The following is a 63753-nucleotide window of genomic DNA, read 5'->3' as shown; positions in this document are numbered from 1 at the left end:
CTGACAGATTTTATTTTTACCTAGGGCCAAAGAATTTATTCCCATTCAAAAATTACTCTTTTTCTAAATTTTTACCTATTAACTTTTAAAAATTTAAACACTTATCCATCTATTAAATTTTTATTGTTACTATTAGAAGTAAAATCATCATTTTAAGACAATTGTTAGTCTTAAAATATAAAAAATCTTAAAAATTCATATGGTGGAAGTGAACAAATAATTTTTTAAAAACAAATTAGAAAAAAATTGTTAGTTTTTAAAATTAAAATTAAAAATAAAAATAAAATAATTTTTAAAAAATGAAATCTCATAATAATAATTTTTTCTTTGATAATAATAACCAAAATTAACAAATAAATAAATATTTAAAATTTTCAAAATAAATAAAAATTAGAAAAAAAAAGTAAGGTTTGTCTGAACATAGGTCCTTGGGCTTTTTACTTACTACATCGAAGACCAAGGAAGCCTATATCTCCGAGTATGGTGGGCCTGAAAAAGAAAATAATGGACAATTGGGTTTATTTCTGTAGCGCAATAGAATAGAATATAACGAGGGGTTCCAGATTCCAAAGCCAGTAAAAGATAAAGTGCAAGAGCCAAAGAGAACGTCATATAAAACACGGGGGGGAAGGAATTGGGGTCCCTGTTCCAACGTCTCTCTTTTCCGAGTCTCCCTTCATATATTGTTGTATCAGTCTAACAGTGTCTTTGTTTTCTATGACTAAATATACCGCTCTGCTCTTCCCAAGATATTAATTTTTCAACAGTTTCCACAATGATCCAAAAGTACCAGTTGTTGCCATGGAAACTGGAAAGTGCAACAAGCCACTAGCTCCATTTTCACCCTCACATGTCCTTACTAACCCATTATCAATAATTTCAATAAAATATTATCAATGTTATATTTTATATATAAAAAGGTAAAACTACTTTTCTGAAGGTGGTTAGAAGGCCCTTTGAGGGAACCAGATCGCTCTCTTTTAGTATCCGATCAATAAATTATATAACAATCACAGAATAAATATGCACCATATTGTAAATGAAACAAGAAAAGCTACAGTAGATGCCAAAAGCAACGTCGAGATAAGAGAGGGCATGTGCATCTACATATTTTAATGGAGGGTGGCTTCGGGCCTATTGGGTATGGGCTTGTGAGTTGAAGAAGGGTCAGTCCGTTAAATATAGCTCGAAATCGATGTTTCATTGGTGTCACCAAAGTTCATTTCATTAACAATTTTTTCTCTTATTCTGGTCACTTTACTCTTTCATGGTGTCACTCTTTACCACTTTAAATAAGTTGAATTTGAGCTTAATCTAGTAATTTCAGATAAAAACTGACTTTGAATTTGCTTTTATACAGTCCAACTAAATTTGATTCGAATGTATTTCTAATTAAAATTATTAGGCTTTGCATTGCAAATACTGGGTATTCAATTCAGCCCAGCTTTCAATTTATTGGGCCCAAAACTTGTCACCAGTTGTAAACCCAGTTAAACCCTACCTTAAGCTTATAAGATTTTTCTAGCTTTTGTTTAGGCCAAACGACTATTTCCCACCCAAGGTTTGCTGTTTTCTCCAATATCCACCCTTTTAACTATGGAAACACCAAAAGCCCACCCACCAGTAGTCAACTTTAACACTTTCCGTCAGAAAAAAGGGTAATATGATAAATCTGGTTCTCTATTTTAAAATCAATATAAACGATTTAAAAAAAAAAATCTGCAACATTTAATGCTGCAGGGGACGCGTGCACATGCAACGCATGGAAAGCTGACGCGTGGCATTGTCATTTGAAAGGCAGAATGATTTTTCGACGGTTTTTGACGATTCAGCGTTTGCAAATCTTTGGTGGTTGACGTGGCAATACGAAAGGAAGACACCTATCGAAAACAGGAAAAAATCGGACGCATAAAAAATGAATCAGTCATCGAAAACTGTGCAATTGAAGAACGTGCTACAGTCGGTATTAAATGTAGTATGATTATTTTGAAATCAATGGTGGGAATTTTTGGGGCACAAATCGACGACAAAGGATTAGTCTAGGGAACATGAGCGAATGAACATGCGACACGTGAGAGACCTTTGTGTCATTTCACTCCAATTTGAAAAATGATTTTTCTCTTTCACCAATGAACGAGCAACACTTATCCAGCCGATGTCAGAATTCAAATTTGAACAAAACCAAGGCAACGCCCTTTGGCCTTCATTCTTTCGTTTAACATTCCATTCGCGTTAGTCTTTCGTTTACCTTGTTTCATTGTGCTCCAGTGTGATCAACGGTGAACCTTTAACAGTGACGACAAAGACGAGCACGACAAGACATCGTTCGACGTTACCAAGGGTGGACGAAGTAGTTTAGTACCAACGAAGACGAGAAAGTACAACTTGTTTGGCTGGGTGCGGCTTCTCTGATCACCAACAATTCCGACAACAAGCATAGTGGCTTTTCATGGTGAGTTAAATAGCAACGACGACGAAGTCTGCTCCAACTGAGGCCTTCAAAAAATATTTCGTGTTGTCGAGGTTTATTCTTTCGGATACCTTGTTTATCGATGTTGTCGAGTACTATTATAGTCTGTGTTATGTTAGGGTTAGCATTATATGTATATTTTAGGGCAAGGCAAAAAAAAAAATTAACGTGGGGGTTTTGCATGTGCACTGTTGACGTAAGTTTCTGTGTATGACTTCTATTTAGGGTTGGATTATATTTTGGTGAGCATTTAGTTATGTGTATGAGTATTAACTGCTTTTGTTGGGCTTGTGTATAAGTATTTTCGATGGCGTTGAGTTCTGTGTATGGGTTATATGTTCAATTTCTGTGTATGAGTTAAGGCATGATCAGATTCTGTTTTTAAGTATTATGTATCAGTTTCTGTGTATGAGTTAGGGCATGATCAGTTTCTGTTTCATAATGATTCAACAATAATGTAGCATACTTTCTATTAAGTGCACACCCATTTACATGTTGTTTTGAGTGATTCTATATGAGTGATATTCTTCTGTGAGATTGCATACATGCTGATCATCTCCTAATGTTGCATACTGCTATGTTTCTGTGTATAAGGAGTGTTGTTGTTGTGCCATTGGGTAAGTTACATTATTGTTACATAAGCTAGGAACTCTGAGAGTACAGTGCTATTGGCGCGAAAGAGAAGGTTTGCTAAAACCTTATTTCTCTCTGGTGTAACAAAGTTGTGTAATAGTGTTGCAAGTTGCAACAATGATTCAACAATAATGTAACATACTTTCTATCAAGTGTACATCCATTTGCATGCTGTTTTGAGTGATTCTGCATGAGTCATATTCATCTGTGAGATTGCATACTGTTATGTTTCTGTGTATGAGGAGTGTTGTTATTGTGTTATTGGGTAAATTACATCATTGTTACATAAGCTGGAAAACCCGAGAGTGCAGTGCTACTGACGCGAAAGAGAAGGTTTGCTAAAACCTTATTTCTCTCTGGTGTAACAAGGTTGTGTAATAGTGTTGCAAGTTGCAACAATGATTCAACAATAATGTAGCATACTTTTTGTCAAGTGTACACCCATTTGCATGTTGCTTTGAGTGATTTTGCATGAGTCATATTCTTCTGTGAGATTGCATACATGTTGATCATCTCCTAATGTTGCATATTACCTTGTTTCTGTGTATGAGAAGTGTTGTTGTTGTGTCATTAGGTAAGCTGCATCATTGTTACATAAGTTGGGATACCATCTTATTAAGCTGCATCATTGTTACATAAGTTGGGATACCATCTTATTAATCAGTCCACCTTCATTCTCAAATTAATTGTTATTCTTTTAACTAATTCTGTGTTTTGTTAGGATGAGTTCTACAAAGTTGTTCACTATTAAATTTGAAGTTTATGGCATACCATCTGAAATAAGAAATGTTGATCCAGAAGAGTATAGCTTAGTTGTGTTCATCAAGGATGTGAAGCAATGTATTGCAAATGAAAATGAGGAGGTGCAACTTTATCCGGGTAAGCAGATAAAAGTAGAAGCAAGATCAGCTAATGGAGAGGGTAATTACATCATTGCTAGTGATGAGGACATGATGTATGTCTTTGAAGAGTATTATAAAGCAGGTCAACAAATTATTCAGATGTACGTTGAATTTATTCTAGTACATAGTAGATCTCCTCCACCTCTACTATCTCCACACAGTTAACCCAACACCCAACCAACAGAACCTAACTCACCCAACACCTTTACAGCACCTGTAACAACAAGTTCGTCTAAAAGTTCTGATGAGGATGAAGTATTTACCTAGTATGATGATAACTTTCATTGGAGTGATATATCGCATGAAGATGAGACTGTTAGCCATGCTGAAGTTGAAATCAGGTTTGAATCTGTTGAGGATGATGAGGAGACACGAGGACTTAATTATGAATCTGAAAATGGTGATGGGGAAAGTGATGAGGGAGAAAATGATGGTGCTAGCAGATTAGCTAGACATATGAGGGGAAAAGACTTTTAAGAAAGATGTAGATGGAAAGATTTATTTTGAGGTTGGACATGTTTTTGACAGTGTTGACCATTTCAAGTGTGTGCTCAAAGATTACACGGTTGATCGTGGGTTTGCTACAAAAAAGATATACAATGAGAAAAGAAGAATAAAAGTTGTGTGTAGATTTGAAGGCTACCCATTCCATCTCTATGCAGTTCTGATGGTAGATGGTCATTCCTACCAAATTCATCAGTACGAGCAAACGCACATTTGCCTCAGGGTTCATAATAACCCAGATACGAGTGCATTATGGGTAGCTGAGAAATTTGACAGGTTTGTAAGGTCACAAGAAGGGAGTAGCATTAAGCCTCTAGCTGTTCAGTTGGAGCAGAAGCATTTTTTACAGATAAATCATAGAAAATTGTCTAGGGCTAAGAAAATTGCCACTGGTTTGTCAGCAAAGGAGTATGTAAAATCGTATAACTGGCTATTTAAATATTGTCATATTGTGTTGATGACCAATGCAAGATCAAAAGCTATCATAAAGGTAATTAGGGATGAAATTCCCTCGACACTGCATTTTCATCACTTTTTTCTAAGTTTTGTTGCACAGAAGAAAGGCTTTTTAGAGGGTTGTCGTCGTTTTATAGGGGTTGATGAATGTCATCTGAAGGGGCATTTTGAGGGAGTCCTGTTATCTGCTGTAGCGATTGACGCGAACAATGGGATATTCCCATTAGCAATCTGTGTTTGTGAAGTAGAAAACAATGATAGTTAAGGTTATTTCCTGGGGATGTTGAAAGAATTCACGGGTGATGTCTTGCCTATCACTTTCATGAGTGATAGGCAAAAAGGAATAATACATGTCTTGCAAACTCAGTGGCCTAATGCAAAGAGTCGATTTTGTGGAAGACATGTATATGCAAATTTCAGGAAAACTTTCCCTGGGGTACATCTTTGAAATCTGTTTTGGGCTATTTCTAGAGCATCAAATAAAGTGGATTTTCATGAGGCATTAAATAAAATGAAGGCAGTAGATGAAATCACTTACAAGTGGGTAATTGACAATGAGCCAGATCAATGGTCTAGATTTGGTTTTGACACTGAAGCCAAATTTGACCATATCACAAATAATATGTCTGAAACATTTAATAGTTGGCTTTGAGAAGATCGGGAGCTACCTATTCTCAGTTTGTTGGAGTTGTATCAAAGAAGAATAATGAAGAGACTTCATAGTAGGCTGAAGGTAGGTACTGAATGGGTTATTTCACTGCCTCCACTTGTTGTTAAAAAGTTAAACAAAAGTATTGAGACAGCTCAAAATGTCTCTATTTCATATGTTGGACTGTAAGAATTCGAGGTGATTGATATGAATGGTATTCCAAGTAGACCATACACCTTGAATTTGGACAAAAGAATCTGTGATTGTGGGATGTGGCAGCTATCTGGGATTCCTTGCCAACATGTAATTTGTTCAATATTGCACATGAATTTTCCCACCTTTGATAAGTTTGTAGATGATAGGTTACAAATTTTAGCATATATGATAACATATGCTGAAATTATTCATCCTATTCCAGATAAGAGAACCTAGCCAAAGGAATGTGAAAAGAAGCTGTAGCCACCTGTTAGGCATGGCAAAGCTAGCAGACCCAGAAAGGCTAGAAGGAAAGACCCCACTGAAAAGAGAAAAAGAAAACCTATGTCCACACTTAGGTGTAGTCACTGCCATGAATTGGGGCACAACAAAAAGTCCTGCCAACACAATCCAAACAATGCAGGAAGACCCAAAAAAAAGGTTTTGCTTCTGCTTATATGTTAATATTATGTTTGCTACTGTTTTTTCTGTTTTATTAAACCTAATCATTTTTTTTCCCTTATATCAGAGAAGAACAATCCCAACCATGGAAAGTCAGTTTGTTTCATTTTCTTCCTCATAGCATCCACAATCACAAATGCAATGAATACTAGGGGTTTTTTTGAATATATGAAACTGGGGATTTCCCTTATGTAAATTTTTTGGATTATTACCAAGTTGAATATTTTGTACAAGTAAATTTTTTGGATAGCTCAGTGAAATGTTCTCTACAAATCTATTTTCTGGATTAGTGCTCACTGAAGTATTCTATGTTTGAGAGTGTTGATTTATGAATCTAAATTCTATAATTGCATGCATTCCAGTACACAACTCTTTGCATTTCCAGGTTTTCAAGCAGGCCAGTATTGTCCTTTGCATTACACAACTCTTTGCATTTCATTCCATCATAATCCAAGGCAGTTCCAGGCAAAAATCTGTAATTCAAACCTAAATGCTGCATTGTTTTCAGGCCATAGAAATTGCTGGTTAAATTTTGGAATATGAAAAATTGGTTATTTAATTAAGAGGTCATTTTGGTATTTTTATTTAAGGGTCTTTAGGTCATTTTAATGAAAAGGGTAATTATGTCTTTTGGCATGTAGGACATTTCTGTCATTTCAATTGAAAAAGGTAAAACAGTCATTTTAATCATTCTCTGACGGAAAGTGTTAAAGTTAATCACTGGTGGGTAGGTTTTTGGTGTTTCCATAATTAAAGGGTGCATATTTGGGAAAACAGTAAACCTTGGGTGGGAAATAGTGCTTTGGCCTTTTGTTTAAGAGCAAGTATAAGCTTTAGTAATGCAAACTTTGTTCTTGCTTGAATTTTATTTTATTTTTTTATCTGAATTATATTTGTTCAGTAAGGATCAAGGAGGATGTCGCAAAATAACCTTCAATCTTTTCCAGTACGAAATCCTAGATTGACATGGGAAGGTTGCAGTGTATTGCTTGACATCAACGACGGCGACCGTGTGGTTTTTGCTCGTCTCACTGCCGGCTCGTAAGTTGTTAATATTATTATTTATTCAAGACCGCTCAATCTATACGTAGCTTTTTAATTACTTAATTATGCAGGACTTTGAAAATTGGAAATAAGAATTGTTCCTTGAAGCCGTTGATTGGGTGTCCTTTTGGTTGTCTGTTTCAAGTTGATAATGGGAAGGAAGGGCCTTATTTATCTCGTGTTATTCCCTCTGCAGGAGGTTAGTTTGAGTAACTCTAGTTGTTTCATGATCAAGTGTTTTTCCTTCATTTTCGAAATTGAGTATTTCTAACTGCTCATTCTGGTTACATGTGGCTTAAGCTAAGTTTGTAGCTGATTGGCACTATTCTGATACATATTTTTGTTGGATTTTTGCTCTACAGATGATCTTCAAGAAAAAGAAACTATTGAAATGAAAGATGAGTTAAGAGACAATCGAGCTATTGTTGATAATAATAAAGCCCAAAATTTAACTGGTGAAGATATAGATGCAATGAGGCGGTGAGAACATATGTTAGTTTCAAGCACAAGGCTCTATCTTCTCTAAGATGTTCTCATGAAAAAAAATTGAATTGACCATTTTTTCCTCTATTTTTTTCTTATCTTTTCATGCAGGCAGGGTGCGACAGGTGACGAAATTGTTGAAGCGCTTATAGCTAACAGTGCAACATTTGGCAAGAAAACATCTTTCTCACAGGCAAGGTTATTCCTGTTTTGAATATGTTTTATGGCGAGCACATGCCACTCCAAGAAGTGCTCATTTGAAAGAAGGCTGGTGTTTGATCCATGTGCAGGAGAAGTATAGGCTTAAAAAGCAAAAGAAGTATGCACCCAGAGTCCTTGTAAGGCGTCCTTTCACTGGAAGGTAATATTCTTACTTCTTATATATGTATAGAGAGGCTCTAATGTTTCGTTATCTACTTGTTAGTAGATTCTGAACTTTATAAGATCACTCTACTGGTTTTATTCTTAATGGTAGAGTTCTAGATATTAGCATATAGTTATTTCACTTTGAAATTGAGTTCCATATGCTGTGTTTTTAATGCTTTTAGGTTTTTGTGCCTATTTGGAGTCATTGCCCAACTGTATGCATAATTATTACTTTTTGTGTTAGTAGATAATAAATTAAAAAAATTACTTTGGCTAAGTATAGTATCCACTCTCCACAACCTATTTCCCTTGTTTCTAATAAAAAGAGGAAGTTCTACTGAACATCAAATTTAAGCTGACTTTTAGTGCTGAAGTTCCTGTAACTTTATGGGTTCAAGACTGAAAGTGTGGGATAGCCTACTTTTTCCAATTCAAAAGAGAACAGAAAAATTTCCTTTTGTTGTTTGATTTGCTTATAAAAAATTTATAATATGCCTTTGTATGTCAATTTGATTTAAGGGAGTGTTAAGGTAAGAGCAGGAGCACAGTTTAGATGAGGTGAAAGTGTGATGGATTTATAGGATGAGAGAAGCTTACTAAGACAAGGATATTGGGATAATTTGCAAAGTATGAAAATTGATGAAAACCATCTGAAATGATTGAATATGTGCCAACCTTTTTAATGGTGGCTTTATGTATAAATAATTTAATGGACAATATTTTTATATAATGATTGATCAAATTTTATCATTTCTCAACATTTAAGTATAAATAAATTATGATGGTGTCATATGATTTCTTCAGCTTCATGACTTGTGCTTCTCATCCCTTTTTGTTTTTATTTTTTTCAGTATATGTGAGGCATACTTCAAGAAAAATCCCGCAAGAATCGGGTAATCTTATCACTGCTTGTTTTTATTTTCTTAAAGTCTTGGCTATTTGATTATAGTTCTTTCTATAACTGTGCTTAAAGAATATTGTGAAGATACATGCATTGTGTAATAGTATCTTTTATGTTTTTCTTGTGGTATGGTACATTATTTGTTTTATTTTGAAAGCTGGTGTTCATGGTGAGATTCGTTGACAGTTAGGTTTTAGCTAGTTGTGTCTTTATAACAATATTCTGTGGTGTTAAGTAATAACAAATGGATTGGTTTTTAGTATTCTGATCAGATTAATTAATTCTGTGAATACATGCTTTCTTACCTGTTTGCACGTGAGGCAGATTCTTGCGAGTGGATACATTGTCTCTTCTGCTTTCAATGGCAAATGTGACATTCAATTCTGATGTTCTCGTGGTTGATATGGCTGGTGGCCTTCTTACTGGAGCTGTGGCAGAACGCTTAGGAGGTTTGCAATGATTTTATTCTCTTGGTGCCCTAGAAATTGAGTGATAACCAGTTGTAGATTTGTGAATTACCATCTGAAACTTTCTTATCCATTATATATTGGTTTCCTATGCAAGTTGTTATGTTTGTTTCATGCAGATTAGAGCAAATGTTTGGTATGCCCTCTGTTTTCTGATAACCTTTCATTTACAGACACAGGTTATGTTTGCAACACTTGTCTTGGAGACTCACCGTATCCCATGGATATAGTGAGGATTTTTAACTTCAGTAATCAAATTTGCAAGAGGTACATCTCTCTTTGAGCTTTATTTTATTCCTTAGCGGTGCTACTTCAGAACATCAAACTTAGTTCCTCTCAATTATAACTGTTGAGTTTATGTTGGAAATTTTTTTTAAAGCAGGATTGGTTGAAAGAATTAAGTTTGCATAAATATTTGCTTAGATTTTCATTATTGTTTTGTTTATTGTTGCATTTTATGGATTACCGAGTAGGATGAATGTATTTTATTTCTGCTAGCCTTGGCTTGTGTAATAGAAAATGAATTGGTTACTCTCTCTTCTTTTTCCTTTCTCTAATAGAGAAGTGTCTTGTGACAGTTCTTAAGCTTTTCTTGTTTCAGGATTGTGCGGGCTTCTCTCACTGATTTTAGTCTACCTCAAAATGAAACTTCCGAGCGAAGTGATCAGGATGAAAACATGTGTAATATGGATATCCAGTCACACGTGAGTGTCTCTTATTGTTTACATAGGTTTCAATTTTCAGTTGTCTGATTTTATTGGGGTATTGATTTGTTCAGGAACAAGTTTCTTCATCTGTTATCATGGAAGTATCTTTTTCATCTGAAAACGGGGTCCCTGATGTTAATTCTGAGGCTACTCTTTCCCCTGTGAGCAAGGTTTGCAAATCCCGAATAGCTGGGGAGAAGGCATCCCAAGAAGCCTTTAAGTTGTGGAAAGAAAATGGTTTTTCTAGGTAGATATGGTTGTTGATGATTGATTTATTAATCTAAAGAAGCATGTCCTCTTTTCTAACTTCCAAAATCTTTTTGCAGCCTAATAATTGCTGCGCCAGAGCTTGATGCATGGAGCTTAGTTAAAGATCTCCTGCCACTTTTGTCATATTCAGCCCCTTTTGCAATCTATCACCAGTATCTGCAGGTTATTTGCTTAAATTTGACTTCTATTTCAAATTAGATAGTCCCATTCTTTTTTCAAAATGAAGCTTTAGAATAGTAATGCTGATGCATTGACAATATTTGTGGTCAACTTGATCTACTAAATTTGTAATCTAAATGTTTGTAACCTAAATGGTTTGAGCTGAGTTCTAAAAATTTCAGGTCGACACATTAAAGATGATGAGGTCAACATTTCATCTTGAATGTCTTGCTATATTCTTTCTTTATAAATAATAGATAGAATATGTAATTTTTTTAATCATTTGGCATTCATTTATTGAGCATGCCTTCATATTTTTTTTCCTTACACTGCAGCCTCTTGCAACATGCATGCACAATCTACAGCTTGGGAAAATGGCAATTGGTTTGCAAATTTCAGAACCTTGGCTTCGTGAATATCAGGTTCCTTTTTCTGTGCTTCTGAATTGCTTTATTTGAGTAAATTTTTATTCTTTTTATAAAAATTTTATGGTAGAAATGTTCAGGGGGCTATAGATGTAGAACCCACCACTGTTGTAATGTTGTCGTCTTTATGCAGATGTTATTGAAAAGCATGTTGTTTCGGATAGATTGGAGAAGTAGAAATGATTAGATTTATGTGTTTCAAGTAATTTTAGATTGATAAGGAGATGATGTGATAAATTGCAGGTTCTTCCATCAAGAACTCATCCATGCATGCAAATGAGTGGATTTGGAGGATACATTCTGAGTGGGACTAGGTTATGTAGCAGCTAATAATACCAGTTCCATGGCAACAATTGAGGATGGGAATGTGTACTAGCATAGCATTTGTTTGGATTATATCTTATGTTTCTAATTGTGTACTCTAGCTGTAAACATGCAACTCCTAAGTGGGAGGGGCAAGCTTGTGTTTTTTTATTAGAGCAACTATTACTTGCAGCTTGTAATTTATTTTAGCTGTAAGCTATGAAATTTTAAATTTTTGAATAATATGTCATTATATCTTCAGTTATGAACCCTCTACTGTACGCTATACAGTTTTATTATTATAATTTGTAATTCAGAAATAGAAATTGCAAATAGGAATGAATTTAAACTGAGCGGAATTTGAAGAAAGTTTATCTCAAGCAAGCACAGCTCTAATCTAGAGCACCCAGCACAAGATTAAGTTTGGTTCGTTTGCATTATTAAATAAAAAAAAGGAAGGTAAGTTTTGATGTGGCGCTGCCATTGCCGGGTAGACAGCGATTTGACGTTGAGTGGGTGGGTTGTCAATTTTATACCATCCTGATTCCTGAAACAGTTTATTTGTACGACTGGTGAGAAATCCTGAATATTTGGGCTGAGTGAGTGGAGTAGTCGTTTTGGGCCTCTATTTGATTTAAAATAAAATCTGGGACAGCCGAAAGGCGGGGGCCGTGAGCATTCGAACTCGCCGCTCCACTGCGCGGTTTATTCACGCTCCCTTTATCATCTTTTTGTTTCACTGTATTGCCGCCTCTCTTCAATCTCCCTCCCATTTACAAATAAAATCTCGCATTCTATTTCCCTCTCAAGCCTCTTTACTCTCACACACACAGTGATTGTAATTGACTGTAATGGCAAACTACAGCGAAGATCCGACCCGCCCCTATCACACCTCTCAATTTCAATTTCAGTTTCTTGAGCCAAAACCTCACCATCACACTCTTTCATCTTCTTCCATCGCTACTAATCCACTCTACCATTCCTTCCTTGGCAGGCTTCCCTTTCCTTCAAATCACTCTCAAAATAATACTAATAATACTATCTTCAATCACTCTTCCGATATTGTTCATAATATTAATCACAGGGACGACACGCATTCCGCTTTTGCTATGCTTGCGGTGAGTTTTTTCCCCTTCAATATTCAGTTCTCTACATGCGATACTACTTGTTGTTATCGTCTACATTACTGTTTTTGGCTTTTCATTATTTTATTTGAATTCTAGGTTTTTGTATTTCTAAGTGTCTTTTGTTGTCAGTTTTTGTATTTTCTACTTTCTAGCATTATTTATCCATCTATATTTTTTGCTGACTTGCTACCTTAGGTCATACTGAGTAGTTTATCATTGATGATTATGATCCATTTACTAATAGATCTTACATGAGAATTGAAGCTATTTTTCAGTTGGTAACAAGAGATTTGCAAAAAGGTCGTTGTTTCCTTTTCCATTCTTATTTTATAGTGCCAGCATCTGTAAGGTTTAAATTCTGTACAACTAGATAATGTTAGCGGCTTATTCTGATACTATTGGACATTAGAATAATCTTAAATTATCTTGATTCAAGTTGAACTACCCTCAAAATTTGTGTGACGCTTTTGTATGCCTAAGTTGTGTTTAATGGATATTTTTTGAAAAGAAGGGAAAACTTCTGATTTAGGATACTGCTTTTGAGTACTTGGATGTGGCTGGTGTAGCAACTGGCAGGCTTCATTTCTACTTTAATTAGGTTTGGTGTAATCTTATAGAGTTTTAACCTCAGCTTATGCAAAGTGGCAGATTTATTTTTTTACAATCATTGCTAAAAGAATTGACTTGGTGGATTCATTATTGTCTTGTATAATTAATCTTTTTATTTAATATGATCTTTGTTGCATTTATTGTGAATGCTTTAATGATATTTGCAGTTGAAGCAAACAAATGAATCAGGCAAATGTTTGACTCAGACTACTGGACAATCAGCCACCCCTGGACATAGGAAAGTAGTCAATGATCCTTGGCCAGAACCAGAATCCTGCATAGGTGGTAAAATTAATAGCAAATCAAAAGTTTTAAAACAAAAAAAGTCTGTGACTCAAAGACCAAATGTTGGTAGTGCCCTTACTCTCCATCTACTTGTTTATCATAGCACATGTAAATATGTTGAGCTATTTTGATTGATAGGTTTAATGCCCTTTATTTTGTCCCTGCTTTCATTGCCAGAGGCTCCAAGTGGTTGGAATCCATCTAATAGTTGCCGATATGACAGTTCTTTAGGTAAATTTAGCTCAATTAAGGGCTGTTTGAGCTATGCCTTGCTTCGGTCTCACTATTGCATAAAAAAGATGGACATTTATGCATTCGCTTGGCATGTTTCATGGAATATTTAGTTTCAGCTATGATATGGCAATTGTATATGTCTATGAGGGTTTACTGTGCTGTTTCACATGATAGGCTTGTTAACAAGGAAATTCATCAATTTGATTCATGAGGCTAAAGATGGCACCCTTGATCTGAACCATACTGCAGAAGTGTTGGAGGTATAAAACTTACATTCTAACAATTCCTTTTGAAAATTTTAATAACCTAGTAACAGTTTTGAATGTTTTTGTCCGAATACAATCAGTGTTGAAATCATAGTTGAAGCAAATTTTACAAGTGTTTCCTTGCCATAATTTGATCCCGTGGCAAGTCTTGTTATGACTTATGTTCTTTCTGTTTGTGTGTGTTGTATTAATTTTATGATTTTCAACAGGTTCAAAAAAGGAGGATATATGATATAACTAATGTCCTTGAAGGAATTGGATTGATAGAGAAAACTTCAAAGAATCACATACGCTGGAAGTAATTATATTGATCTAATTTTTATTACTTCTTTTAAAACATATAGTGACCAATGGTCCTCATAAACAGGGGATATGATAGTTTAGGGCCGAAGGAGTTGGATGATCAAGTTGCTACATTGAAGGTGAAAATTGATTTGAATCTCTTTCATGTATTTATTATGTTGGTTGATAAGCATTTAAGCTTCTTGTGTTGTATGGTTTGCTACTTTGCTTTGTGTTTCGGATCAGTTCTCTGTCATGTTTGCCTGTGCTTAGCATGCTGACTTGGTAGAAATCCTCACATCAGTCATCTTGTAACTTAATTAGTTTTATGGCTTAACTATTTTAGTGTTCAATGGCAGATTTTGTGTTCAAGCTATGCAAAATAGTTTGCACCCTCACAGGTTTAATAATTAGAGGAAATAATCTAGAAGATTCATTTTCTTCATTGTACTAATTAAGATCTGGCATTAAATGTAGGTTCAGGTAGTTGTCATGATGGTCATCTGAAGACTTACATATAAAAAGATTAATTAATGAGGGGGATAGATAAAAAGTGATATCAACGGTAGAATATCGTTAGGTTCCTTTTAATTGATCATAATCAATAAAAGATGAAACATCAATGATTTTGGTTTGGTGAAATTTGAGCTTCCGGCTTGTTGGAAGAAACATGTTACAGTAATTTGTCTTCCTAATTGCCTATTACGCTTGGTTTGATGACAGGCTGAGGTTGAAAGTCTATATGCTGAAGAATGGAGGATTGACGATTGTATTAGGTTAGTTAACCATGACTTTTCCAACTTGTCAGTCTACTTTTTCTCTCTCATGTATTGAGCTGTCATCATATGCTTTCTTCAGGGAAAAACAGGAGCTTCTGAGGGCCTTGGAGGAAAATGAGAATCATCAAAAGTACTTATTTTTGTTGTTTAAGTGTTATTTAGAATAAAATTTGGCTCCACATTATAGTTTTCCTGTTGGTCTCCCTTTCTCCGATTGATATAATTTACGAACTTATGTAGGTGCTTATTTTTAACAGAGGAAGATATTGCCAGTCTTCCATGCTTCCAGGTAATTTCTCTTTAAATTTCAGAATGTCCTTGAAATCTTTATTTTAGTTGATGGTCTCTTGACATGGCATTGCCATTTTTGTCACAGAATGAGACACTGATTGCAATTAAAGCTCCTCAAGCAAGCTATATTGAAGTTCCTGATCCTGATGAGGTGAGTGGAAGGATTAGGTGTGAATTATTTGAATTGTATTTTTATTTGATTGCTTGACTATTATAATGAGCAGGATATTGGTTATCCTACAAGACAATACAAAATGATTGTTAGAAGTACCACGGGGCCTATTGATTTGTACCTTCTGAGGTATTCTTAATTTTCTTGTAATCAAGCATGCATCATTTATCTGGTTCTCTCTACGCCTCTCACTACAATACACTAATGTGGGCTATCGTGGGTCTTAAGTAGTTTTAGGGTGATGAAAATTTTTCATGGTTGTAACACTTATGTTGGTTGCTTTCTTTATATTTTTTTTCATTTTTCTCTTAACGGCTATTTTCATGGTAATCGCAGCAAATACCAAAGTGAAGGTGATGGGGTGACTATTGAGCATGCCCAATCAGCAAATCCATCTTGGAACAGTACCCTATGCGGAGTTCAAAACTTTGGGCCGTCCTTGGAACTTGAGGATAATAAAAAAAGTTGTGAAACATTCAGCTCAATGAGCTCAGAGATATGTGGGATTCAGAAGATAATTCCTTCAGACTGTGATGTAAGTATATATGGACATTTCAAAATGGCTCTCCAACAATTTGTGTAATTTTCCATGGTCTTCAATTTCAAATCAAAGGAACTTCATCTAAGTTGTGTGCATCTGAAATGTTGCAGCATGATGATGATTATTGGTTCAGATCAGATCCTGAAGTCAGCATCACAAATCTGTGGAGCAACTAATAATACATTCAACTTTGAGTGACTGGAATCTGTTCGATGTGTTCTTGCACTGGGAACAGCTTTAAGGTTGATTTTACCCTATTTTATCCTTAGGAAAATGTATACATTTACCATGTTCTCTACAGCTTACAGTTCATGAACTCTGGACAAAAGCGACCTCCTTGGCGATGACTCTACCGTGGCTCAGCTACAAGCTCACAAGCATCATTAAATGGACATTGGTACCGTCAACGAGAAAGTCCTTGTCAGTCCATGTTGACATTATTAAATGGACGTTGATACTGTAAATTTTGTAGCTAGAATTTTTTTTTTTATCTTTTTTTAACTTAATGAGAGTACTAAATAAAGAGAAGCTTAGAAAAAAGGTGGCCAAGTGTCGAACCTCATTCCTTTCTTCTGCCCAACGCTGGTTCCTTGATATTAGTAAGGCAAAGAATATGCAACATGTAGCTAGTTCCTTTATATTAATAAGCCATATAACTGAAACACTTTTAATTAGGACTGAATTTGATCCGAATTGCTCATGTTCAAAATGAACAAGTGCAAATCAAACTCGAGCTTTAATTTTACATACTGAAACAAGCTCAATCTATAAAAAAAATTTTAACTCATCAAATTACAAATAAGGTGGCTAAATCACCTTCCAACAACCTGCATATTAAAGGCTTGCACTAATCAACTCTCATCAACCCACCATCCCTTTTTGTTACATTTCAATGTTCAAAAAATGAAGCAACCAAGGAAACAGAAGATAAATACAACAGCATATTTACAGCAAAGTCTTTTTACAGTAATACAATACCACTGTCTAACCATTAAATTCTGAGTTTTCAGTTGTTTAATGGTTTCTCCTCAATCTGTTATGTGTTACCTGAATGGTTTCCTCATGACAGGCTCCTTTGGGGGAGGATTTGCATTTTCAACAGCCACAGCAGACACCAGATCCAACTGCATTGCTTCTGGTTCAGTTGGTATAGTCTTGCTGGCAGTTTCTGAGGTTGAATTTGCTTTCTGAGCATCTGAGGTTGCATAATTTGCTTTCTGAGCATTGGAGGACACTGAATTTGCTTTTTGAGCATCTGCGGCTTCAGAATTTGCTTTCTGAGCATTGGAGGATGCTGAATTTGCATTTTGAGCATTTGAGACAGAAGAATTTGATTTCTGTGCATTTGAGGCTGCAGGATTAACCTTTCGCGTGTTTGAGGTAGCAGAATTAGCTTTCAGAGAATTTGCTCTTGCAGGAGGAGCAGCTTCAGGCACTTGTGAGGGACCCGCCTCTTCACCTACTTCCTTTCGGTGCTCACTTGAAGATGTATTGGAAGTTGGAGATGGTGGTTCTTCAGTCACTGGTGGAGTTGCTGTAGCTGGTAACTGGTTGGTAGCAGTACGTTGGCGAGCCCTTACATCTTGCCATGGCTGAAATGTCAAAGTACAAGTTCAACTGAGAAAGAATGGTGGCTAATTTCATTCAATCGTGACATCTTCCCAGAGAATTGATATGCAAATACAAAGTAACAATCATGAATATAAATATGTAATCTGGTTGGCCCAATGTATATCTCCTGAGAGAAAAGTAGCAATTAGTTTAGTTAAACTATGACTAGGGGAAACATATCAGGTGCAATTAAATAATCAACTGTAATTTTTGTTAAACCACTTCTTAATTAGGATGCTGCCACCTAATGAATAGACCCTATTTTCACATTGACCAAAATATTATTGCAACTGCCCGCAAACCATTAAAGCAATAAAACAAGATGGTAAGTACGGTAAATGCTAAATGATAATGTTAAAGGATAGAGTAATTAGCTCTATCTTTTTTACAGCCTTGACATGTACCTTGGCAGGGGGAGGCCTTGGTGTTGATTGTGAGGCAACGTACTGCAAAATTTCAAAAACTCTTGTCTGTCCATAGCTTGCAGCCCTTTGCCAATATAAAATTGCCATATCTCCAGCTCTAGTCCTCAGTTCCAACAAATTACGATCAATTTCATTCTCATGCCTTGCAACATATGGTCTAAAGAATGAATCATATACATAAGTAGTTCCCTGACCCAAGTAATAGATTATAGGTAATTAGAAACTATGAACCAATATAATTGTAACCATATCATTACACATGAAATAACTATTGTAATTCTGCCCAATAAATTTGCATACTTTTGTTTTGGGGAACCACAGATATATAAAGAATGCTAACTTTGCTTCACTGTACATTGGAACCCTTCAAGGAAACCAGGATAGAAAAGAGAATTAGAGAGAAAAAATTAAACACATTTAATCCCAAAGTATTGCCACCATATTCAAATTAAGATTCCCTACCATGAAATAAAGGCATCACCAATTCTCTCACAAACTGACAAAACTGCAACCAAAATCCTGGAATCCAAAAGCAAATATATATACTGATACCCACATCAAAAAGCTTTAAAAAAATTTGCATAACACAAAAATAGAAAAAAAAAAAAGTTTTCAGTATACCAATACTGGCACCAAAAGCGAAGTTGCTCAATCTCTGGCTTATTCATCTCTACAGTTTTGTAGCATTCATATGCTGGATAAGCGTAGCCAAAAACCAACCTGCAAGCACATTTAGAGAATTTAAATTTCAACCAAAAAAAAAAAAATCATACCAGGACAAATCAAAATGAGTATCTAAGTTGCTAGCAGCATACACTAGTCCCCTGGTAAGAAACGATCCAATCATTTTCCAACAAAAATAATATGAAACCCAAAACCTGACGGATGAAACAGAGAAAGAAAAACGCTATATTAGATTAATAAGAAAGAAGGAACATGCTGATCGAAATTTCTTCCGTTCAAATTAATTTTCCTACCGGCCAAATAAAATATTTATTCAACAATACTCAAAATCAGATTTTTATCATAGTAATCAACAACTAACAATAAAAACATTATCCACTCATATTCTTTGAAACGAAATCATAATCAGTGAAGAATTAAACCGAGTGAAGAGAGAAAGAGAGTCGATTAGTACCTTTCGACGACTTGTATCGGAAATGATACGAAGAAAAAAAAAAAAGAGAAACAAAAGTAAAAGTTAGTTTGAGAGGATCAGAGAGATCAGAGAAAGATCGGCAGAGTAATGAGCAATCGCCACCGCCGAACTGCCGGCTAGCCGTTACGAAGTCGACGGTGAGAAAGAGGGTGATAGCAGCGATCTTTAGTGTCGTTTTTTCAAAAATTCATTCCCCTTTGTTTATAAACTTACTCAAAATCTGATTTTGAGTTCCGTGAGAGATAGTAGGTTTTTGTGTTGTCGGAACTCCAGACTGACGTGAATGGTTGAGTCTAACCAATGTTGAAAAGTGTGTATTCACATGTGGACCGGCTAAAGAAATGATATTATTTATCCACCCCCAATACTTTTTCAATATGTTTGAAGTCCATCTATTTTATTATGCTACAGTACATGCTTAGGCTTCTTTTAGTGTCATCCGCATCGCATCTTTGCTTTAGCTTTACTCTGACATGATGCCCTGCAGAATAATTTGCCTACTGTAATTTGCAGACAAGAGGCTGATGAAATGAAACTTGTAAGAGGAGGGTCCCTGGCAGAATAGGTTAGAATTTTACTGCAGACATTTTGCTTCTAAATGAGGTTAAATTTCTGGTATTGTATGATCTTAAACATTATCATCTTCTAAAATGATGCTCAGGTAGAAAGTAAAAATCTCACTGCACAATTTTTGGTTGTTAAAGTGGTTAAATTTCTGGTAATCGAAACAAGCTTGAATATTTATCTGCTGCAGCCCTCCCCTACAAGAAGGCAGTAGAATTAAAAAAGGGTGAAGCTCTGCACCATCCATGTGCGCTGGCTATGCATATTTACGTTTAGCTTTTACAAAAAAGAAAGTTGAAGCTAGGCGGATAGAGTTCAGCTTTAAGAATAATGCATGTTTAGCATGACAGAATCAGACAGAGGTATTGGAACATTTCTTTATTATATACATAGCTTCTTCCGTGAACAACTACTGTCTTGAGAGAAATGGAGATGATGAATATGCTTCCCTGTGTTGTGTAAATAAACAAGGAAACAGGAAAGTTAAAAAGAAAGGAAGCATATATCCGTGTGGTCTGGGGAGGTTCCAATTCCAAAGCCTTGAATTCAACGTTTAACAGGTAAGACTGAGTGATGTTGGTCCATTCCACATCAAGAAATGCCCAATGCAACTGAACGGGCTTCAAAGGTTCTTATCTCATCTCATTTGCTCTCAATTAGCCTGTTTGGTACTCCGATGCCCTTAATCTTTCATAGAACTCAAGTAAATATTATTCTATGATCCAATTGTGTTATTTAATTTCTGACTTCAATACCCCCACAAAAAGGTAAAGAGGTTGTCACTCAACTTCAGTGCTACTTTCAAACAGGTGGGGATCTGTTAAGCAAAGAAACAAGGGCCTCTTTATCCAGAAAGCCTTGGGGCTTCTCCTAAAACTGAAATATCAAATTGGGTTGATTCAAGTCAAGAGATAGAGAGTCCATAAAAAGAGAAAGTTGAGAGCCACGTGAGGTGTTTGTGATACACAAGTCACCAACTCTCTGTTGTCAAGGTTGTTATCCACATATCCAAATATGCAGGGCGTTGTTCCTAGTACCAACCCGTCTTTAAATCATCTGCCTCAAAAACACATTTCAACTGAAATTATAGAAAACATGTCAATACTGTCTTCCACTACTTGTCTTCACTCGACAGTTCTTTGTTATCCTCTCAAGCTTTCTCTAACTTCCACTGCTTTTTTCTTTGCGAGAAACCAACTGTCACCACTGTTTTATCCACAGATTAGAGCTATCGATCCTGAGAAAAACATGGTCCGTTACTTCTTGTGAAAGAATGAGTAGCCAAGTGACATTGCAGGGGAGAAACAACTCTGGTAGCATGGTGGCAGTGCAAAAAGTTTGTTAAAATTGCGGGTGGTCTAGCAACAAGATTCACAACTTTTGTTCTTTAGGAAACTTCCTAGAAGATGAGAATATAACAAAAACGTTTATGTATATATAAATTGGTTCACAAAAGCAATAATATTCGAGTCTCATTCATCAGTGCATCCTTGCTTCTACTCTTCTTGAAATTAATCATTTTCTAACTTGGTATCAGAGCAGGTCTAAGAATGATGATAGATATAACTAGCTTGAATGCTTCCCTACAGAACACATTCCTTCCTTCTACTTTCAACTTCACAGTTCCCACAAAGTTGGAGCTTAACAACTACAAAACTTAGAAGACTGAGGTTATACCTCCCATCGAAGCTAATGATTTGGAGGCCCTAATTAATGGGACAAGACCAAAACCCAACACCTTCCTCACACCAAGTCTAGGGACAGAAGAAGCCATTAACATTCCAATCCTAAATTACTTAATTTGGAAAAGAAAAGACCAAACTCTACTTGGTTGCTATTCAATATTTCAGAAGGTATACTAAAGAAGGTCTCAAATTGAAAAACCTCCTATGAGGTATAGAACACTCTAGAACATTTCTATGAGTCACAATCTCAATCTAGAATCCTACAGTTGAAAATGCAACTTCAGAACACAAGGAAGGGGCAGGTGAATGTTACTGAGTATTTTGACAAGATGAAAGACCTGGGGGATGAGTTGAATCTTGCTAGACATTTTGTCCATAAAGATGAATTGATATTATAGATTCTGGTAGGCTTAGGAATTGAGTACAAAATTGTGGTCTCTATAGCCACCTTGGAGACCATTAAGATTCAAGTGTTACATGAGAATTATTTGCATCATGTTGCTAATAAGAGTGTATGTTTCGATTATACAGAGAATTCAAAGATGATTTCTGAAGATCAACAAGAAAATGTTAGCCATGATTTTGGACTCTTGACAGATAAAAAAGGCCAAAGTTGAGCAAGGAGGAAAGATGAACAAATCCTTTTCTTTCTTTTGATTTTTTTTTTTTCACCTGAAACAACTTATTTATTTATTTGTATACATATATTTTCCCTTCTTTATGTCTTAATATGAGGTACCACTTTGATTTGAGGTACAACTTTGATTTGTGGTACAAATTTCCCCATCAGTCAAATTTGATTGGAACTTGGTAATTATAATTCAACTATGGAGTTAATTTAATCAACTAAATCTTAATATTTATAAGAAAATGTATAATATCACCAAGTCACAATTTGCAGTGTAAAAAATTTTGTTATTATTAAGACTCAGAAATATCATATCACAATTTTGGTCAAAGAACTATTTTCCATTCAAGTTTTAGTTGAAATTTAAAAGCACATCAATAACAAATAAAAAATTCAAATATTCACCTATGGACTAACTTTTGTGGTAAAACCATCATTTTAACAATAATATTTAAAAATATATAATTTTATTTTATTTTCCCCCTCAAAGTTTTGAAAATTTACTTTCACCCTATACATCAACTTTGAAAAGTCATAATTTCTCCTCTAAGGTTTGAAATTTTTAAGGTTTTTTTCTCCAGCGATTAGAGCCAACTTTCCCCACCAATCTTTTCACCGAAGACCAAAGAAGAAGGAAGGGCGACCACCCATCTTTCTTTCGATGCTCGGACAGCTACCCATTTATCATATTCGAAGGACACTTGGGCAATGTTGCATGATTTGTCGATCTCAGCCACGATGCTCGATTCAGCAATGACAAGGATGAGATGATGTTGGACGACTACGAGAGACGTTGGGACCACGACAACAGATGATTGGATGACACCAAGAAGAATCGAGCAAAAAAAGAAGAGACAATTTGCTCAAAAGATGGGGAGATGCTAGTTGAGATCCATGCCTCTAAGCGTCGGACGAAAGATGGGTGGTCTGGAAGAAGGGAGAGGGATGGTCGGACAGTATTGATTGTCTGAAAGGGAAAGGTTTGTTCGTAAAATCGAAATTCTAAGAGAAAAAGTGAATTTTTTAAAACTTAATTCTAAAAAAAAATTGCTAGTTTTCAAACTAAAGGGGAAAAATTTAATAAATTTTTAGGGTTTTATGATTTAAGGATAAAATGATAATTTTACACTTTCTTTTAATTCAAAATTTTAACAAAAATTAATTTATGGATGAGTGTTTGAATTTTGCATCTGTTATGACTGTATTTTTTAATTTAGGTTAAAATTTAGGTGAAAAACAGTCCTTCATTCCACAATTCGATTGATTACATACCGTTTATAGGAACCTTAAAAAATCTAATGAAAAATTAGCTATTTTTTAATTTGATATTTTAAAAAAGGAAAATTGTAACAGTTTCCTTTACTGACCCTGTATTGAAACCAATCTCCGGTTTACTGTGCAAAACCCATCTCTCCTACAGAGCTCGAAATCGAATTTTATAAAAGACAAAAAGGGAAGAGAATCATCTTTTAAACCATACAAAAGGCCTTTCTCTGCGACTTGGTAACTTCTTGACGTAGCATTTCCTCAACATTTTCAAACTCCTTGGCCATTTTCTGATCTGTCTTGTCCTCTGAATTAAATTGCGTCTTCGCCTTATTTTATTTTTTTAATTTCATTAAATCGGATATATATATATTAAACTTAAAATTTTAAAATTTAAAATTTATATTATATAAAACTAATTTATTTATATTAAAATTTAATCTATATATTTATATATCACTTATTTATATTACATTTGTTAAATAAAATATTTTAATTTTCAAAATTTCTGTTTAAGTGTAACTATTTAGTGTGTTGATCTACTATTTGACTCAATCAATTTTTGATTGAATATGTTATCACTTGTATAAAAAATACTTTAGAGTGTTAGATCCGTCGTTTAGTTTATGCTCTAATACTATATCGAAAATATATATTAGACTTACAAGTGTGAAGATTGAAACTCATATTACATAAAACCAATTGACTTGTATTAAAGTTCAATCTACACACTTATGTATCACTCACTTTACTCAATTTTATTATATATTAGAGTCTTTTTTTTTTTTTTGTTTGAGTTTTCAACACTCTCACTCAAGTGCAATCACTATAAGCTGTTAGATTCGCCGTTCGACTCAATTGATTTTTGGTTAAGTGTGTTGTCACTTATATTTATAAACATTTTAGATTGTTAAACTCATCGTTTGACTTAACCTATTTTTGGCTAGGTGCATGGGTACCAAAAAACTTGTTACACTAAACTGCAGATCTAACACTCTATGTGGTTGTACTTAAGCGAGGGTGTTGAAGACTAAACTCTCACATCTAATAAATGCAATAGAAGTTAGTAGTATATAAGTGTGTGGATTGAATTTTAACATAAACCAATTAATTTTGTGTAATATGAGTTTCAATCTTCACACTTGTAAGTTTAATATATATTTCTAATATGGTATTAGAGTACAACCTAAACGATAGACCTAACAGCGTAAAGTGTTCATAGTTACAAGTAACAACGCATCTAGTCAAAAACTTGGTGAGTCAAACGACAGATTTAACACTCTAGGTGACTAAAGTCTCACATATAATAAATGCAATTTAAGTGAGTGATATATAAGTGTGTAAATTACATTTAATACAAGTCAATTGGTTTTGTATAATATAGAGTTCAATCTCCACATTTATAGACTTAATATATATTTCGATATGGTATCTCAATATATATTTCAATACGATATTAACACACAAGCCAAATGACAAGTCTAACATGGTATATAAGTTTCTGGATTGGTGGTTAATATACGTCAATTGGTTTTATGTAATATGAGTTTCAATCTCTACACTTATATACTCAATATATATTTCGATATAGTATCAGAATACAAGTCAAACAACCAGTCTAACAATTTAGATGGTTGTACTTGTGCGAGAGTGTTGGAGACTAACATAAGCCAATTGATTTTGTATAATATGAGTTTCAATCTCCACACTAATAAGTTTAATATATATTATGACATAATATTAGAGCACAAGTCAAATGACAGGTCTAATAGTTTAGGTGATTACACTTAAGTGCGGGATTAGAGACTAAAGTCTTACATCTAATAAACTCAATATAAGTGAGTGTGTGACATATATGTGTGTGGGTTAGATTTTAATACAAATTAATTAGTTTTGTGTAATATGAACTTCAACTTTTACACTTATAACTCTAACATATATTTCTAACACATTTGGGTTAGTAAAGTAAGGAGATGTAGGGTTTAGCGAAAAAAGAGAAAGATGTTATACATAGTAGGTCTTGGACTCAATGACAAGAAAAACATTACTTTAAGAGGGTGTTTGGTTTGGATAATGTTTTATTACCAAAATAAATAGATTACCTTAAGGGGCGTTTGGTTTGGATAATGTTTTATTATCAAAATAAAGAGATTACCTTGAAAATAAATTATTGAGAAGATTATTAAATATAAATTATTATTACGTTTGATAAAATTTGGTAAAAATGGATAATATAAATAATTAATGTATTTGGTTAACGGTACTAAAAAAATACTAGTAAATTATTTTACTTAAATACCCTTGAATATAATTATTTTTAAATATTTTTTTATATTATTTGTTATATTAATTAAAAATAAATTTATTTTTGTCTTAAAAAATTAATAAATAATAATATAATTGTAATAAAATCAAGATTACCTGAATAATCTTTTAATACCTAAGATAAAGACAGTAATTAGATTACCACCTATATTACCTGTCACGTCAGTATTGGTAATAGAAAATTACTGTAATATTTTATTATTGACAAACCAAACAAGTTAATATAAATAATAAAAGATAGATTACAAAAATAATTTTTAAAACATTATAACCAAACGACCCTTAAAAATAGAGTACTTAAAAAATTACTGGATATAAATGATTACAATGTTTGATAAAATTTGATAAGTATAAATAATTATTGTGTTTGATTAAAAGTAATAAAAAAATATTGATAAATTATTTTACTTAAATGCCTTTGAATATAATTATTTTTAAATATTTTTAAATTATTTATTATATTAATTAAAAATAAATTTATTTTTGTATTAAAAAATTAATAAATAATAATATAATTATAATAAAATCAAGATTATTTTAATAATTTTTTAATCTCTTATACCATCATATATATTATTTTTTATATTAATATTAATAATATAATCTTTTATATTAATATTATTGAAAAATTAAATAAAATAATAAAAAATAGATTATGTTGAGGCCCTTCAATCATTGGAATCAAACCGCGTATAAGAGGTACAGACGCAGCTTGAAAATGCGAGAAGGTTTATATTGAAGCCTACACTTCTCTTCTCTCTTTCGGTCTTTCTGCGGATGGAATTTCCACTCTGGCATTTTCAAATTTCACCGTTCTTTCACTTCATACTTTTTATTGCTTCCTCTAAACCCCTAAACTTTTTTCTTTGGTCAGGAAAAGCTATATGGAACTCCAGTTGCCGTAGCTGATAGAGAAACGGTAGAAGAGAAGGCAGATGTTATTCTCTCTGAAGCTCGACTCTCTGACGTGACTTTTCTGGTTGTTGGTGATCCATTTGGGTATTCTAAATTGCTTTTCATTTCTTCATTACTGGAATGTGTAATATTTTTAAGTGCTTGACAAATGCCTCAAGTGGCTAAATTATGTTTTCCCTTGAATATGAATTAGGATTGTATTGTAGTCATTTGTATGTTTTGGTGGAGCTTGGTTTGAAATTTTATTTGGGATCTTCTCTACTTTATGCCGGGCTTGTCTCTTTCTATGTTTTGTGGGTTTTTCTTCATCAACTCATTATTTCTTGCTTTCAAAGCTTCTTATATGGTTTGGGGTGCAGAGCCACAACACATAGTGATTTGGTTGTGCGAGCCAAGAAGTTGGGGGTTCAGGTCCAGGTCGTTTATAATGCATCAGTGATGAATGCAGTTGGAATTTGCGGGTTACAACTCTACCGCTATGGAGAGACAGTTTCCATTCCATTTTTTACTGAAACTTGGAGACCTGATAGCTTTTATGAGAAAATTCAGAGAAATCGTTCTCTTGGATTGCACACCTTCTGCTTGTTAGGTGAGCTTTTCTTCTGTTCTTCCCGATAAACGTGAAGCAGTTAGTAATTTGTCTTATACATTTCTTCTGTTCTCTTGGATATATATGTAGTAATAACACCGATGATTCACATCTTAAAGCTATTCTTGTTTCTTCATGGGTTACGGCTTCTTTTCTGATCTGTTAAAGATACCGAATCATAAGTCTTATACATTTATAGCAAAAGCTCACAATTTTTTTTTGTCATTGCAGATATACGCGTCAAAGAACCTTCCTTTGAATCTTTGTGCAGGTCTTTGTTGACTTATAGCATAGGAGTACTATATAATGCTTCTTATCATTCATGCAGTTCTACATTGTACTAATTACATTTTTTGGTTTACCTGTTGAACTTCTTCAGGGGAAAGAAGCAATATGAACCGCCCAGATTTATGACAATAAAAACTGCTATTGAGCAGCTTTTGGAGGTTGAGCAAATTAGAGGAGAATCTGGTAAGTATCATGAATTACAATTACCTCAATATTTTTATTAAAGATTCCCTTTTTAAGTTAAAACTTTTGGTCCAATTAACAAGTTTGGTGAACTGTATAGTGGAGCTCAAAATGTAAATGAATAGGATCATGATAGTCTTGTTGATAATATTTTTTAATTTCATCTTTTGGTTATGTGAAAATATATCCAAAATATATCTACTATGAAAGATGCTTTGGATTCATTTGTTCAGTCTGTTTTTCTTTAATGTGTTCTCAATGCGGGTTTTGTTGTTTGGGTATCATACCCTCTGGATGTATGACAATCATATATTGCGGGCAGCGTAGCTGCTTCTATATTTTCATCTGCTGAAATTATGAATTGCATTGCAATTATATCTCAGATTTGCTATGTTTTAAAATTTTAGTTTTAAAGTAGAAGACACAATCATTTGTACGAATTCTAGCATTGATTTTCTCCTTTTTCTTCTTCTTTTGGAAGCATTCAACGAAGACACTGATTGTGTGGGGTTTGCTCGGCTTGGCTGTGAGGATCAGATGATTGTTGCTGGTACAATGGTGCAACTTCAGATGGTTGATTTTGGAGCACCTTTACATTGTCTAGTTATTGTAGGCAAGACACATCCAGTGGAAGAAGAAATGCTAGATTTTTACAAGCTGAAAGATGATATTCATCCAAACAACAATGTGACTGCTTGATTTTTACCAGGAGATGATACATATACACAAATGGATAGGTAAATACTGGTTTCTTTCTGATTCTTATGTTTTAACTACTACTGTGTTGTGCTTCTTAGAAACAGAAGAGAACCTAGCATGTAGTAGTTCAATTTACCCTTTTATGCAGGCCATTGTTCGAATTAGCAGTAGCAAATAGAGCAGGAAGAATAATTTCTATATTTTGGGGGGAGGATATGAGGGTGGCAAAGAGGAAATCATATTTATCAATTAATGAAAGAAAAAATGTGAACATTCCATTTTTTGGTCTGCAACTTTATGATTTGTTTGAAGTCCTGCAGCCTAATAAGTGTGCAGTCCTTTTTAAGTTCTGATGTATCACAAAGTTTTCTTTCTCAATTTAATTGGTTCTATATTAGTTTTTGGATTCTGACTTGTTTTTCAAGATTATTATGTTTATTGAATGACATTAGTAAATGATCTTTTATACTACTAAGTTTTGGTGGCATGAGTCTAATGTTGAACATTCTATAGGGCTTATGTTAGTGCTAATAATGAAGTGCTCAATATAACTAAACAGAAAAGGGCTTAAGACGATTTTAAATTGAATGTTTGTTGATTAGAGGTGGATTTGAGTCAAGTTAGTTTTGGTTTGGTTCGAATGAGTAGAGCTCAAGCTGAAAAAAGATTAACTTATTGAGCTTGAGTTTAGTTTGAGATCAATGTCTTGTCGAGGTCGTTGCATCAAAGTTTGTATTGTCTGTGGCTTTTGTTGCTCTCTAATAATTCTTTTTTTTCTTTGCAATTCTTCTCTTTCTATAATGTTACTGTTTACTAACTCGAGTGAGTGGAGTCCGAATTTGAGCTGGTACTTGTTTGGGTTCAACCTGATTCGAATCCATTCTTATCACTGTTTTTTTTTTTTTTTTTCTGTAGTAAATGGTCCTGTTAGCAAATTGCTTTGACTTGTTGAGAAAGCAAGATGTGTAGTAGTCCCCTCTCGCAAAGTATTATCGGATCTGAAAGTAATTTTGACCAAGAATACTGCAATTTACATGGTCGAAAGGCGTTTTCAGTGTTGGACAGTCATATCTCACATGCTCAGTTTATAAATGAACAACTAGAAGCTTCAAAATTGCATGTTTGTGCATATGAACTTGATTTCATTGCTAAAAAGTCCTGTATCTTTGATGCCACAATGAACAAGCCAGCTATGCCGAAATAAACTGTTGCAAGATTCTTTACACTTCAAAAACGCCCAAACTGCATCCCCAAATTAAACTACATGCGGTTATATTCTTACCACACTTCTTGCAACCAGGTTACCTTTCAAAGATACGTAGGTTTCCCTTGGGTTGAGATTATCAAAGAGGTACAAGGCTGCAAAGTATAGTTGTTCCTAAATGGTTTTTTTCATCTCATCCAGTGCTTTAATGCAATTGGTTGTACCCTCTCCTCAGCTTTGATCAGGCAGCAACCATCTCTGACATGGCTCTGGCCTGGCTTTAAGTATTTCTTGATCTCTGCACCTTTGACCCAAAAAAGTCGGTGTTTCAGATGGCCTTTTTCTCGAGATGATGGTTTCAGCCACCGGGACTGAATTTAAAATCACGTTATTATTATTATTTATTCTCTTCTCGGATGATCTATTTTCTTACAAAATATGTTGCAGGTAGTCTTAAATGGGTCGGCAAATGAAATGCTATACAACTTTCTGTTGCCTCTGCATTTTTGGCTACTCTATATGGTGACTAATTACATGGAAACATCAGAAGATAAAAAGCTAACATTTAAAGAAAAACCTTTCACACCGCAAATGAAATGCTATTCAACAGGGCAAATTAATTAAAGGAATTTATTTTTCTTTTTATCTACTTTTATTCATATAAATAAAGAAATATCTTCTTCATAAATTATCTAATGGAATGGTAACAGTGTGCCTAGCGCAAGAGCAATCTACTATACAATAATGAAGGGGATTGGGATGGGCTCTGAATAAAATTAAGAAAACTAAGGGAATGGGATGGGCTTGGAACAGGATCAAAAACCAAAAAGGGTCCAACCTCAAGGATGTAGACTCTGCAACTGGAACTGGACTACCTTGCTTAAGATCAAAGGTGAGTCGGTGAGCAGTCCAATCCAAATCTCACTGGACAGCTTCAATCCCTTTCTTCTACCTTGCTTGACTAGTGGCATTTCAGTCATTCATTCTGTTGGAAAAAACCCAATTTATCCCGCGTGAATGACACCGTCGGTGTCCAAAGAAACAACTGTAAAAACATATTTATGTGTAATTTTTGTGATTTGGCCAGATCCAGCTGCCACTCGCATTTCACTGCCTCTGCTTTGTTGGATGCCAACATTTTAGATCTGATAGCTTGACGCCATTGTGAGAAAATGGGCGACAAATCAAAGTCCAGGGGCTGCTTCGGGTGGTTCTTGGTAATAGTCATATTAGCTCTGGTTGTCGGCGCTATTGTTTACACATTAAAGAAGAAAACTAGCCACTCCAGTAAGCCAGCTCCGGTTCCCGGTCCCCCCGGCGCCGTTGAAAAGAAGTATGCCGAGGCACTTCAAACTGCAATGCAGTTCTTCGATGTACAAAAATGTAAATTTTTCGCAACCTTCTTCCTTATAATTTTATTTTCTAGTTAAATGTAGTATGCACTTCTGTTAGAGATTTAAGTTCTTCTTGAACTAGCTCGTATCCACATAAAAATCTAAATTTGATTATTTTAGATTGACAGTTTATGCATTGGATATTACTGAAATTGTTACCATGATTGTTGGACGGTTTAATCAATGTATTTGGTATTAATTGGGGTTGATTTTAGCTGGTAAGTTAGAAAATAACAAAATATCGTGGAGAGGAGATTCAGCACTCAATGACGGAAGTGAAGCACGTTTGGATCTCTCGAAAGGCATGTACGATGCTGGAGATCACATGAAGTTTGGATTTCCAATGGCTTTTACCGCTACAGTATTGTCATGGACCATCCTTGAGTATGGAGATCAGATGGAGGCTGTAGATCAGTTGAAATCTGCCCAAGATTCTCTAAAGTGGATCACTGACTACCTTATCAATGCTCATCCTTCTGCTAACGTGCTTTATGTTCAGGTTGCTATATTCTTTTGCTCCCATCTGCTGCTTATGTGTCTACATCTGCGTTTATTCACCTTCATTCTTGTTTTTTCATTCACTTTGCAGGATTTTGCATAATTTAATTTGAACATCAACATCAGCTGAAGTTTAAATCAAGAAAATGTACTATTATAATAAATCTATCATTGAACTATGTCTTATGTCCGAACTTCAATTTTGAGCCAGGTAGGTGATCCTGATAAAGACCATAAATGTTGGGAGAGGCCTGAGTCCATGACCGAGAAGAGGCCACTCACTCAGGTTAACACATCTTCTCCTGGATCAGATGTTGCAGCTGAAACTGCAGCAGCCATGGCTTCAGCATCTCTGGTGTTCAAGGGTGACTCAACATATTCAAGCACACTTCTGAGGCATGCTAAAGAGTTGTTTACTTTTGCTGACAAATATAGAGGTTCTTACAGTGACAGCATTCGCCAAGTCCAAAATTATTACAATTCAACAGGATATGGAGATGAGCTTTTATGGGCAGCTAGCTGGCTCTACCATGCAACAGGGGACAAATCCTACCTCCGATACGTGACTGGGCAGAATGGAAAAGATTTTGCTGATTGGGAAAGTCCAACCTGGTTTAGTTGGGATAACAAGCTTGCAGGAGTGCAGGTATATTTTTTGCCTTTGGTGGACATGCAATTGCCTTCGATGAACAATGTCTCCACTCAATCACGGCAAAAACACAAAAGTGATTGGAGTATCAAAAGTTATTCAAAAGTCTTCCATTTTTTACTTTCTGTACATCTTCTCATGTCTGAACTCTGTGATGAGGGTAACACCCTCACAGAAGTTGTGGTTGGAACTGTAATTTCTCTTGTAGAATGCAAACCACCATTATAAGTCTGCCATTTTTTTCAAATATTGGCATAGGCTTTGATTTACTTGATATTTAAGTAAGTCCAAAGCATATATAACAGCCTGGTCACGCTCTTTCCAACTAATACTGTCATGGCAATCAAGTAATGGTTGGGACCTTATTCTGTAAACTGTAATTTTGAGAAGTTGTGGAAAACAATGTGACTTTTAATTCTGCTTCTACTTGTAACACTGCTGCAGGTTTTATTATCCAGATTGAGCTTCTTTCAGGCCAAGGACACCTCAGATAATTCTGGCCTTCAAATGTACAGGAAAACAGCTGATGCTGTTATGTGCGGTCTTCTACCAAAATCTCCAACGGCCACAACCAGCAGAACAGATGGTAATATTCTTCTTGAATGCTATTAATTGTACCAATTGTATTTTAAACTCATTTTGTGATACATTTCTGTGATGTAACACTAGATTGCTTACTTTGACTACGAAAATTGTGTCAGATGTGAGAATTTTCACTAAAATTATATCTTTCTGGTGCAAATTTTTAAGAGTATGTCATATTTAAGAGGCTCTAATCTTCAATTCCTGCCCATCAATTACAATTTGATATCTGTGGGTCAATGTTCTTTATATTAATGCTTGCTTCAATTAACTTATGGCATTCCCTGGTGTTTCCTACTCCCCCAAACCCATATATGAAATACATGCATGAATTTGCAAAAATAATGGTTTTTTCCAAATATAGCTTAATAGCATACAGTGCATCAATAATCCTTGATAGTGCTTGCAATTTGGGTAGTTGAAAGCTTAAGCAGGAGAAATATTCAAACAGTTAACATATTGGGACCAACTAGGTATTAAAAAAAGTTTTCAGTACCAACTACATTCAAAGACTTTATACCTTATTTTTACGGCCCAAATTTGTTGCACTACCATTTCCTGTAATGGTTATATATGCACCCTGGGCAGGTTTTAGAGAAATTTTAATTTCTATCCTCCAGTATCCTTCCTAGATTATTTTTTCTCACTATCAAGGTCTTTTTCACTGTAGGTGGACTTATATGGATCAGTCAATGGAACTCTCTGCAGCATCCCGTTGCTTCTGCATTTTTAGCTTCGCTATACAGTGATTACATGCTAACATCACAAACTGCAGAGCTAACCTGTAGCGGACATTCTTTCAAGCCATCAGATCTTCGGGACTTTGCCAAAGATCAGGTATAATTTGTATGATTGTCACACAGACGCAATAGAGTTTAAAATGCTAAAATGAAACTAGTTAGGATAGTCTCATTTGTCCCTAGTCTGATTATGTAAAATTTTTTCCAGGCTGATTATGTTTTGGGTGACAATCATATGAAGATGAGCTATCTTGTGGGCTATGGAAACAAATTCCCACAGTATGTGCACCATAGGGGAGCATCCATCCCAGTTGATGCAACAACTGGCTGTACTGATGGCTTCCAGTGGCTTGAGTCAACAAAACCAAATCCAAATGTAGCAGTTGGTGGACTTGTGGGTGGGCCCTTCCTAAATGAAACATATATTGATTCCCGGAACAACTCCATGCAAGGAGAACCTAGCACCTATAACGGTGCTTTAATTGTTGGGCTACTATCAAGTCTAGTCACCACCTCTTCCGCAGTTCAGTCCTTAAATACATAAGACATTGTTTTGTAAGATTGTTTTACCTGTAACAGTACCACTACCAGTACCACGCTGGAATGTGTATGTTTAAAAAAAAAAAAATCTGTTTTTTAGGTTTGGCTTTTACTTATAGGTATAGGTTGAAGGTTAAGCATGTTGAGCCTTTATATGATGTGGTTAGGGTGTGTTAAACACTTCATATGAGCACAAGCGATTGAAGCTATTTGCAGCTAAAGGTTGCGTTCTATCTTCAATTGCCATAAGTCATTATTCAGGTATTAGCCTTTATATGTAACACTTTCAAATATTTTGTTCCAAATTGCTTGCAGAATTGAAGTGAATAACTTTACACTCATGAACCAGTATATTTGATTACATACAGCTTGTCTCTTCGTCCATGTTCATTTGCGTCAGCATCAACAATCATGAGCCTATTAAGAATAGTATATAGAAACTTAATTTTTATACAAATTCTTGTAACAGTCATAAACCATTTGTGTCTAAGCAAGCACTTTGGATTCAATTTATTGTGCATAAATGATATACTTTGGAAATATTAAATATCAAATGGTAGATGCACCATACATATAAATGCTTAGATGCATCACATTTACATATGTAGCTTGTAGAGAAGTAAAATGTGTAGGACCACAGAAAAAACACTCATCAAGCAGCTAGCATCAGGCTACATCTGAGAGAGAGAGAGAGCAAGAGCAGAAGAAATGGTTAGATCGCAGGTTAAGATCATTCCATCTATCACAAAGATCTCCAAACACAAAAGTTTGACCAAAAAAAAAAAAAAAAACAGCAAATTAATACATATGGAAACAACTGATAAAATGTTTCTGTTTCTGGCCTGATCTTCAGTCATGCCATGCAAAATCTCCTCTACCTTCTCTTAAGCTTCTTCCTCTCCTATAGTCAATTTCTGCATCAGAACTTGACATACCCAGGTGATATTTTCTGCTGATTCTAGATGATGACCCCATCTTGGAAAATATGTCTTCTTCTTCAGTGAGAATATGATTACCAGGTCTGCTTGACCCAGAGACATCAGTAGGTTTCCTTCTTGGTTTATTCTCTACGTTGTGCAATGAAAGACTATAATTGCCTGCAGGAACTCAATAACAGAAAGGAGATTAATGAAGGATGAATTTGAAAACCATAAGAAGACTACAGTTGGAATATAAAGTCAGGCAAAGTGATTCATCATATTTCAAAGAAACCAATGTAACTGGCCGATGATTCCACATTCAATAAAATCTAGGTTGCATGCACAAAAATGCTCCACATTACTAGCATCAAAAGAACTGAATTAAACACATGATAAGGTAGAATATGGTGTGCTATTCATTACTGACCCCAGGATATAAATTATTGAAGCTTATTGAAGGCTGCTTCTCTAAGACCCAAAATTTTCTTTTACTTCCTCTTGCAATGGCTTCTCACAAACAGATAGATGGTAAATTTAGATCAAGTCATGATAGTTCACCTTTATATACATCGCATGATATTGTTAGGTCATTGTGTTCACCAGCATCAATATCTGTGTCTGATCTATGGCTTTTCTGACTCACGAATTTTGTCTCTGTTCTCTCTGTGTTTAGCCCGTCTTCCAACATGCTAGATTTTACACTTACCTCAAATGCAGGTTTATCTGAGGTAAAAGGTGTCATGGTAAACGAATCTTCCATTATGTCAGCAGAAATCTCAACATACTGAGTAGTAGAGATGATTTCATCCGCACTGAATCCAAATGAAGCTCTGTAAGCTTCAAGTTCTTCAACATCTTGCTTGGGGCTTTTGGTGTGCCTGTTCTGGTGACCATTTGCACCACTGGAGTAAACATCTGAATCCTTGGACACACTTAACCTTCCACCAGTATGAGGAAATGGTGGATTATGATCCAGATAGAACTGTGCAAATGTTGCAGGACAGAAAAAGTTTGTATCTTGAGAGACTCTAGAGCCACCAGTGGTGTCATGCCCATAGAGTCTACCAGAACCACTTCTTGAATATTTGCCATTCTGGGGAGAAACTGAAGGATCCCAGTGAGAAGGGAAGTCTCGTTCAGGAAAGGATGATGATAGGTTTTCAACAGAAGTCCCTGAAATAGGTGATATGAGACTGCTAGCTGGACTTCCAGGATAAAGTGAATATGTTGCTTGAAGATCATTTGCAGCAATATAATTTGACTTTTCAGTACTTTTTAGATCCATCGAAGATGTCAGGAACCGAGCAAAAGGCACATCTGGTGAAGAGGGAGTAGTGAGATGTGCCAACTCTGGGGGTGGCGTGAGAGGAGCAGTGGATGGCTCAGTTGTGAAAGTGGAGAAAACAGGAGGTGAAACCAATTGTGTTTCATGGGCATACGGGCCAGTGGCAAACATTGTGGATGAAGGACCTCCAGGTGAATTAGCAGATAATGACAAGAAACAACTGGGTGACTGCACGGTTGAAGGGAGTGCAGAATTTGTAAAAGACGCTGGTGAAGAAGGCGGAGCTAGAAGTGATGGAGCTAGTGTTGTAGCTTGATTGGTCAGCCCAGCAGCTTGAGGTCCATTCGGCTGGACCGCAGAGGCATTGCCTTCTGGCATACGAGATGCAGGCACAATACGCTTTCCACCTTTCTGTGTCCCAAAACAAGACAAAGCTCCCAAGCATCCTCCCCATCTTTTTCGCTGTCAAAAAAGTCAAGAACTATTCAAACTGCCTTGCCCAACAAAGACAGAATAATCAAACCAATACCATACTCCCTAAAAATACTTTTTATATTCAGCTGGAAAGCCTTTCCTCATAATGTGCAGATTTCAGAAATTCAAGGCTAATTTCATATTTTATATACAAGCAAGACCTACTTATACATGCAAGTCAACTTTGCAATATATGAAACTAAGATACACAAAAGGTTGAAAGGTTCCAAAATCATTGATATGAAATCTACAGCTTATAAATTATACTTATGTCATGATAAAAGATATAACAAATGGAACATTTTTTCAATTACGGCTTTCAATAACCTAAATGTACATAGCAAATCATAGGATCTCAGCATACCCTTTGGTTAGTCAGGTGTTAAGTTTATTGGAGATATAATTCAGTCCAAGTTTGTGATAACAAATGACAGATGGCAATGCACAACAAAGAGTAACACTACAAATCCTATACAGTATTCCCAAATTTCAAATCTTATGTATGTCCCATCCTATGTGATATCAGCATGTAGCTTACCATTTACAAGTTTTTAATCTATAGGATGGCGTTTCACTTGGGACGGAAATTTTGGGACTACTTGATGTGTTTTGCTCTCACGGATATCACATTTGGGATGCTACTTCGATGTGTTTTGCTTTTAGAAATATCCCGTTAATATAATATGAGATAACAGTAGCTAAACCAAGTGTAGAATTGATGAAATACTCATAGGATATATTTTTCTTCAAATGCCCTTTAATGTTACTATGTTCAGATGAAGACGAATATGCAAAAGGACTAGCCAATTGTTCCACTTCGAAACCCAGAAAAGAGATTACATAGAATCCTAGTGGTAAGGTGACTATGTGTTCCAGAGGTTCATTCAAAAGCTGAAGTAATTTTACAATTTTTGTTCGCATTAGATCTAAATAAGAGTTGGAAACTATAGTTGAAGACTGTCTAGTCCAGATGAGAAATTAGGAAAGAGGAAAATTATTAAGTTGACTTGGTAAAAATGCCCATGATTGAAATAGAAAATGAAAGGTAAAATGTAGAGGAAAAATAATAATAATAACATAGATCAAATGAGTTGAAAGGAGAATTTGACAGATCTGAATAAGAAGAAAAAGAAAAGGCCAGATCTGGGATTAAAATTGAAGAAGGAGAGAGCATACCCTTTCCTGCTGAGGGAATCTGTTCTGCTCAGACCCCATTACTGAATACTCAGAGAGTTGAGTTGAGTTGATTTGGATGGTGGTGCAGTAGCAGTAGTTTAATCTTCAACCTTGAAACACAATCTCACATTTCTTGTTTAAGATTACAGAAAAGAAAAGGAATGAGATTAAACCAATCCTTGCTTTTTAAAGGAACTTTAACCAGAAGCTGACACCATGTAGATTTTGCCATTCAAGAGAGAGAAAAAGATCCATTTAATATTATTTTTGATTAATTAATACAAATCCAAGGACAAGGAAAGACAAAAGTGAAGCTAAAAAGACCACAGCGATGGAGATGGTCAGTCAGAGGAAGAGTTAAGACTGTTACTTAGCGTGATGGATTAAGACACTAAATTGAGATTTTAATTAATTAGATTAAATTACGTGGTCCCACGCAAGGTTTGGTCAAGAGCCAATTTTCACCCTTAATAACATAAATAAGATTGTTTCACCCAAAACTATTCCGCCTACACCCACAACACTGGTATCACTGCAGTTTGGTCAGATTTAATTGGCTTCGTCCACCCTGCCTTGCCTTGCCTTGCCTTGCCTTAACCATACCATGTCATGCCCAAATTATTCTTGTTGCTCTATTTTTCACGTTGTATGCACTCTGTCACATGCATCCTCATATATATCCCTATTGGCACAATCGAACTCAAAAATTTTATTTTTGTTATGATATTTGGTGATATGGTTTAATATTGTTGTTGTCTTAAAAATGGTATGTTTTGATGAAAGAGAGAGATACAATTTTCATGTAGAATTTTATTGTAAATAAATTTCTTATAAACAGTGTTTGATTTTGGATTTAAAAGAAAATTGTTTTTAAGTTAAACCTTGCGTGGGAAAAGTAAAGAAGGGTGAAGAAGAATGAGACGAGAAACAATAACATTAAAGTTGGAGCTAGTGGGACACTTATTTTACTGTTGTGTTATCGCCGCACAACTACAAAGTGTGTGAGCGAGCATTGTCCAATCATCCATTCCTCTCTTTATTTATGCTTTGCTTTCTCTTTCTTCGTAATTGCATTACAGCTGCATTGTTCATATTAATTAAATCCTCTAACATTTGCTTCATCTCACTCTTCAACATCTAACAAATTTCTGTTTCATTTTTCTTTAGATGTTTTCTGAAATATGATTTGTAACAAACATGGTACAACTTTTAAAATGAAACTATTTTAATGTAAAAAAATACTTTCAGAATACAAATTTTAATCCAAACAATAAATACATCAAGACTATTTCTATACCACCCTCCTCCTCCTTTACCCGGGCTTGGGACCGGCTGTGGAGGCAGACCATTATCTTGGGCTTCTCAGCCTTCCAACTCGCAGCCATTATCAAAACAATGAATTTGCTAAAACAACATTGAACCAAAGTTTAGTTGAATTCAATGCATTTTATTACTATATGCTTTCAACCAATCATCATTTCATATATTTGTCGAGCCGTTGCTTGGTAAAAATATTACTAAACACAGATAAATTTTTAGTGAGTAAAACATAAACATTTTCATATATACTTGTAAGATAATTTTCAATAGATTTCAATATTTGAAAATTGTCACCTTTAACATTAACTTCGAAAATGTTACATCTATGTATGACATGACCCTCAGCAGGCCATTATTATTTGTCTTCTCTTAAGGTTAATAAAGAGGAACCTTTACTTTGATATTTTCATATACAGTGTTGAGAACTTTGATCTATTATGAAACTTAAGAATAAGTACGCAACAAACTGGATTTGAATGGCTTAAGTTTTATTGACAACTACTTTGGCTTAAATAGCCTTTCAATACATGATTTTAACGGAAAAACGAAAAAGCAGCCCACTTTAGCGAAAATATGGCTAAGTGGTAACAGAAACTTGGAATAATTCAAATACAAACAGATGTCCCTAAAGACTAGGACTTTTATTCTAAAAAACTGCAATAAGACTACTTCATTCCCTCCCTTAAACTAAATGCTGTGAAACAATTAGTTTACGCTAGAAATCTCGCATACTCTCAGCAATTTTCGAAGTTTCAGAAAAACTTCAAGCTTCAATGGTTTGGTCATTATATCCGCCACCTGATCTTGACTCCCACAGTGAACTAATTCAATTGTACCATTCTTGGTAAGATTCCTTAAGAAATGAAATCTTACATCAATATGCTTACTGCGTCCATGCATAATAGGATTTTTAGACAGCTTGATAGTTGAACTGTTGTCACACATTACAGTAATACAGTCTTCATTTAAATGTCCCAGCTCCTGTAAAATTCTCTTCATCCAGATTCCTTGACAAACACAAACTGCAGCTGCTACAAACTCAGCTTCTGTGGTAGATAAAGTCACAATAGGCTGCTTTTTTGAGCACCATGAAACTGCACCTGAACTCATTAAAAACACGTACCCAGATGTGCTTTTTTTGTCATCCACATCTCCAGCATAGTCGCTATCTGTAAATGCCAATAACTCACCATTTTCTTCTTTCTTATAATGAATTCCATAGTTCACAGTCCCTTTTAAGTATCGAAGTACTCTCTTGGCTGCCTGTAAATGACCTTCCTTTGGTTTTGCCATATATCTACTTATGAGACAAGTAACAAACATCATGTCAGGTCTTGTGGCAGTGAGATACATTAAACTTCCCACTAACTGCTTGTAGTATGTCTCATCAACAGAGACTTCATCTCCATCTTTGCTCACTTTGAAACCAGGAACTATTGGACTGCTCACTGAATTACTTTCCATCATACCAAATCTCTTCAAAATCTCCAAAGCATATTTTCTTTGACATATGTAAATACCATCAGATTTTTGTAGCACTTCGATTCCAAGAAAAAACCTCATCTTCCCCAAGTCAGACATATCAAACTCTCTTAACATAGAGCTTTTAAATTCAGACATCATAACTTCATCATCTCCAGTAAAAATTAAATCATCGACATAAACACTTACGATGATAATTCTTCCTTCTCTGTTTTTCTTTGTGAATAGTGTCTGCTCACTATCACATTTTTGAAACCCTTCTTCAATGAAATGTGTTTCGATGCGACTAAACCAAGCTTGTGGTGCTTGTTTTAATCCGTACAGGGCTTTGTGTAGTTTGCAAACCAAATGCTCACTGCCTTTTTTTTCATATCCTCTAGGTTGTTCCACATAAACATCTTCACTTAGCTCACCATGGAGAAAAGCCGATTTGACATCTAGTTGAAAAATTTTCCAATCCTTTTGTGCGGCTAGAGCAATAATCATTCTGACAGTATCCATCCTTGCCACTGGTGCAAAAACTTCTGTGTAGTCTATTCCATGCTTTTGAAAGTACCCTTTCGCAACCAAACGAGCCTTATGCTTATCAATCTTTCCATGTTCATTGTATTTGGTTTTGTAAACCCACTTTACTCCAATTGTTTTAGCTCCAGCAGGCAGCTCGGTGAGTGTCCACGTTTTGTTCTTCTCGATGGATTTCATTTCATTGTCCATGGCCAATCTCCAATCTGCACTCTTCACGGCTTCTTCAAAGTATAAAGGATCAGTTGATACAGCTTGTGCCATATGAACTTCATCCTCAGATAGGTCTTCTCCACTAACATAATCATCCATCCACATAGGAGGTTGCCTCTCATGAGGTTGCCTTAATTCCCTCACTCTCTCTTCACCTTCATTGGACCCATCTTCTCTTTCTCCAACTCCCTCATCACTAGTTTCCTCTCCATCAATATTAGCACCATTCCCATTTTCACTCACCTCTTCTTCATTCTCAGCCCATTCTAAATCTACTACTATATTTTTTTTATAACTCACATCCCAATCCCATTGCCTCTCTTCTTCGAAAATTACATCTTTACTCACAATAATTTTCTTAGCAACAGGATCAAATAGCCTGTAACCTTTTGACTCTTCACTAACTCCTAATAGCACACATGTAATGCTTCTATTATCAAGTTTAGCCCTCCCTACATTTGGTACATGAACGTGTGCTATGCAACCAAAGACCCGAAAATGTTCTACTGAGGGTTTCACTGCACTCCAAGCTTCTTCTGGTGTAACATCTTTGACAGCCAATGTAGGACATCTATTTAGAACATAGACAGCCCAATTTACTGCCTCAGGCCAAAAATTCTTGGGAATGTTCTTATCAGATAGCATCGAACGAACCATATTCATCACAGTTCTATTCTTTCATTCTACCACGCCGTTTTGCTGCGGTGTATAAGCGATGGTCAACTGCCTTTTGATTCCACTTTCTTTGCAAAAATCATTGAACTCATTTGAAGTGAATTCTCCTCCTCTATCAGTACGCAAGCACTTAACAAACATTCCTGTTTCTTTCTCAACCATAGTCTTGAAGCATTTAAAAAAATTTAAAGCCCTTGATTTCTCTAGCAAGAAATATACCCAAGCTTTTCTACTGTAATCATCAATGAATAACAAAAAATACCTCTTGTTGCTGTTAGATGTAGGGGTGATAGGACCACAAATGTCTGCATGGATAAGTTCCAGTTTCTGAGTTGCTCTCCAAGTACTCTTTTTTGAGATAGGATCACGGTGTTGTTTGCCGTTGATGCAATCAATGCAAGTCATACTTGACGCAGAGAGTTGAGGGAGTCCATGTACCATGTCCCTATGCAATAAGGTTCTCAAACCTTTGTAGCTCAGATGTCCATACCTTTGATGCCAAAGATGAGTCAAGTTTTCAGCTTTTGTGTGAAAGCACTGTTCAGGTTGTGCTTGAGAAGAGGCTTGAGACTGGGCCAACAGGATAAACATTCTATTAACACTCATACTGGTTTGAATAATCAGACCCTTCTCTGGATGAAATATTTTGCACATTCCTTCTTTGATCAAAATAGCTAAACCTCTTTCTTGCAATTGTCCCATGCTTAAGAGATTATTTCTTAATTCTGGAATATAATATACCTCAGTAACAACATGAATGACGCCATTCAGCAACAGTTTCACAGTTCCCTTTCCCATCACATTCATTTTAGTGTTGTTCCCCAATTTCACTGAATGTCGAAATTTTTCATCGAGTTCACTGAACATAGCTTGATTGCCACACATGTGATTAGAACATCCTGAGTCAAGAAACCACGCATCTTCTCCTTTGGCCTCATTCAGCTCCACATGAGACATTAAAAGCATTTCATCTCTCTCATCAAGCTCTGCATAGTTTGCTTCTTTATTTTCGGAAGGACATTCATATCGAAAATGTCCAAGTTTATGACAACGGTAACATTCCACTGTTTCCTTGTTGAAACTTGCTCGACCTCTTCCTCTTCCTCTTCCTCTGTAGGCACCACGGCCACGACCTCTTCCTCCTTCATACGTCACCTTCAAGGCCTGCTCCTCACCATTGCGCCTCTGAAATTTCTATTCATGTACTATTAATGAGCTTTGTAACTCATCAATAGTGAGAGCATCAATATCCTTCGATTCCTCAATAGAACAGACAACATAGTTAAACTTCTCATCTAAAGAGCGTAGAATTTTCTCTACCACTTTCACATCTTGCATATCTTCTCCATAAGTACGCATCTTGTTCGCCACTGTCATGACTCTGGAAAAGTACTCTGTTACTCTTTCTTCAGACCTCATCTCAAGAGTTTCAAATTCTCTGCGGAGAGCTTGAAGATGAGACCTTTTGATCCTTGCATTCCCTTCATACTTTCTCTTCATGGCATCCCATATTTCTTTGGCTGTATCCTTCCTGAGAATAGTGTCAAGAATTGTACGATCTATAGCTTGAAAGAGATAGTTCTTCACTTTCAGGTCCTTCAGCTTCATCTCATCATTCTTCTTTTGTTGTGCTTCTGTTTGCAACACTCCACTTGCTGGCGCAACATAGCCAATCTCCACTAAATCCCAATATTCCTTAGATCGTAGGAAATTTTCCATCAACATGCTCCAATGATCATAGTGACCATCAAAGCAAGGAATGGCTGGCTGTATAAAATTCCCTTCAGTAGTCATTTTCTGAGCCATCTTCTTGTGCTGCTACAAGAATTTCAAATACTGCTACTTAAATTCTATCAAACCCAGTGGGGGCTCTGATACCAGATTGTTGAGAACTTTGATCTATTATGAAACTTAAGAATAAGTACGCAACAAACTGGATTTGAATGGCTTAAGTTTTATTGACAACTACTTTGGCTTAAATAGCCTTTCAATACATGATTTTAACGGAAAAACGAAAAAGCAGCCCACTTTAGCGAAAATATGGCTAAGTGGTAACAGAAACTTGGAATAATTCAAATACAAACAGATGTCCCTAAAGACTAGGACTTTTATTCTAAAAAACTGCAATAAGACTACTTCATACAGAGGTGACACAGCACATACATACATACATACATACATACCTTAGGGCCGAAGATAAAAGACCTCCCATCATCCGGATAAGGTGATTTTCTAGTTGATCTTTGCACAAGAGGAATAATAAAAACTAATTATTTGGTAAAGATTAAATAAAGATCACGGGGGGGATAAGTTTCTTATTAAGGGTTTTCCCCCTGCATAACTAAGTCACCAAATTAACATAACACCCTTTATGTCTAATTCACAAAACACCAATGATTTGCATTCTGCCTCGATTACAATCTTCTAGTCTCCCTTTTCTTTGCAATTCAACTTTTAATTGGTCAACAAAAACACAAATGCCTCCCTTTTACCAGGTCCAGGTAACTCATAATAAAACGCTAAACAGGATGTAAAATCAAATTATTTGATAATTTAAAATATCGAGACTGTCTTTACCCAATGCACTGATGGGCTCCACCAACTTTGAAAAAGATTCACAATGCAGCTCAAAGTTAGATCCATCCATTTTTCAAGATGGCTGCACAAAAAGCTTATTCAAATGATATGTTCAGAATAATGGGTCCAAAGATTTTTACTCTTCTGAAATTCTGCAAAAGCAGTTCATATTGACTTACGGGGGGGTAAACACTGAATCTTACTACATGAGCATTTGAGCATTTATCTACAAACAGAAGAAAGCATGTACGCGCAGTCACATATGAGCATTTGTTTGTTACCAAAATTTTTGAAAAAGATCCATATCAATATTATTTGAAAAGGACCACCTTATTATACATGTAATAAATATGTTCTCATTCAATTTATTTATTACCTAATCAATAATCAACTAATGCATGTTTGTACAAAAATTTGCTATCATGAAAATATTGTGTTAGCAAGAAAATTATAAACTGATTTACAGTTTCTAAAAGAAGAAACTCATTTGCAACAGAGATCCATCTACAATAATGCACAAGTCAGTAGTTCATCCTCCAAAAGTTTTGAAAAAACTCAATATGATGCGAACACCATGACATGTCAGTCCAGCTTTTTGATTGCAGTGATCTTAAACCTGAAACAACAAAATACTCACATCAGTTCCCACAACTCATATTGAGATAGTTCGTTCAGATTTCAACAATAAAAGGCTGCATAGCATCACAACAGAATTACCAATATCAGAAGACAAGTGTGACCCTAGTCTTAGATTGTTTACTTTGAACACCAAAAAGGAAATGGACATCAAATTCAATTAAGAATCTCGTGGCTCAAATGAGACCCAACAGTGGGCTTTTCAAAGTGACCATTTGATAAGAAAGATACTCATTGTGTCATCAATATTTACAACAATATTAGTTCGATATATAAACACAGAGTCACATATGAGCATTTGTCTACATACATAAGAAAATGAGAATACTTTTACTGCATTCTACACACTATTTTTGCATCACTCTAGATTTTAATTCACTGTATCATAATGTTCATAAACCAAATTCATCTCCATGACATTTAATTTGTAGAACATGAATTGCAGGCTATTGCGAATTACATCCCATACTTGGAAGTTAATTTCCCTACATATTTATGCTTTTTTAACAAATAACTTAAATCAATAGATTGATATGGATGTTTTGTGAACTGAATGGTAAGGTGTCAAACATACAATTGACAAAAATCCTGTCAACACTGCCGTGATACAGTAATCTTAGCTACAACTTCCGCTAAACTTTTCAGGCAGCAAACTATTGGATGACAGGACAACCAGAACTCCTCCAAAAACTTCAAGCTACACTAAAGAATACTAAACTGTAAGTTGGAGGAAAAATAAATTAACTATGAACCACACAAAAAAAGCCTAGCACATTTATCCAAATTAACAACAGAATAACATAAGAAAACGAGTTTGGTGGAGAAGTTAACAAACAAGACATGTATAAGCCCGCTTAATCAGACAGCTCAGAAGATGGAACTTTAAGGAAAATTAACGAAAGAGAAGAGACAATTTCAACTACCAGGTCATTCAATGTTCTGCCCAACAGCTGGGCTCTGTAGTTGGCTCATTGAATAAACATAATAAATTATTAGAAAACAAAAACAAGGTAAAGCACTTCATCAATATTTGGATGGACCAAATGACATAGCAATTGTTAGTAATTTCATAAATACGCATGCAGAAACAAGGTCATTCATATTTAACCCAGAATCTGAGTAGATAAGGAAAAAAAAAAAGGGCAGTTTCAAGTCATTCACAGGCAAAACCCAATTGTTAAAAAAAGATAATGTATATGGGGAATTGTTATTTTCAACAAGAAATGAGGATCTATGGAATTGAAGGGGTTAGTTCTGTTAAATCTTGCTCCTTTTTCTCCTCTCTCATTATTTCTCCCATTCAAGATTACTAAAATAGCTATGTCCTATAATTTCTCTCATTCAAGATTGCTGAAACAGCTATGTTTTTTCCTTTTATTTTGTTATAAATATATAAGGAGTAGTCAGCTATACAATTGTTATAACAATTGTATAGCTGACTACTCCTTATATATTTTTTACCTCATTTTTTATTATAAATTAGGTATGATTTATTGTCAAACATACATGTATATAAAGAGTTATCCCATGTGAATAAAAAATATCCAGAATTTATTTTTATTTTGTTGTCATGGTATCAGAGCTAAAATAAGAGTTTCACTTGATTTCACCTCTTTTCCTTGTTCTATCAAACCCACCACATCTGAAAATTCTTCTTCCTACTCTCATGAATCCTCTAAGGATGATGACTCTAATAATTTCAAAATCCAAACAACCCTTTTCATCTTCCCCATTCTGAAAATCCTAGAGTTGTTCTTGTCTCTTTTCCACTTAGTGGAGATAATTATATCACCTGGAGCCGAGTCATGACTATGGCTTTGTCTACAAAAAACAAATTAGGATTTGTTGATGGCACAATTCCAAAACCTATGACAACAAATCCTCTTTTTCATCTTGGAAGCGAGCAAATGATATGGTGCTCTCCTAGTTGCTTAATTCAATTCACAAAGATATAACACCGAGTATTACATATTCTAATACGACCTTTTTAGTTTGGAAAGATCTTCGAGATCGTTTCTCTCCGAGTAATGGCCCAAGAATTTTTCATCTACAAAGAACCATTAACACCATGGAGCAAGGAGTTGACTCTACCACCATATATTTCAATTGTTTAAACTGCTACTGGGATGAACTTTTAACTTATTTTCGTTTACCTGCTTGTTCATGTGCTACAAAGCAAGAAATTCTTTCTTTATCACAGGCAACAACTTACACAATTTTTAATTGGCCTTCATGATTTATTTAGTGCTATCAAGAGCCATATTCTCTTGATGGACCCTTTACCAAGCGTAACCAAGGCCTATTCCCTTTTGTTACAAGAAGAAACTAAACAAGGTATTCAAGCTTTGTTGCCAACCCCAATTGAAGGCGCAGCTTTAGTAGCATTAAAAAATTATAATAATACATCTCGCCCTCATTGTTATCATTGCAATAGAAAGGGCCACACAAAAGCTACATGTTATAAGTTTCATGGTTTTCCACCAAATTTCAAATGACGTAACAAATCAAATTATCGTGGCAAGCAAAATACAAAAGGATCTCATACATCCAGTGTTGTTAATATGGCCAATGCTGATGGCAATAACTCATCAACACAATTTACTCCAGAGCAATATCAACAAATATTAAGTCTCATCCAATCGGTAGCCGACAACAACTAACTATAAATTTAGCAGGTAATCATGTACGCTTATCCTCATTTGATTTTTTAAATTCGTGGTTCATTGATAGTGGTGTTATTGACCACATCACATCTTGCTTGGAAAAATTAAAAGATTCAAATGTTGTTCATTCATCTTCCATCGGTCTTCCAAATGGTTCAAATGCATATGTATCAAGCATAGGATCTTGTAAATTGAATTCCAATATACTCTAAATAATGTTCTTTTTGTTTCGACATTCAAGTATAATCTCCTTTCTGTTGCTAAAGTTATTCAATAACTTAATTGTTGCGTTACCTTTTATCCTAAATTTAGAGTTTTTCAAGGTTTGTCAACGAAGATGATAATTGGACTGGGAAAGGAACATGGTGGACTCTATTTCTTTTCTTTGCAATCTCATAACATAACTTTTCTAGCCTTTAAACAAGACCTTTGGCATTGGAGACTTAGTCACCCTTCAAGTGCCCGATTAAATAAAATTGCTAAGCTTTCTTCTCATGTTTCAAATAATTCAGATTTTCATTGTGATATTTGCCCTCTAGCTAAACAAACTATAGTTTCCTTTGATCTTAGTTCCATTAGTACTACGGCTTGTATTCAATTTATTCATTTTGATATTTAGGGTAACTATTCAATTGTTTCTAATTCTGGTGCACATTATTTTTTTCTATTATTGATGATTATTTTCGTTGCACTTAGGTATACCTCATGAAACATAAATCTAAAGTTGAACAATTACAAAATATTTTTTTCTTATGTTAAAACACAATTTAACAGTCAAGTTTAACGAATACAATCAAATAATGCGATTGAATTTTTTTCTACGTCAATAACTAAATTTTTTAAAGAAAATGGAGTCATTCACCAACATAGTTGTGTTTCAATGCCAGTACAAAATGGGGTAGTGGAACGTAAGCATCGTCACTCATTAGAGGTGACTCATGCTTTACGTTTTCATGATAGGGTACCCTTATTTTCTTTGGGTGATTGTGTTTTAACAGTTGTGTATCTTATTAATCATATTCCTACACCTGTTTTAAATAATATCACACCCCATGAATGTCTTCTTCATCATCCACCTAGATATGATCATTTGAGTGTTTGGTTGTCTTTGTTATGCTTCTATTGGTCATATGCATCATAACAAATTTGGTCCTACAACAAAAAAATGTGTTTTTGTGGAATACCCACATGGACAGTGTGGCTATAAATTATATGACCTCACTAGTCAAAAATATTTTACAAGTAAGGATGTAATTTTTCATTAAACAATTTTTCCTTCAAAAAATGACCAATATTTTGACTTATCTTCACCTCTCATCCTTCCTAAACTAGCTCAAGATGAACAAGTTTATTTAATAGATAACTCAAATCCTATTTATCCCAATAACCAAAATTTTGGCGATCATACTAATTCTTATGATAATCTTCTTTGATTTTTCATGTAATGAAACAACTTCAATATAGACACCGATTGAACCAATCTCCTCAACTGAATTGGAATCAAACTCTGCACCCATCTCATCCCCAATTATAGGTTTAAGTTGCTCCACTCATAATTGTAAGCAACCTGATTACCTTAAAGATTATATTCTTAATGTCATGGCTTCTAAACCAAGTCCAACACCAATCCACTTGACAGATAATTTAAAAGGTACTCCTTTTCCTCTTTCTCAATATCTTTCATCTCAACATTTATCTCCTTCACATAAAAATTTTGTTGCAACCATTTCTTCTTCTTTTGAACCTACTAGTTTTATTGAGGTTGTTAAGGATGCCATTGGTGTGAGGTTATAAAAGTAGAAATTAGTGTTCTTGAACAAAACAAAACTTGGACTTTCACAAAGTTACCTCCTAGCAAAAAACCCATCAATTGTGAATGGGCATATAAAATCAAATATCATTCTAATGGTTCGATGGAACATTCCATGAAACTTTCTCACCTGTTGCTAAATTGGTTACAGTTCAAGTTCTGTTAGCAATTGTTGCTATTAATAATTGGCTTTTGTATCAATTGAATGTCAAAAATGCATTTTTGCATGGTGATTTACAAGAGGAAGTCTACATGAAATTGCCTCATGGTTTTTCATATCAAAGTGAAAATAATGTTTACCGCTTAAACAAATCTCTTTACAGGCTCAAGCAAGCATCCAAGCATTCATTCTCTAAATTCTCTACTACTTTACAAAATGCCAATTTTCAACAATCTAAGGCTGATTATTCTTTGTTCATAATGAAGACAGGTGATTCCTTTATTGTTGTTCTCGTCTATGTTAATGACATAGTTATCACTAGTACCTCTCTTATAGTTATTTCAAATCTTAAAATATAGCTTCACTCTCATTTCTACATTAAGGACTTGGGAGTTTTGAAATATTTTTTAGGCATTGAAGTAGCTCGATCCTCTAAAGGAATTCATCTCTGTCAAAGGAAATATACATTTGAGATTCTTAATACATCTTCATTTCCCATGGAGCAAAATTTGAAACTTTTTCCTAATGACAGTACTCTCTTGAGTGATCCTTCACAATATCAATGTTTGGTTGGAAGACCTATATACTTAACTATTACCCACTGGATATTGTATATTCTATTCAAATTTTAAGTCAGTTTATGAATGAACCTTGTGAACCTCATATGTAGGCTGTTGTTCGAGTTTTGAGATATTTGAGATCTGCCCTAGGTCAAGGAATTCTCCTTTCCTCCACTAGCACTCTACAATTCCGTGTCTTTTGTGATTCTTATTGGGCCACTCGTCCCACTTCTTGTCGATCTCTTACTAGATATTGTATTTTCTTGGGTGGTAGTCCTACTTCTTGGAAATCAAAGAAACAAAACACTGTTTCCCCTTCTTCTACAAAAGTTAAATATTGCTCCATGGCAACCACTACTTGTGAAATTCAATGGTTGAATTACTTATTAATAGATCTCAATGCTAATCTAGTGCAGCGTACGCAACTTTACTGTGCATAGTCTTCCATGAGCGAACAAAGCATATTGAAATAAATTGTCACCTCATTCATGAAAAAATTCAAGTTAAGCTTATTTATCCATTCTATGTTCCAACCACACATCAAATTAAAAATAGCTTCATTAAACCTCTTGGGGATGATCAATTTTAATGACTACTAAGCAAGTTGGGTATTCTTAATACTCATGCTCTAACTTGAGGGAGTGTTAAATCTTGCTAATTTTTTTCTTGTTGATTTTTCTTCTCTCCTATAATTTCTCTCATTCAAGATTGTTGGAACAACTATGTTTTCTCCCTTTATTTTGCTATAACAGTTGTATAGTTGACTACTCCTTGTATATTATTTTACTTCCTTTTTTATTGTAAATCAAGTATGATTTATTGCCAAACATACAAGTATATAAAGAGTTATCCTATGTGAATAAAAAATATCCATAATTTTTTTTTTTTGTCAAGTTCATGCTGGAGTAATTAATGTTGACATATCCCTACTACTAAACCAAGACACCAACAATTATAGTAACTATCAAAGGCGATTTAATCTTATGCCAAAACATGTTTTAAGCAAGCATCACTTCCAATGAAAACAAAATTACAACTTAACCCATCAATGTGGTAGTAGCACTAATATATGAGGATGACTACAATCCAGGTCTATAAACTAAAATTAGCTTAATAAATAAGCATAAACTACTCTAAGAGTAAATGCTCTACTTGTGCTACAAAACAAGAAGATAGTTACTCATTTTATCCCCAAACTTCACATAACATCAGCAAGAATGCATATGTAACACCATCCCAAAAGGCAACAAGGCATGATTCATTTTCTTTCATTCTTTCACAGTGATTGGAGCAGAAAGACAGTTGCTTAAATTCTTTCCCCAATGGTACATATTATCAGTGAGTACACCTAATTTTTTTCCTTTATAGGAAACACTAGTATATTGAACTACAGAAAATAGATACAAAAGTTGATCAGGTGTCCACTGTAGGACATTTAGGTCTTTGCATATTGTACACTTAGATATGTTCAATAGTACACCCCCCCCCCCCCCCCCCCCCCCCCAAAAAAAAAAAAAAAATGAAAAAAAGGGCCATGAAACAAATAAAAACACCCCCAAACAAAAGATCCCGGGAACTTAAATATAGGAGGCAAAAATATACTGAAACTGCACAGTAAATTATAACATCAATCATTGAAAACAAATTGTGTTTACTGTTAAAGTTAAAGTGTATGTAAGGAAGAAAAGCACAAAAGGATCTCTTAGGAAGATACCTGGCACATGCTGAAAGAGACAAATGGAAGACAAGAAGAAAAAAATGAGCTAACAGACTATCATTCGCCCAGAAAAGGTATAATGCAGGAACATTTGATAGAGGAGACCAACAACACACTAGGAGCTGAGATGGCAGCGCATGATTGGAGAAGCATTTATGAAGACAAAAGAAAAGATATAAGCAAGGGGAACAAAGAAGAGGGGCATGGAGAATTGTAAGAAGATTCAGCGGGAGGGCCAACACCATAGGGCTAGAAAGTTATTTGTTTTTGTGGTTTTGTGATTCTGATTATATTGACTTTCGCTGTTGCAATATCGAGAAAGGAAGAACTGAAGTGTATGTGTAATCATTTCCAGAAAATCAATACAATATCTATTTTCTTGATCTGTTCTACTTCATTTTATTCAATCCCACATTACATTATCGCAACGACTTATTCGTTGTGAGTTATGGCTTTGATTGGGATTGCCTGTTGGTGAAATAAGGAAGCCTTATGGGCAGGAGCGACTGGAGATGAGGTCGACTCGGGCTTACAGTTTTGAAGACATCAGGTACATAACATTTACATACCAACAATATCTACTATTCTGAACTCTAAAATGTTAGAAACAATGCTTAGGTGAATAACCTAAAATCATAGACACATTTTATAAATACAATCTATATATCAAATGCTTAGAACAAAACAACAGTCCAATAGAAATAGTATACAGTACATACCAGGATCATGAACTCAAGTATTTCCCAATTCAATGATCCAAGACACCTGAACAAAGAAAAGGGAAAAAGAACAAGTAAAAATATTATGCAGACATTAACAAATTGAGGCACAACCAGTGGGTTACTATAGCTTTCTATCATTGCCTCAAACTTAAATAAATTCTCACTTTTCATGACAAAACTAGTGGCCTCAACCTAATTACCATTTTTTTTCTGTTTTGACAATATAGCTTATGAAGATAACTAGTAAATAAAAAATAAATAAAGGAATCTACAATAAAGCACCCCAAATCATAAACTTAGATCCCGAGGACATCTATAATCCATAATTTTATCTTACTTTGTAGACCACAGTTGCAGGGGTTCTTTTTCTCTTCCAATGGGAACATGTAGTTGTAAGTAATTTCTTCACCAGCAGCTATATGCCTTTTCGCATAAACGAAAAAGTTTTTTTGACCCTCAACAGTTATAACCTTGGTATTGCAGTTAAGCTGCAAAATCAATTGTTCATAGATTTATGAATAAATAACATAACTTGCAATTGACAAAACAAATTCACATAGTTATTTAATACAACTATCTCACAAGAATGGTTTATAAATCTAACAACGCCACCACGCTTTGTAGCATCAACCTACACAATAATAATAAAATTATAAAGCAATTACTTACTTTGTCCCCCTATTGTGAAAAGTAAACCTTCATGAAAAGTGAAAATATAAAAAATGCAGGACATATGCTACATCAAGACCATTGCAGGCCTTGATAGCTTTTCAATGTCAACATTTATTGCTTCTGTTAGTTATCCAAGAGAGCAGGCACCCTCTTTAATCACTTTGAAGGCATGATCATCAAATCATATAAAAAATTTAGCCACAATCTGAACTCGCCCATTTTGACTTTACCTACCACATAAACATAATCAAGCCTAAAAGGATAACTGCTTCCAATTCCCATCTTCTCGTAATGGCGTTCATGTCTATCATATACTTGTGAAATTAGAGAACCTGATAAATGGTACAGTAAAGCGAGAAGGAGATCTATAAATTTTTCATTTAAAAAAGAGAGTTAAATCAAAATGAAAAATTAAGCTATTATGGCTATTCCTTCAAAAAAAATGCAACAATCATTTCAAAATCTCAAGTCAACCCTACCCAAGGATGAATAAACTCCCCAACATATTCAATGATACAGTCCTCTGCCTCTATTGGCTCCAGTGCAACAAGACCTCAATCATGTATCTTGCTTTGTTGAAATCGTAGACGCTTTTTCCTTGTCTGGCAATCAATACAATACTTAGAATGACTAGTAAAACATTATGATGACCAGTCAGCATAAAGGCCCTCAAATAACAACTTCACTTTACAATCACCTTCAATTGAGAAGCTTTCAAAAGGTCAGCACCCTCTGCAGCAGCAAGAAGATTTCCAAGCTTCACCCTATTTGAAAGACCCTTACTATTGGCCCACCGAGATGCACTGACCTCAGCGTCAAAATACTTATTTTAAACATACTGAGTCCCCCTGATCCAAGCTCTTTCAGCAGGACTTGCATTTCGCGACCAATTATCCCATTCCCAACCATTGACCGAAGACCAAGCACATCCATCAGATCTAGGGAAAAGATTTGAAGGTGCGGGCTTACTTGTTTTATTCTTCTTCACTGCAGCCTGTCTATATGCTGTTTGCTTGCAACGCCATTAGCTACTGCCTGAACCTTTGTGGGACGCAATGGCAAACTGTCTACCGGACACTTCCTTTTTAGTTTTGATGACTTTTCATCTGCATACAAAAGTGCATAATATGGACAATATGTAAGCACAAAATCATAAATCATTATTTAATGACCATAAAATTAAAAGAGAGATAAATTTCATAGGTTTAAAACACAGCAATTATAATGATATGTACCTTTCTGCACATTTTGGAAGCAACAAGAACAGGCCCCTTCTTTAATCCAACATTATGGCCTTTCCCATGAACAACCTTCTCAGTCATGCTTGATAGCCTCTCTTTGAAAGATTTACCACATCCACCTCTTCATCTGGATAAAACAGAAAAAATTATATAATGGGCAAAGTTATTATCATCTAAATTCTGCAAGTAGAAATATCATAAGCAGGAAATTGACACGCTTTGAACTGTATGGGAAACTTTCATTACTTTTTGACCACTTGTATTTTTGGAAAAGGAGTGATTACCAGGCAAATTAGTTTTAACAATCAATTTTGAAGGCTTAGCATTGTGAGATGGTTTAGTTCTTGCTTTGGTTTTCATGATCTTTGTAAAAGGTATGGCAGAGCATTCAACTTCCTCATTCTCAAACGCATCAGTCCGAACCGCCTGTTTCCTCAACTTATCTACAGGAGGAGTTGCTAACCCATACTTAACAGGAGTCGAACAAATGGAAGATGTTCCAAACTTTTTTCACATCAACTTTTTCTTGCAGTAATAAGTATATTTTCCAACCAATGTAGATGCTTCTGAGCAGTGGGGTTTTTTTTATCCCTGTCTAACTTTGTCTGATACAGCAAGGGCGTCACCGTGATCATTATTTGCATTTGAGGCTCCTCCCTAAAACATTGAATAAGCACCAGGCAAAGGATAAATAATTATGTAATGAATAAGAAAAAATATATACAATTTGATAAAACAAAGGGAAGGGGGAAAGAACAAAACATACAGAGTTAAGATTATAGCCATATCAAAATCATAATAAAAATAGAAGAGTAAATACTAACCCATATCTCAATGCCAACAGATTCACCGTGTTTCTTATAAGTACACCGCAAAGTTAAAAATTGGAAAAGAGCCTCATCAAACATAGATGATTTCCACTCTTTAAGCACAATGCCATGCAAATTCTGATGGCATATGGCAAGGGAAACATATTCTCCAGCCTTAGAGTTACACTCGTTGATCATCATCTCTTAGAATTTATGGGCACATGATGGAACAAGTGTTCTAGCATTGTTTTTCAATCCAGGTGGTAGGGGCTCATAAGTTTCTTGTTCATCAACTACATAATTATCAAATGATGTCTTAAACACATGGGCCAATATATTGGATATAACATCTTTAGGTTCTCCAATTTGGAACAACTTTTGAGGACCTTTGGACATAATAATCTCAGAAGAAACTTCAGTTGAATCAATCCTTATTTCTCCACATGTCCCTGGAGCCATGCAAGCAAGTACGTGGACATGGGCTTGAAGAGTCAATCGCATTCTGCAATTACAGGAATGTTTTTCAATAAATGAAGATTACCATGAATGATCTCAAAAATATTGCAAACAAAACTGCAGTACAGTGGAAGTAGCAAGATAGTCTCACTTTAAACTTTCTCAAATACCTTGATCATGTTGTCTTTTGAAATTTTAACTAACTTCCTTACTTCGTCCTCAATAAGACTTTCACCTTACTCGGCAGAAATCACCTTTGCCGACAGATAGAGCTCACTTTCAACAATTTCCAGAATACAGTTGATATCAGCATCTAATAGGTCATCACTGCATGATAGACTCTTCTGTTTATGGATTTCTCCTGAAGACAATGAGGCTTATTTCTTATCATTATATGTTTCAATTGCCATCATTTCAAAACCAGGAGGGCAATCAACAGTGCGCACAGAGGAATCTTTCCCAGATAGCGCCTGCAAAGTTGTAGAAAAACAATATATATAAAATCTCTAACTAGCTCACCACTTACATGTTCATCGGGCAATTTCTCAGTTGTATTGCCATAATTCCTATAGTCACAGGTAGGTCCAGCAACATTTGGGTGACCAGACCAAAGTTTTCTTTTTCTCCAGGCAGAAGTGTACTCCACTAGACAGTCATAAAAGACAGCATTCCACATAACTTGCATACAGTATTCAAAAGGCATCCTACAAACAACTTTGTAAGAGCCCCAAAAGTTCTCAATGCTTCCAACAGATTTTGTTCCTGCATGAGATTGTGTATGCATTTCATAATGCATATCTGGTCAGCAATATTAAGGCAGGCAGCTGACTCACAATCAGCGGTGGCATCACTATGTCTCTCCAACTGTCAAAGCAAACATTGCAAACACATTAGACAAATTTATAGAGTCATGAATACTTTGTCAATGGTTTACTTCACCATTTTGTCATCAGAAGAGCAGCTTTTAGTAGCCTGATTAATTGCATCAAGCTTAAGATGTCTCTGAGCATTTTTTGAAGTAACAAACTCTGAAATGACATTGCTGATGATCTCATCCAGCAATACTCTATTAGCCACTTTCACTATTCTGGCATGAAGTTGAGAAGAACCTCCTTCGGAGAGTTCAGATATGAAATTTAAAGAAGAGCCAGTCTCATATTTGTTTGCATCAGGCAAATGGTCAGTTTCCAATACATCCATTCTCCATTTATTAAAAGCAGATAGCATCGTAACAGGACCAAGCTTATTTTCAGTATGATATATCTACAAGATGAATTCAAAAAAAAATTCAAATTGAGAAGCAACATGATAACGTGGAAAAGTTAGCAGATAGCAAGGGACAAATAAAAGCAACAGAAACTTATAATATAGTTCCAATAGCGAATACGGTCCATGTTTCCTACCCCCATCATCCTCAAACAACCAACAAGCGTCTTCACCCAACTGAAATAAGATAAATAAGTTACAAGATTAGGAAAAAAAGAAGGGCCAGACAAATAAATCATGAACTTCACATGTGTATTATATAAGTCAAATCTCTAGTTAAGATAGCAAAACAACAGAATTCTAGCAGGAAAGAAACAGTAACACCGGAAGACATGATCTAACATGATTAGCTGTTTCAGAGTTTAACAGTAACTGGTTGGAAATACAACAACTGCTGTTGACAAGTGATTTGGATACTAACTGCAAATCAGGGCAAACATTGTCAGTGGCACTATACTGTGAATGGTCCTCTTTAAGGGTCACAGAATCTTCATTGTGAGTGATCAAACAATTTCGAGTCATAGTTGTGCTGAAGATGGCAGTATTAAGACAAGTAAAACCCATGGCTACACGATCAGGGAACTGCTTGAAGTACTTCAACGGAACAGGCTCACTAACGGATCAATTAATGATGGGATAGACGGGAAGTTCATCAGGCAAGAAACCAGTAGATAAGCCGATATAACTGATGCTGAATCTAGGGTCCACACATCAGCCCATTTTCATTGATGTACGTCCATCCACTTACAAAAACCAGCGACCCATACCCATAGTATCCATCAGCCTGATATGAAGATCCTGCAGCACTGAAAGAGTGGAATATCACCACTAGTGCTATTCGACTGGCAGCTCATGTCTATGAGAGAATTTGGATGTAATTATTCATCAAAATGGCAACAAGATGATGAAACATGACCACTAGAAACACACCTGATGAACATTGCCCAAATTGATCAATAATAATATGCATATGGGCCAAATAACTATTCCCACCCAAGTTTAAGTGCCATTCTGACACACCTGTGAGGTTTGAAAAACCCAAAATCCCGCTAATCCATTAAAAATCTCAGTTAAAATTAAGGGTAAAATAATCTTTTAACAAAAGAACTAAAAATTTATTCTTTGACTCCCCTCAGCTTGAAAATCTCACAATTGTGTTCACTTGAAGTTTGAAAAATCAAAATTTCTCCTTTAAGGTGTGCAAATAATTATCAGAGTCGTCAGAGATGGTCATCTCTGGTGGCGTTAACTCTCCCTGTCGATCATTTTCCAGTCACCAGCATAAGTCATTTCTTCCGACGAAGACCAAATCATTTTCATCGGATTGTCTTCGTCTCGAACGAAGATGATTTCATCTTTGTCGGAGACAAAGATGACCGTCGGAGGTCTCAGACAGAGACATGACTTGCAACATCCTAGAATTCACACACAACAAGAGTGGATTGCAAACTTAGGAATGAATTATTTGTTTTCCTTACAACATGCACCAAGTACCTCGTACAATCCTTACTCAATACTTTTTTGACTTTAATGCTACTAATCATATACTCAGCACTTGACCATCACCGATAATGAACTTCTTGCCATCATCTAGATGAAACCTGAGTTTTTTCTTTCTATAATCAATTTTGGCTCCATACAAACTCAAGAAGTCCATACCCAAAATCACATTAAAATCAGGCATGTCAAACACAATTAAGTAAATTGTCATTTATCTACCCTTTAGGGATACTGTCTCATCTAACAACATTTGATTACTAAGAATTTTATCCTTATTAGGCATTTCAATGCATAGATTGTCAATGGATGTAGGTTGTAATCTTGGCCTCTCAATAATACCACATCTAATAAAACTGTGAGTAACACCAAAATCAATCAGTACATATAAATAACAAGAATGGAAAGTTAACTAACCCATCATAGCAGATAGGTTGGCCTCAACCTATACCTGAATGGTTGTAAATAATCTAGCCTAACCTCTCTCGACAGTCTACTCAACGAGGGTTGGTACCGCAACAATGCACTATCGGGCACAATGACCTGACTATTTGCATCTGTAGCATAATCTCTGCTCTGTATAGTCATCGGTGTGTTTGTGCTTACAATTGCGACAAGGAAGAGAATCATCATGCCTTAAAGTAAATATGATAATTAGATTATTATCTATATTACCTATCACATCAACATTAGTAATAGAAGATTACTGTAAGAATTTATTACTGACAAACTAAATAAGATAATGTAAGTAATAAAATATAGATTACTAAGATAATTTTTAAAACACTACAACCAAATGAGCTCTTAAGGAGAAAATAGTTACTTTTTAAACTTTAGTTGAGAGAAATTGTTAGATTTTTAAATTTTGAGGGAAAATATGACATATTTTTAGTTTTTAAAAATATTTTTAACTAAATAATATTTTTTTTCTTGATCCTAACCATAAATTTTGATAGAAAGATGAATATTTGATTTTTCAAAATCAACCAATAAAAATTTGTCATTTCACTGAATCTTGGGTGGAAAACTATGGTTTGGCCCTTATATAAATTATTAATAATCAGGTGGTGCCAGTGCCTATATATATATATTAAATTCCAGGAAGGAAAGTTGTATAAAAAAGAAGGCAGGCCAGCCGACCAAAGTGTTGTTATTCATATTATGTCCGAAATTTCAAATAAGGGATATGCCATGCCTGCAACCGATCCTCTGTCCTTTTTCTACCGACTGCTTAACCATCTAAAATGCAATCGATGTTGATTACCAGAGATTAAGTCCAATCTCATTTAGACTAGACGCATCATCGAATAAGTTAGTTAAAAAATGTTGGGTAATTAATTAAAATAAGTAAAATTTTAAGCGTTTATATGTTTTTAGGCCACCCTAGAAAAGTTTTATCAAAATAAGCAAACTGTATTTTTTTTATCGTTTTTACCCTTATGTTGAAAACCCAAGTAAAAATATTTTTTCTGAGAATGTACGTCGGTTTATGGTGGTTACGATGGTGGCTAGGGATTTTACACTGAAACCCTAAATATGTCGAATTATGTATATGGATGTTTTTGAATGTTTCGAACGCTTAAAATGATGTAGTTTCAATGTTAATGGATGTCTGGAAGTGTAGCCGTTGAGAGACAAAAGCGTGCAAATTTACAGTGTCACGCAAACTGCGCAAATTTACAGTGCTGTGCAAATCGTGCAAACACTGTTTACACCGTGCAAACATTGTTTACATCGCGTAAAAATAGATATCATAGTCTGTGAACAGTATTTTTTGCGCGATTTTGCAAGCAGTTTGCGCTATGTGAACAGTATTTGCGCGGTTTGCGCAGTTTGTGTAACTCTGTTCACAGTTTGCGTGACACTGTTCACTTTTTGCGCTTTTATCTCTCAACGGCTACACTTCTAGACATCCATTAACATCGAAACTACATCATTTTAAGCGTTCGAAACATTCAAAAACATCCATATACATTCGACATATTTAGGGTTCACTGTAAAATCCCTAGCTACATCGTAACCGCCATAAACCGATGCACATTCTCAGAAAAAATATTTTTACTTGGTTTTTCAACATAAGGGTAAAAAGGGTAAAAAAAATACGGTTTGCTTATTTTGGTAAAACTTTTCTAAGGTGGCCTTAAAACGTATAAACGCTTAAAATTTTGTATATTTTAATTAATTTACCAAAAATGTTTATCAGAAATTAAGGATTTTGTTGAGATGATCAGTTGGACCTGGGCTGGGTGGAGGGCGGGCATAGTTGTAAAACCAATGATGGGGTGAGGTTAACTATGCAAATAAAGTCAAGCAAAAGAGCTGAGATGAAATCTAGAGCCTGCCGAAATGAGGTGAAGGTACATGCGGGGTCTCAGAGGAGCATACGCGGTGTACACCTAGTCTTGTTATCGGATGAACAGTTAATCCCAGAAGATATTCTGCATGGATACTTTAATTTTATTTATAATTTACCCAAATGCCGTCGTTTCCTGTAATTAAATCTCCAACTCCAAACCTCTCCAATTGAAGTCAAATGGAGGCAAGTGTGGGTTTGGTCGCCGGTTCTCATAATCGGAATGAACTAGTAGTTATCCGTCGAAATGGGGATTCCGCTGTAAGCTCACTCATACTTTGATAATCATCTCTCTCTCTGTATATAAATATTTATACTTGATTATTATATAATCTGTTATGTGCTTCGACTTATTGCACTCGCAGCAGCCTAAACCTTTACAGCCGTTAAGTGGACAGATATGCCATGTATGTGGAGATGATGTAGGTCTAACAGTTGATGGAGAGCTTTTCGTGGCCTGCAACGAGTGTGCTTTTCCCATTTGCAGAACTTGCTATGACTACGAACGTAGAGAAGGAAATCAAGTCTGTCCTCAGTGCAACACCAGATTCAGACGTCTCAAGGGTATATATACACACTTTCCTTTGTAAATTTAGTTATTATTAACTTGTTTTAATTTAATGGAACAGGTTGTGCGAGAGTTGAAGGTGATGAAGAAGAAGATGACATTGATGACGTGGATAACGAGTTTGATTTCGATGGAAATAAAAGACAGGATATGCATGGAGGAGTGGACTCCATGTTTCATGGCCGCCTGAGCTACGGCCGTTCTTCTGACGTCGATATGCCTCATGTTGCTCAGTTTCCTCTCCTTACCAATGGTCAAATGGATGATAATATTCCTCCGGTTCAACATGCTTTGGTCCCTTCTTTCATGAGAAGTGCCAAAAGGATCCACCCTCTTCCTTTTTCAAATTCTGTCCTCCCAGGCATTTACTCTTCCTCTTTTCTTCTTGTATCCTTGTTAATATCCCTTTTTCTCTAAGTCGAAATTATCTTTCATCCTACAGCGCAACCCAGATTCATGGATCCTTCCAAGGACTTGGCTGCTTACGGCTATGGAAGTGTTGCTTGGAAGGAGACGATGGAGAATTGGAAGCAAAAACAGGACAAACTACAAATGACGAAGAAAGACAATGGTGACAAAGATTGGGAATATGATGCCGATGCTCCTGATTTTCCGCTGTAAGCAACACTCCTTGTTTTACAACTGATTTATTGGAGAATCTTTTTCTTTTTCTTCTAGAATTGATACTATGTTTTTCAAATTCAACTAAGCATCAGTGACAAATTTTCTTGTGTAAACAACAATTTGATCAGTGGATAGCCAATAGCTACAACGAGCTATACTTCCCTCTGCAAATAATTGAGGGTTCCTCTATTGTTAATGACAAAATTCAATTGTCTAGTCATCTATCTTCCTTTGTTCATTTCTTTAATATATGGTCTACATTATAACTATGCAAAATGGTAAATTGCTTCAAAGCTTTTCTGTTTCTTTTATCCTTTGTTTTTAACTTCAATTAATCAATTAATTATCCTATGGATTTCTGAACATGGGAAAATATATGTCATCCTTGTGACCAGCATGAATGAGGCGAGACAGCCATTGTCAAGAAAGCTGCCAATACCACCCAGCCAAATCAACCCTTACCGAATGATCATCATAATTCGACTTATAATTCTTGGGTTCTTCTTCCATTATCGTGTTATGCACCCTGTGAACGGCGCATATGGACTGTGGCTTGTATCGGTTATTTGTGAGTTTTGGTTTGCTGTTTCTTGGATTCTAGATCAATTCCCAAAGTGGCTCCCTATTGACAGGGAAACTTATCTGGACAGATTGTCCCTTAGGTAAGTAATTGGTTAGTTTTTTAAGTTCATGCAACTCTGCCCACGGTCCAGTTATCAAGTAAATTTACTTTTATCTGTTTCTGCCTAGGTATGAGAAAGAGGGCCAACCTTCTCATCTATCACCCGTTGATATATTTGTAAGTACAGTTGATCCACTAAAAGAACCCCCTCTGGTGACTGCAAACACAGTTCTATCCATTCTTGCTGTGGATTACCCAGTTGACAAGTTCTCATGCTATGTTTCTGACGATGGTGCTGCTATGTTAACATTTGAAGCACTATCAGAAACATCTGAATTTGCAAGGAAATGGGTCCCTTTTTGTAAGAAGTTCAACATTGAGCCTCGAGCACCTGAGTGGTATTTTTCTGAGATGTTAGATTATCTCAAAGATAAGGTTCTAGCATCATTTGTGAAGGAACGAAGAGCTATGAAGGTGTCAATGCTTCTGCTTAAGTTTATTTGCATCATTCTTTGCACATCCTAGAGTAACTCTTATTCTCATCGAAATTTCAGAGAGAGTATGAAGAATTTAAGGTTAGGATCAATGCTTTGGTTGCCAAAGCACAGAAGGTTCCAGAAGAAGGGTGGATGATGCAAGATGGGACTGCATGGCCTGGGAATAATGTTCGCAATCATCCTGGAATGATTCAGGTATGTATATACTGGTTAGTTTTGTCTATAAATTTCATCATAACTTACATGCGTTCCACAATTTTCATAGGTTTTCCTTGGCCAAAGTGGAGGAGATGATACAGATGCAAATGAA

At 35.2% G+C, this 63753-nt stretch overlaps 7 protein-coding genes and 1 pseudogene across 11 annotated transcripts in view; 5 read left to right on the top strand and 3 right to left on the bottom strand.

Annotated features, from left to right (window-relative positions):
* The first annotated feature begins 7111 nt into the window (after window positions 1–7111).
* Window positions 7112–11661, top strand: LOC123229005 (tRNA (adenine(58)-N(1))-methyltransferase non-catalytic subunit trm6-like). Its single transcript, XM_044654548.1, has 13 exons — window positions 7112–7312; window positions 7387–7514; window positions 7678–7795; window positions 7910–7991; window positions 8089–8159; window positions 9016–9057; window positions 9390–9514; window positions 9706–9799; window positions 10134–10236; window positions 10311–10486; window positions 10566–10671; window positions 11004–11090; window positions 11337–11661. The coding sequence occupies exons 1-13, from the start codon at window positions 7188–7190 to the stop codon at window positions 11421–11423; spliced, it is 1344 nt and encodes a 447-aa protein (XP_044510483.1). The 5' UTR covers window positions 7112–7187; the 3' UTR covers window positions 11424–11661.
* Window positions 11662–12006: 345 nt separating this feature from the next.
* On the top strand, window positions 12007–16531 carry LOC123229561 (transcription factor E2FC). 3 transcript variants are annotated; one of them, XM_044655464.1, is made up of 13 exons: window positions 12024–12514; window positions 13300–13483; window positions 13556–13648; window positions 13826–13911; window positions 14127–14215; window positions 14285–14339; window positions 14923–14975; window positions 15058–15108; window positions 15219–15267; window positions 15355–15420; window positions 15494–15570; window positions 15778–15976; window positions 16093–16531. In XM_044655464.1, the coding sequence occupies exons 1-13, from the start codon at window positions 12248–12250 to the stop codon at window positions 16156–16158; spliced, it is 1335 nt and encodes a 444-aa protein (XP_044511399.1). In that variant the 5' UTR covers window positions 12024–12247; the 3' UTR covers window positions 16159–16531. The 3 variants fall into 3 exon arrangements, with proteins under 3 accessions (XP_044511402.1, XP_044511399.1, XP_044511400.1); XM_044655465.1 differs by having other exon boundaries at window positions 12028–12514; window positions 13595–13648; XM_044655467.1 differs by lacking the exons at window positions 15494–15570; window positions 16093–16531 and having other exon boundaries at window positions 12007–12514; window positions 15778–15925.
* A 243-nt stretch (window positions 16532–16774) lies between these two features.
* LOC123229562 (HVA22-like protein i) lies at window positions 16775–19497 on the bottom strand. Of its 2 annotated transcripts, XM_044655468.1 has the most exons (7): window positions 19157–19497; window positions 18834–18896; window positions 18640–18738; window positions 18481–18537; window positions 18319–18382; window positions 17998–18207; window positions 16775–17574 (listed from the first exon to the last, which is right to left on the bottom strand). In XM_044655468.1, exons 2-7 carry the CDS (start codon window positions 18863–18865, stop codon window positions 17026–17028), a joined length of 1011 nt encoding a protein of 336 aa, XP_044511403.1. In that variant the 5' UTR covers window positions 18866–18896; window positions 19157–19497; the 3' UTR covers window positions 16775–17025. The 2 variants fall into 2 exon arrangements, with proteins under 2 accessions (XP_044511403.1, XP_044511404.1); XM_044655469.1 differs by lacking the exon at window positions 18834–18896 and having other exon boundaries at window positions 19157–19496.
* Window positions 19498–26365: 6868 nt separating this feature from the next.
* On the top strand, window positions 26366–28728 carry LOC123228828 (probable diphthine methyl ester synthase). The gene is made up of 7 exons (XM_044654289.1): window positions 26366–26373; window positions 26520–26644; window positions 26920–27149; window positions 27381–27420; window positions 27529–27620; window positions 28102–28357; window positions 28468–28728. The coding sequence occupies exons 3-6, from the start codon at window positions 26999–27001 to the stop codon at window positions 28317–28319; spliced, it is 501 nt and encodes a 166-aa protein (XP_044510224.1). The 5' UTR covers window positions 26366–26373; window positions 26520–26644; window positions 26920–26998; the 3' UTR covers window positions 28320–28357; window positions 28468–28728.
* A 1788-nt stretch (window positions 28729–30516) lies between these two features.
* On the top strand, window positions 30517–34267 carry LOC123228826 (endoglucanase 10-like). Its single transcript, XM_044654287.1, has 6 exons — window positions 30517–30906; window positions 31133–31416; window positions 31627–32061; window positions 32509–32650; window positions 33317–33483; window positions 33595–34267. Exons 1-6 carry the CDS (start codon window positions 30696–30698, stop codon window positions 33928–33930), a joined length of 1575 nt encoding a protein of 524 aa, XP_044510222.1. The 5' UTR covers window positions 30517–30695; the 3' UTR covers window positions 33931–34267.
* A 201-nt stretch (window positions 34268–34468) lies between these two features.
* LOC123228827 (uncharacterized protein At1g76660-like) lies at window positions 34469–38087 on the bottom strand. The gene is made up of 3 exons (XM_044654288.1): window positions 37782–38087; window positions 35405–36593; window positions 34469–35023 (listed from the first exon to the last, which is right to left on the bottom strand). Exons 1-3 carry the CDS (start codon window positions 37818–37820, stop codon window positions 34776–34778), a joined length of 1476 nt encoding a protein of 491 aa, XP_044510223.1. The 5' UTR covers window positions 37821–38087; the 3' UTR covers window positions 34469–34775.
* A 6819-nt stretch (window positions 38088–44906) lies between these two features.
* LOC123229396 lies at window positions 44907–58225 on the bottom strand (annotated as a pseudogene).
* Window positions 58226–61090: 2865 nt separating this feature from the next.
* Window positions 61091–63753, top strand: part of LOC123229018 (probable cellulose synthase A catalytic subunit 3 [UDP-forming]) — a 5341-nt gene continuing 2678 nt past the window's right edge. Inside the window, exons 1-8 of one of the 2 annotated variants that reach the window (XM_044654574.1) lie at window positions 61091–61393; window positions 61501–61696; window positions 61762–62061; window positions 62143–62317; window positions 62720–62986; window positions 63075–63420; window positions 63501–63638; window positions 63709–63753. The exon at window positions 63709–63753 is cut by the window's right edge and continues 81 nt beyond it. In XM_044654574.1, the coding sequence (XP_044510509.1) occupies window positions 61313–61393; window positions 61501–61696; window positions 61762–62061; window positions 62143–62317; window positions 62720–62986; window positions 63075–63420; window positions 63501–63638; window positions 63709–63753 (1548 nt within the window). In that variant the 5' untranslated portion in view covers window positions 61091–61312. Of the gene's footprint in view, window positions 61394–61497; window positions 61697–61761; window positions 62062–62142; window positions 62318–62719; window positions 62987–63074; window positions 63421–63500; window positions 63639–63708 lie in introns of both variants that reach the window. The other variant, XM_044654573.1, reaches the window with a different exon arrangement.

The sequence above is a fragment of the Mangifera indica genome, chromosome 11 (assembly GCF_011075055.1).
Source record: "Mangifera indica cultivar Alphonso chromosome 11, CATAS_Mindica_2.1, whole genome shotgun sequence".
NCBI lineage: Eukaryota > Viridiplantae > Streptophyta > Magnoliopsida > Sapindales > Anacardiaceae > Mangifera > Mangifera indica.
The sequence above is the reverse complement of the archived record's forward strand: the minus strand, read 5'-3'. Positions and strand labels throughout refer to the sequence as shown.

What these genes read in the sequence shown, in the direction of transcription:
- LOC123229005 (XM_044654548.1), top strand. Translation starts at nt 7,188, where the DNA reads ATGTCGCAAAATAACCTTCAATCTTTTCCAGTACGAAATCCTAGATTG. An exon ending in GCTCGTCTCACTGCCGGCTC is followed by an intron (nt 7,313 to 7,386) that starts GTAAGTTGTTAA and finishes TTAATTATGCAG; the next exon opens with GACTTTGAAAATTGGAAATA. An exon ending in TGTTATTCCCTCTGCAGGAG is followed by an intron (nt 7,515 to 7,677) that starts GTTAGTTTGAGT and finishes TTTGCTCTACAG; the next exon opens with ATGATCTTCAAGAAAAAGAA.
- LOC123229561 (XM_044655464.1), top strand. Translation starts at nt 12,248, where the DNA reads ATGGCAAACTACAGCGAAGATCCGACCCGCCCCTATCACACCTCTCAA. An exon ending in CCGCTTTTGCTATGCTTGCG is followed by an intron (nt 12,515 to 13,299) that starts GTGAGTTTTTTC and finishes TGATATTTGCAG; the next exon opens with TTGAAGCAAACAAATGAATC. An exon ending in CCAGTCTTCCATGCTTCCAG is followed by an intron (nt 15,268 to 15,354) that starts GTAATTTCTCTT and finishes TTTTTGTCACAG; the next exon opens with AATGAGACACTGATTGCAAT.
- LOC123229562 (XM_044655468.1), bottom strand. Translation starts at nt 18,865, where the DNA reads ATGATTGGATCGTTTCTTACCAGGGGACTAGT. An exon ending in TTTCTTACCAGGGGACTAGT is followed by an intron (nt 18,739 to 18,833) that starts GTATGCTGCTAG and finishes ATGTGCTTGCAG; the next exon opens with GTTGGTTTTTGGCTACGCTT. An exon ending in GGTGATGCCTTTATTTCATG is followed by an intron (nt 18,383 to 18,480) that starts GTAGGGAATCTT and finishes GTTTCCTTGAAG; the next exon opens with GGTTCCAATGTACAGTGAAG.
- LOC123228828 (XM_044654289.1), top strand. Translation starts at nt 26,999, where the DNA reads ATGAATGCAGTTGGAATTTGCGGGTTACAACTCTACCGCTATGGAGAG. An exon ending in GCACACCTTCTGCTTGTTAG is followed by an intron (nt 27,150 to 27,380) that starts GTGAGCTTTTCT and finishes TTGTCATTGCAG; the next exon opens with ATATACGCGTCAAAGAACCT. An exon ending in GCAAATTAGAGGAGAATCTG is followed by an intron (nt 27,621 to 28,101) that starts GTAAGTATCATG and finishes TTCTTTTGGAAG; the next exon opens with CATTCAACGAAGACACTGAT.
- LOC123228826 (XM_044654287.1), top strand. Translation starts at nt 30,696, where the DNA reads ATGGGCGACAAATCAAAGTCCAGGGGCTGCTTCGGGTGGTTCTTGGTA. An exon ending in GTTCTTCGATGTACAAAAAT is followed by an intron (nt 30,907 to 31,132) that starts GTAAATTTTTCG and finishes GGTTGATTTTAG; the next exon opens with CTGGTAAGTTAGAAAATAAC. An exon ending in CACAACCAGCAGAACAGATG is followed by an intron (nt 32,651 to 33,316) that starts GTAATATTCTTC and finishes TTTTCACTGTAG; the next exon opens with GTGGACTTATATGGATCAGT.
- LOC123228827 (XM_044654288.1), bottom strand. Translation starts at nt 37,820, where the DNA reads ATGGGGTCTGAGCAGAACAGATTCCCTCAGCAGGAAAGG. An exon ending in GATTCCCTCAGCAGGAAAGG is followed by an intron (nt 36,594 to 37,781) that starts GTATGCTCTCTC and finishes CTTTTTTGACAG; the next exon opens with CGAAAAAGATGGGGAGGATG. An exon ending in ATCATGCGATGTATATAAAG is followed by an intron (nt 35,024 to 35,404) that starts GTGAACTATCAT and finishes GAGTTCCTGCAG; the next exon opens with GCAATTATAGTCTTTCATTG.